Consider the following 71,870-nt stretch of genomic DNA (forward strand, 5'->3'; position numbering starts at 1 on the left):
AGACTTATTAACCTATTACTTGCTTCAGAAATAAAAAGATACTTTGATAATTCTAATTAATTTTTAATTTAAATAAATATAATTTTGGCTAATTACGTTCGCTGAATCGCTATGTCAAATGTATTCATATAAAAATAGTGTTTTGTGAGGGCGTGCATGTAAATATCAATTTGGAGGAAATTTATGCAAATTCTAATATTTAGAAGGATATTTATGCAAAAAAAATTTAAAAAAATTTATGTGTATATCCTTCTAAATATCTGAAATCGTATGAATATCTTTCAAAGTTATCATTTATATGTATACCCTTATAAACGTTTCTTTTTGTATGTTTACTAGTTAAGGATATTTTTGTCATTTTAATTTTAAACTGCTAACTTCTTAACAGCGTTAGATGGCCTGAGTATATATGCCAAAAAAAAGAGTAAAGAAGGATATACATATAAAACAAGTGTTTGATGAGGGTATACATGCAAATATCAATTTTGGAAGGGTATTCATATAAATTCTAATATTTAGGAGGGTATGTATGCAAACACCTAAAAAAAATTACACAATATCACGGTAGAATGAAATTAAAAAAAGGGCAATTCTTGTCCACCGAATTAGAGTCTTCCCCTCCCTCCTCAAAATTTTGGCACAGTCTCTGCATTTTAGCAACCATTCAAAAATCCAGATAAGACCAACATCTTCAAATTGTTTCATGATGGTAATATTGACATATTGAATCCGCCCAATCTCGATACGAGTCATTATTTACTTTGCTACATCACTAAATGGCAATGACGAGGGAACATATAATTTTTATTTCAAAGGAAAACAAAAAACATGGCCACTTCCCCTCTAGTTCACTTCTTGGGGTTTTAAGCTCTTGATATAACTGGTCTCACTAGTTGATTAACCCTCGCTGATTGCAGAACTGAGATCAAATAGATCAATGAACCCACCTCAAAGAAAATTTGTTCTGTTCGATCGTCAACTTTTTTTTTTTTTATTTTGGGTTACAAGGAGTGATATAATCACTACAATCGAAGAAAGGAAACACCAGCAGCATCTGCTTCAAGAAGAGAGCCACACGATGAGGAAAAACCAGTAGCACTCTGATACTTCTCCAGGCTGAGTGCATTGAAGAGTCATATCGTTTGATCGACGACACCATAGTGATTGAATCCCCCTCTAGAACAATTCTATCACTTTGAACCTAGATGGATGGGTTTAGCCATCACCTTTAGTTTATTATTCAAGCTTTGGTCCACGAAGGAAGACATATGCGCCTCACGGGATGGTCCAAGTTAGACTTTCGGAAAAGGTCATCTTACTCAAAACTCCAATTATCTCTTTTCTCTCACTTCACACCTTAGAACACGCTCTTCTTATAAAGAGAAACACGCTTTCACATTTTTTTTAACGTGAAATGGCTGAGGAGATGAAACGTTTCTTTTTTAGGGTATTCCTAGGAACCGATCTAGTGAAGACAAGGTGGGGCCTGTAGCTCAAAGGATTAGAGAATGTGGCTGCGAATCATGGTGTCGGAGGTTCGAATCTCTATGTAAAAGTAGGATACTCCAAATTAGGGGGTACAGTCAAGTCTCAATATACCCCACCTTGTTTCATGGGTCCGGCCTATGGACCATTTAGGCCAGCCCAGCCCATTTAGGGCTCTGTCAAAGGGTCTCGAAGTAGAAATCTTGGCAATTTTTCCTTTTTTTTTTGTAATGGAAGACCGTTGACCTTTTCCGGATGATGCGACTCGGGGTCTTATATAACCGCATAATTCCCTTACTCTGAGGTGTGGATATTCCCATCTTGGTCCACCTCCCATTGTTTTAAAAATGGATATCATGGCGTTTTTTTTTTTTATTTCCATATTTTTCAAACTTGGGTTGTTTGACTTCTTACTTAAATATTTTGAAATCCCACGAAACGAATGTGAAAACTTAAAAAGCCGATCAGTTCAATGCAATTGCTAGATTGGTATGAACACGAGATCTTTGTGCAAAAAAAAAAAGTTGGAATAATATATTCTAAATAGTGGGCAATTAAGAAAAAAATTTAAAAAAAGTTCCAAATTTTAAAACTAATATATATATACATATATATATATATATATACATATATATATATATATATATATATATATATATATATATATACATATATATATATATACATATATACATATATATATACATATATATATATATATATATATATATATATATATATATATATACTTTTGCTACGCTTTATGTAGCCTATATGGTGCCCTAAAATTGGGGCGTGCAGGAAGCAGGTTCAAGATTTGTCAATTTTTTCAATCATCAATTAATACTGATCTTCTCTCTATTTTTTTTTTTCTTTTTCTCCATTTCTTTGAAAAAATAATTAATAGTCTATAATACATGACTAGCTATGACAGTTCCATACATAACGGTTACATAAGCACTATAAATTTATGGTCAGATAATAAACATTATGTGACATCTTGCACCCATATAGCACCCCCAGCCAATGGCTTTGCATTAGCAAAAAACTAATGGTTTGACTTAATTGGATGATCCAAACCAAGCAATGGAAGAAAGTTTCGAACTCTCTATGAGCACATTACACTAGGTATTTTTTTTTTTAAACTCACCCAAGCTTTTTCAACGTAGCTGATTAACCATGGCCATCATGGCTCATGTAACCATATATCTCAATTAAGACATCCTTTCTATGCTCAAAATGCCATCCACCCAAAACACCCTTGTTCAAGAGTTTGCAGGGTCAACTATTTGTTTTATGGAATGCCTGCTATATATATATATATATATATATATATATATATATATATATATATATATATATATATATATATATATATATATATATATATATATATATATATATATATATATATATATATATATAGTGAAATAGGTGATTCATATCGTTCTAGCAAGAATATATTTAATAAAATCAGAAAACAACAAATTTCAGAATGCTCTAGGTAGTTCTCCTTCTCCAACCCATAGAGTGACTAACCACATACAAAATCACTCAGTCTATACGTTATTTATGTCTCTGTAAACATGCATGGAGGTGGAGCACCCACTTTTGAGCGACATTCGTCAGATGCTACAGAAGTGCCGAGTTCTTCAGAGGCATGTTTTGCAGGAGGCGAACGATAGGCGAACCAGACTTCTGACTGGGTCGCCTCCTTCGTTGCGCACTACTCTGGAGATCTTTTCTGGACGCAGCAGTCTTTTGTTTTTTTTACTTTGTGTTGTTTACTTGATGCTGATGTAGTTAGCTGTACTTATGTTAGAATAGTGTGAGCAGCTGTTTTCAAAAAAAAAAAAAAAACAAACAAACAAACAAACGTGCATGCGGCGCCAAAAACAATCTTCTAAAAGTCCATAAATATACAGGAGGTCATTGGAAAAGCTTATAGTATGCTTTATTCTACTTAGAAAAGTCAAATGAAAAAAAAAAACAAAGGGTCCCCAGGCTCCCTCTCCCCCTTCTTCCAACGCCCGTACTCCTCTCCCTCCTCCTTCCACCACCAAAGCTCCTGTCAAAGTACGAGCACTTCCTCTCCTGTCACCCCTACCCGCCCACCTGAGAAATTGTGACGGTTCTCCAAAGGGCTAGAAGGATCTCAGGGCAAGCATGAGCACGAGCGAGATCACAAGCGCTGGTGTGTGCGAGATACAGGAGGTGGAGGAGGAGCCGGGAGCCGCTGAGCCCCGGCAAGCGGTTCCGGCGAGCCCGGGGAAGGCCGTGGATGGCGACGACGTGTACGTGGCAGTGGGGAAGAGTAGTTCAGGCATGGATGCACTCTCATGGGCGTTGAAGTATGTCGCCAAGCCTTCGAGCTTCGTCTATCTTATACACGTCTTCCCTGAGATCCATCATATTCCTACTCCATGTAAGTCTCTCAATCTCTCTCTCGCTCTCTTCTTATCATTTTTTCCTTTTTTTCCTGGAAAATTTACTACAGTCTACTAGCCGTGCAACATGATCAGGTCTATCAATTTTTTCTTTTCTTTTTCTGAAAAATCTTTTTCGATCCAACCGAAGTAATCCGATGGTCTTGCGCTGGTTTAGAATGATCATGGCTCTTCTTTTCTTAAAAAAAATATATATATAGTAATGGAAATCAAAGGGCGTTGGTGGCTTCTATAGCTTGAAAATTTTGAAGGCAATAAATATTTTTCCTAATTCTAGACCTCTCATATGGAGCTAGTAAAGACTCTTGGGTAGCCGTTAATGCATTCAATCCGACCATTGACTGTAGTCTGACACCATTGAATTCGATGCATTCATGGCATCCAAAATTTAAACCACTCTAAGCTCAGAAGAAGATCGCCAAGGATATATGCACAAGATCCTTCTTGTCATAATGAAAAGCTTTATAATTAAGGGAAACCAATAAGAGTTAGAATTTTCCATCCTATTCCTATGCAAATCAATGATATGAACTGGTATACAAGAATATATATCTATTCCTCATAAAGAAAAAAGAAAACAGGGAAATTGGAGACTGGTTGGGATCTCAATAATTGTTCCTTTTTTTTCAGAGGTATTAACTTCCTATATGTGTTTTTATTTTTTGGAGTCGAACCTTAGCAAAAAAAAAAAAAAAAAGGCTTTGCCACCTATAAGTCTTTGTTTAGGAATTGGTGGGCCTGGGCGACGACTATCTAGGTATCCATGCATTGGTTTCCCCAAAGGGACAAGCAGGCATCTTTGATTCTTAAGAAAAGTTAAGAAGAAAGAAGTCTTCTACATAAAGGTGTTGATATTTGCAATGACTTGCGATCGTGATGGCGTGATTAAGATTTTATATTGTCGTGGTCCCATGATGTTCCAACTCTAATTTAGTGGTCCCGCCGCTGTTGGATCATGCAATAATTGCTTTAAAAATTGTGCAGATAGCTGAATGAAATAGCTCTGACTGCTTTGAGATATATGTAAGATGCTATTCAATGGTCGATGTTGTCCAAAAAAAAAAAAAAAGAAAAGAGAATCAATCATTCTTTGTTGAGGCATTTTAGGGATGAGATACTAAGGTCGGCCGTAGGGATGTTTTCCGCATGAAGAGGATGGGGAGGAATTTTGCTCATTTTATTTTCAAAGTTTAGAGAAAATGAGCTCTAGATTTATAAGAAACTGAAATTAAAGGAAAGAAGTAAATGATACATAGCTAAGGCTAAAATTGATTAATTTTTTTCTTTTTGCTAAGAAATGAATTTATAAATCATACAGGAGCCAACCCAAGAGAGAGACATCAAATGCAACATTTCATGTGTGATCTTGGGAGAATGCCCCACCTTGTAGGACAATGCCAAGTGTTTCCTTCGGAAAAGAGTGAAAGGATAATTTTTAGCTGAGCGGGACTGACATTATCTGAGGGCAGGACACTGACATTATTTGAGGATGCGTGCTAAGTTAGATACAATATATTTTATAAGTCCTCACCACCTTACCCGCACTCCTGTTTTCCAAATTCCAATTCTTTATGCCTTAGGTGTTAGAACGAATATTTTGATGCCCCCTAAAGTGAAATGGGGCATTGTGGACAGAAATGATTTTGATTTGCAACAAATTGAAGCCTACCACGTTAAGGAGTCCTTTGGTTTGCACAAAAAAATTCTCCAATATTTTTTTAAAAAAATTGATATCTCATTAAGTAATATTTAAAAAATAATATATATACATATATATAGTTGATCATAAAAAAATAACATATTTTATAATAACTTATATTTGATTGTGCATCTATTTTTTTTAAAAAAAAATACAAAATATCTATTATGCCCTTAATAAAATAAAAGACTTTACTCCATTCCATCTAAAAATTTAAGGACATTTTCGGGGGAAAAAATTATCCTAATCTAAGCCAATCGAAATTAGATTTTTTTATATCCTAGATTTTTCTTTTCTATAAAATATTAGAATCTTATTATTATGAAAAAAAATTCTATCTCTCTTTTTTAAAAACTCCAACAAACATTAGGTATTTCTCCATTTTTATGTTGACCACAAATTCGAAACCGGCTACATTTTTTACTTTCAGTGTTTGAATAATAAATTGGTCACACCTTTCATACTCATTGACTTGCTAAAATTTATTGCTTGCCTGGTGATTTCTTCAAATTGCATGAGGTATTATATCTTAGTTGTTGAAAGCTCCCATCTCCGCGAGGAGTGGGGGTTGTGCAAGAATTTAACTGCATCTCATTTCTAATAATTCCCGAAAGGCATCTACCTATACATGTTTGCCCATGAATTTGTCTCCTAGCCTTCTCCTCATAATTAAGTACTATTTTTTATTTGCGTTACATAGGAAAAAAAACAACATTATATACTGATATTCTCTGCATAGCTTGGAATACACTTGGACTTCAACGCTCAATTCTCATTAGCTAATATTTCTTTTAATTTTTTTAAAATTAGTATTAGCTAGCATTCATGGATGCTTATCTTTATAATATAGTAGGAACATTTCCAAAGCATCAACTCGGTGAAGAGCAGGTGGAGAGCTACATGAACCAAGAGAGGACCAAAAGACAAGAAATGTTACAAAAGTATCTAAACTTATGCCATAGTTCTAAGGTAATTCTATTGAAAGTATGGACCATAAGTAGCCGTGCCAATTTCTTTAAATCCTCGATTCTGATATTCTTGTTTTCACTTTTCAGTAAACCATTGTTCTCTTTCACTTTTAAGAAAGATGAAGACCACCCAAAATAATAATATTATAATTAATCCCTAGAGGTGTTTTACTATCCTAATAAACTAAGGATCAAAGAGCTTTTCTAAATTTCAATGCTTATATTACCGACGCTTTTGTGACACTTTAAAAAGTATCGGCAATATAAATATCGATGATTATAAGCGTCGGTGTATGTATTAAAAAAACGTTGGAAATTATCTTTTTTCTGTAGTGCTATCTTCTAGAAGAGCATAATTTTTTTTATAATTCCTCTTAGCAAATAATTAATAAGCAAGAGAATTAATAATTTATTTTTTAGAAATATGGTAGGAATGCCACAAGTAATTAGGTTTGAATCATGGACACATTCTAAACACGATTTCAATAACAGGATTTTAAACATTATAATGCTTTCAGCCACCAACAATTATACTATTAAATTAAATAATGTAAAAAAACCATTATTTTCCATTATTTCCTGTTATGATGCAAATAATGATCATTACTTTTACTTGTTCTTTCTTTTGAATAAAATATATATATTTCAATTTTCAAATATTTATTCTCAAATTACCACCACAAGTTGTTGTACAGCCAACAAATATACTATATTGTCTAGTAAAAATAAAGGAAAAGAAAATATCATTTTTTTTCTTCTATTTTCTGTTATTTTCCATCTTAACGCCATTTTAATAACCAGTATTTCAGTGATCATTTTAATACTAAAAATTTAAAAATTTCCTTTTGAGATAATTAATGGCTATTATAACTATTATAATGGTCAATAATGGATGTTATAACCGTTCCTTCAAACTAGGCTTCTAACTCAAGTGGGATGCCAAAAAGCTAATCCAAGGCTGGTTCACAAGATAGTTTAATTCTTGCACCTATAGATGAAAAAATGGACATTATCTATGCACCTTTGAGACATCTATCACCAACATGATACAGGACAAAAGTAGATATGATTCATCCTAATTTACATCCACTTGTAATTGTGACCAGATGAACAATATATAAATTAAAATTCTTGTCACATAGTTATTAAGTTATAGATCAGAAGGTGACAATGGAAATTATAAAATAATATGAATTTTCACTTTTTTTCTGGGCAACATAAGCTTTTTGAGGTATGAAAACAAGAGAAAATGCTTGTATATATAATTGTCTTAGTAAAACTTAGAAATTCCTTCTCTTTGTCCTTGAATTCATTTTCTTTTGAATGTGATTGATGTACTGCACTAATTTTGCATATCACATGTATATAAATGCTAGGTGGAGGTAGATACGCTTCTCATTGAGAGTGATCAGACTGCAAAGGCTATTGTTGATCTTATTCCAGTGCTCAACATTACAAGGTTGATCGTGGGTACCACGAAATCTAATTTAAGGTAAATCTTATTACAAACTATCCAAAAATAATTTCTGATGTTATAACCATAATAATTCCTCATTCCCTTTCTATTTGGAAAAGAAGAATGACATACCAGTGGTCCATCTTGTAAAAGAAGAGATATAACATAAGTTCATAATTTTAACATTTCTTTAATCAGTAATAATACAATGAAACATATTACTTGGCTTCTCACAAGCATTTTGTTTTCCCAAAAATAAAAGGGAAGACCTTAACCTAATGTCATTACGATTAAGATTTTTTAAAATGTTCCACAAGTATATTGTCGAACCACTTTGAAATCTTAATCTCAATGATATTAGATCGCAGCCTTTCCATCTATATAGTTGGTGTTCCATTCTCTAATTCTTTCTCCTCTTTCTAATAGAGCTAGCTAGGTGGAATTTAAGCCCCCATTTTATCCTTTTAAAAATATATATATATATTGGTATCGATCTTTATAAAGTATCCATTCCCTATCGGACCAAGTATTGCCTAATGAATTTAGGTTTCATTTTTGATCGGATCATGTCCGTAATATCATATTAATATATGAAACATTACTTTCCTATATATAGAGATATATACATTTGAGTGGTGGAGTAGGTGATGAAAAATCAAAAGCTCACTTAATCTACAGCAGTTATACAAGCATCCCTTGTATAACAAGGATGAACAGTGAGTGAGATTGCTCCATGATCACCAAACTGAAGTTTTAGAATACATATAAGCAGATTTAACCAACTTCTTACTATAGAGTAGGTATTTTATTCCAAAGTCAGATTGGATTCTAAATGGAAATAACCCTTTTTGTGAGCAAAACCTAACCCTACTGAGGCCTAATTCATCGTCGCTTGCAACCACTGTCTTTGTTTATGTGTTTATGTGGTTTGAGAGTGAGTCTGATTCTTGATCGAAGCCCGTCTTCTAGGGCAATATATGAGTGTCTTCCATAGCTTAGAAATGTGGGTTGAAGAAACTCTCAATAAAATGTGGTCTGCTTCCAAGCTAGCTTGACAGATATTTTCATCTCACTTAGCTTGGAAGGGAGTAACTATAAGTATTTCTTTGTCTTTTTTTTTTCTTTTTAATGGGATGTCTCTTATGAGACATCAATAAGTTGCTTTAACGCCTGTTTGGATGCTGGAAGATTTTATTGGCCTGATAAGATCTTCTTGCAGGGGGTTTTCATTCAAAATACGTTGGAAATTCTGATAAGAGGAGTCATCCAAGGAGCCGACCAAAACTAATCTCCTTGTCTCAAGGATAATGGAATCCAATGGAGGGAAGCAGTTTAGGTCGCAATGCATGGTGACCTTCATTTTCTTCTTCATGTCAAACACGTCGATGAAATCCAACATCCAAAAGAATTAAAACCCCAGTATGGCCTAAACTTAAGAAAGGGCTAGTGCCAAACATGGGTATTTGTATTAAAAGAAAGTTATAGAATTCTGCCATATATTGTGATCATAAATCTAAATTGTTCCCCAGTCGAGAGATGATTTACTTTATCGACAAATCTTATGATTTGGTCGACTTCCAGCATCTCCCTCACCTCTCCAGCTCCTTCTTCCTCCTATTTCCAAATAAGAAGCTGGTATAATCTGACAAGATATCCCCAACATCCAAATAGATCCTTAATTTTCTACAAGGTGATCTTTAGGCATTCAAACCACCTTGTAGCTGAAACACAAAGTAAGAAATTAGGTATAGCATAGAAAACAGAACTCAAGATCTGTTATGCGAACCAGGAATTACCCTCATGCATGATGGTTAGGTGGTCTAAAAGGCCTTAATTGCCAGCATGGATTCTGCAATGAGTGGTTTACACCGCAGAGTGCTGTAAAGTACTCAATAGCCGCTATTAGAAGATGCACGACTATCAAACAAGCCAACCCTATGTGCCTACCATATACAGGATATCGGTTAATGACAGTTGTCCATCTCTTGATAGTAGCCATCGAGTACTGCACAGCACTCTTTAGTGCAAACCAAGCATCACAGAGAATCCTGATGCCTTTAATGCCTGTTTCACCCGGCGACCATGAAAAACCTAGTTAGGGTATCCATTAGGTTGTGCAGCATGTACCTAAAGTATTATTCACAGTACTCATGGTGGGAGTTCCTTTCAATTTGTGGGTAGGAGGAGTGATGTTACTTGGTCCACGATGTATAATATAATAACCATATAATAACATCAGGAAAGCTAATCACGTATCGCTGCATGGCGGCTTCACACTCCCCTGGCCTATCGTTCTCCCACCAGCAACCTAATGTCAAATGCCAACCATATGGCTAGATTTTCAACAAAAAAAAATTGAGATACCCATATCTCCATTTGCAAGTCAATAGATTATCATGTTCAAGATGATACCATTATCGGTTCCGTAGCATATAATAAGTAAATAGGTTATCATACTAAATTCCAAATCTTATTCCATACCAATTTATCTTCCAATAATTGGATCAAGTTAGCACAGTTGAAACCATTAACATTTTTCATGTACTCAGAAGATGGAGGAGAAACAGCAAAGCAGAACAAATACATAAAAATGCACCCGACTACTGCGAAGTCAAGATCATCTGTGACGGGAGAGAAGTTAAACCTCCTTCTCCGGCAACAGTATCCTCACTAAATCCTGTTACCACAGACGGCAGGAACAAAGACAGCGAGCAGAGTCACAGAAACAAGGATTCAATACTTTGTACTTGCTTTCCAGGAAAATCCACATAGCCTGCTCTCATGTTTCATAAATTGCACCTCTGATGATGTTTACCAGCAAGAAAACTATTGAAATCATTCTTTTGGAACACTCTGATCGTTTGTTTTCATGATGGACTGTAACATAAACTTGATAAAGTGAAATTACCAAAGCATCATATGACACTGTTTGCAAAGCTAGTGAGCCTGCCTTCAATAGATTGATACATCAAAGGTTGTTTTTTTCTTTTTTTTTGTGGAGCAACGTTATTTTTTGTAGCAACTTAACTTAAATGCACATAAATTCCACACTATTCCGTGAAATAGCTCTGCATGAAGATTTGAATGCCCCATTTTTGTGCCTAATGATACTTTCTACCACAAGCACTGTATTGTTGGCTAGCTAGTTGGTTTAGTGAACTGGGAGAGCTATCACTAAATGTTTTGGTAGAAGAGTTAGTCAGCAAGCCTAAAGGCGAGTGCCCTAGAAATCTTTGTGACATTCTACCCTCCGCCCCCCCCCCCCCCCCCCCCCAACAAAAAAAAAAAAAAAAGAGGAAGAAAAAGAAGAAGAAATCTTTCTGACAGAACAAGAGTTCCGAGCTATGCGCGCTGTCATCATAGGTGGCAAAAACTTGGTCCATGGAAGATATAAGGTGGGTGACGCTAGGTGCAGCTCAGTTGTTTCTGTTCAGACAGCAAAGAGACTGTGTCAAACTCTTGGAATGCACTTAGAACACCATTGAGATGGTGTAGGCCTCCGGCGAAGCGAAGTCCAGATCGATGTGTTCAATCTGGGTCAGTGGGTCGGTTGGTGATCGCCACCACGGAGGCGCAAAGAAGATGTTGAGGAGGATCAGACTTGCTCTTTACCGTATGACCTTTTGTCTTTGGTTTACTAATTTCTTTCTTCCATCACTTAATGAAATCAATAAGACTTGCTTGATACTTTTTTAAAGGAAAGGTATACAGTAGAACAAAAAAAAATTGTGGGGAAAATCAAATTCCTGTTATGATGTATACCTTATAATTAATACATAACCAGAATTCCCAGGGGCCTCCTTTGTCTGTCTCCATTGCGCTCACAGTCACAGGCCACACATCGAGTACTCTGAATTAACAGGGTCTTATTTTACCTCTTGTGTCGCCCCACTGCTTTCATCTCTAAACAAGATAACAGCTCTCCAACAAATATTCCCTCTTACTTTGGCCGCATGCATTGCAAGCACCGAGTTGTATATTGATACAAACTCCTTGGCCTTAGGAACACATCAAGGGTTCTGTCAAGCAGAGTTGTTGCACCTCAGAAAATTGCGTTCACTCGCTCATTAAATGTGTGGAAAAAACGTAGTAAAAGAATTAGCAGTGATTGGATTGAGTATATGGGCGGCAGATCTTTAATTTCCAAAGAAAATACCACTAACCTTTTCAAATATGATGTTACTCCTATGAAAGCAATATATATAAATATCTATGAAAATATCCTCCAATCTTACCTCTACAAAATGGCCTAGATATTTTTGAAATTATAACTTTACCACTAGATTTCTTTTCTAGTAACTCATTAATGCATATACTCAATATTGTGAGTGAACGAATCAAGCCCTATATTTACTTCATCAGGCAAAAGAAACAGGATGCGAAAGGTGCAAATCTATAGGGATTCGCAAAGTTTTAGTTCTTGTCCATACCTGTTCTTGCATTACCTTTGTACCAGACAGCCTCGTGCAGCAAGCAATTAACAAACAGCAGAAGTCTTGCCACCAGCAATATTAGAAGAGTTAACACCACCAGGTAGCTATTTGGAGTTGAATCTGATCCTTTCAAATCCTGCATAATGGCCAGTGAAATATCATAACATCATGAAGAGGGGTAAATCAAGGCAATGCTTGCGCCTATGGAGAAATGAACTGAATGGTGTTACAGCTTAATCTATAACATCAGCTTGTTATCACCTAGAATTAGGACGGAATTTGCTGTCAATGATGAGCTGAATAGCTTCCCCTGCTAGAATTATTCGGCTTATACATGAATCAAGACATGATATGAACAAAAGCTACAGGAAGTTTTACCTGCTTCAGTTCCAATTGCAAGTCATTCCAAGATAATCCAAGCAGGTCTCCATACTCTAAATTACTCCTCGAATATACCAGATATTCCATGCCAAGCTTAAGAACCAACAGGATATAATGACTATATGACCCAAAACACCATTTGATTTCAAACAAATTAATGACAGGAGGGAATTAGCGATGTTTTAAGTTCCAAGGTTTCTGAAATCAATGACACAGAGCAAAGATATTTGAGTAATTAACATATGAAAGATAAAAATATTTCAGCATTCATTAAGGAATACAAATCTGGAAATTGGATTGTCCACTTGGAAACAACAGAAGCAGCGTGACCGAACTCTAACAATCTATATTTGAAATCACCTGCCATCCTGAAATATGAGAAAACTCTACACCTTCCCTTGATACAACAAATTTATCCAGCTTAGGGAAAAACCAGTTAAAAGAAATCAAATTCTAGATAGTTATCAGACCCTTTCTGATTAGCAGCAGAGGCAACCTTTTCACTTGTTGATGCTGGTGGCCGTGGGGACCAGTCAACTTCGACCGGTTTTGGGATCTCTGGAGGGCTTGCACACCGTATCAAGGCCCAGTTCACACCCTCAAAGAATGGGTGCTGTTTGATCTCTGTAGCCCCACGCTTGTATGCGAGCCTATGCTGTGGCTCTTTCACAAGCAGTCCCCTTATCAGGTCTCTTGCAGAGAAGCTCACAATTGGAGACTCTGGGAACCGCAATGGCTGCCCAACAACATTGAAGAGCGTGGCCCTGTTACCTGACCCTTTAAATGGAGTTTTGCCAAACAAAAGCTCATACAAGAAGATGCCAAATGTCCACCAGTCCACGGCGCTCCCATGGCCCTCACCTTTGATGATCTCGGGGGCCAAGTACTCGTGTGTACCAACAAACGACATCGACCGAGCATCCGTAGGCTCTGCTATGAGCTCAGGCAATGGGCTGACCTGGTTTCCAATCTCAGGTTTTGGTTTCCGCTCCTTCTTGGACTTGGAGAAAAGGCGGGGCCCAAAGCATGTGGTAGGGGCCACGCATGAAGGCTGGATGCAGGATGGCTCAATGCAAGCAGGCTGGACACAGTAGACTGGGTTGTTTCTTCGGAAGGACTCAGTGTCGGGGTTTGAGGACTTGATAAGGGTGGGACTAACTGCACATCGGAGAGAGAGGTCAAAGTCGGAGAGCATGATATGCCCATCTTCCCGCACAAGTACATTCTCCGGCTTAAGATCACGGTATATGATGCCAAGCATGTGTAAATACTCCAGTGCAAGGAGGACCTCCGCCACATAGAACCTGCAATTTAAAAAGTAGTAATGAATAATGTGCATGTGACTATTTAATTTTCTTTTTAAAGAAACCAATAATATAACAGGTGATGTTTAGGTAATTATCTCATCTCAAACTGATACTTGGCTTGAAGTTCTTAATCATCTTGAATTTTTGAAGTTCATGCCATCTGAGTTCAGTACATGGTTGCTAACAAAGATAGTTGCTTATTAGATGCTGAATGGGGGTTGAAATGTGTATGAAAACAATGGTCCCCGGATTGACTAAATAAACTTCCATTTAGCATTAGCTGGAAGAGTGACTGCACAGTGTAAAGCAAGTGGCTCGTTAGTGGATTACGCTAAAAGGCAATTATTTTACGCACCTAGAACTTTTAGTTGGCCTCTATGATTTTGTTTTAAAGTGTTTCAAACAAAGTCTAGTAATGAGAGTGAAACAATTAAAACGGCTTCAAAAGGTAACAACAGCTTTTGTCTCTTCTTATAATTTATTTAATATATATAACTGTCTCTTCTTGCCCTATACTGAAGGTCTCTGATCTCTTATTTCTTTAAGGTCTTTATCCGGCCTCATTTTAACAAGAGTTTCATTGATGATGATCTTGGTTTCTGCGCAAGAATTTTAAATTTAGGTAATAGTAAAATTATAAAAAGCATCATTCTCATGTACAATGTGTCTAATTTAACAAACTTCTAAAGTGTCCACTCAACCCAGAATCTTTCTCAAGTTCTTGCATCAGCTTTCTTCATCTTTGGGCTAACTGCAATTCAATCTCTAATTGTACCAATTATTGTTGCCATTATCTATTTTCTCGTACTGTCACTTCTTTAAATACAACAAGCAAATAAGCAGATAGTATTATTTTGAACACCTAATACTATTCCATACAGATGCTTCTAGGTGCCTTCACATCCTAAATTTTGAGAGGGGTGCGCCCCACACTTGCACCAAAATCCACTCCCGCCTTGATTCAGGCAGCTAATGAAGAATCATGGTCAAACACTCATGTTGCCAAGCCAGTTAGGCAAGCTCATTGGTTATGGCAGTGATTACACTGCACCACAGCAGAACACAGATGATTAAAAACACTTTCAAGGATATTTTTCAGCTAAAGACCATAGGAACATCTATGAAGGCCCAAGATAATGATAATATTAAGAAAAAAATGCCTCCACTTAGGTCAGCAGACTGAACTTTAAATTAAGGTGCTTGATATTCATTATCTAAACCATGAAAACAGGGCGCTATAGTCAAGCCTTGCCTAAGATACCATGGTATTAATATTACATGGGTAACTAAAGACCAACACAAAAAATTCCGGTCTTGCTTGTGAACATACTCTCCAAACATGGTAAACAGGTATACTTCAATTCAACTTTAGGAAGGCTGCAGATGAACATTTTCTGGATTCCACACCACCCAAACGCAGGTCGCTGCCACTTCTGACAGGATACAAACATCCTGAGTCAAGAATATGCCATGTCCTGACTTCAAAATCACTACTACTTTATTTAAAGCTAAGGCTAGCAATAATCACAGCAAACTTGCATCATCAGAAACACCTTCAGGCTCATCAATTTCCCATGCTGCACAACATAAAGTATCTGTGAAAAAGAATGATAGTCCGAACATATTAAGGAATTTATCACCAACACGGTTGATAATCACCAACACAACTCGGAGTCCTATCTAAAATAATATAGCAATCAAACATAATGATTGTGTCGGCTATCGCTGACAATGCACAATCTCCATTTATGGAGGCAAGCAAAATCCCTGAATAAGGTAGATCTTTAATTCAACATACATTGCAGAGCCAAATTGCTAAAGGCTTTAGATGTGGATCACCATACACTTCAGAGCCAAATTGTATCCCAACCATTTCCATGATGATTAAAAAAAACCCTAATTGATTCTCTATTTTTCATTCCTCAACATCTCTCCTTCCTTTCAGTTTCAAAACCACAATGTCTGCCACAACATCATAGTGCTCAAAGGGTAAGACCGTAAGACTGTCAACTCCCTTGCCATTAAGTTCTAATTATTAAGAACAACTTATCAATTATAACATGCATCCAATCTAGCTCTTCTAGTTTCCACATTTTACATAATTCCTCCCTCAAGGTCTTTCAGCACCTTATGCATGAATTTAATTGACCAATATCAAGGTTGGTACTAATCCTTTATACTGCCATCTCCCATGATCTTTCCATTATGCCATCATTCTCCAAGATGCTTCTTTAACTTCCCAATACAATATCCTCTTTCACCTTGGTTCACAGATCATTACCTACCCTTTCTTCAATGCTATATCATACCCGGAAGTCTATATTTAAGCATCAATATCCATTATAGCATTAAGAGAACTGGAGATGCCGGTGACCCTTCAAATAGTAGCACTATGTTTCTTCTATGAATTAATGAATGATTTCATGTCTGAAATGAGCATTCAAGAACAAGAGTCGAGTGGCAGCTATGTGGTAACCTTAATCTCATCTACGAAAGGAATTGTGTAAGATCCAAAAAGTTATATTTTCAATTTTGAGTTAAATTTTAAGCTTGCTGGATAGATCAGTAACTCCCAGCAATGTTAAATTTTACTAATCATGATGTTGCAATAACGCCCATAAGATTGCCCAATGTAACCTAAATAGAAGGTCTAAGATCGTTTTTTTTTTCAATCTGCTTTCATCTAAACAGGAGCATGGAAAAACATGTCCAAAAGCATGTCTAAATGCATGTGCTTGCGTTTGAATACCCAAATAATATCCATGGGCATATATAACGAGTAGCATACTGAATAAACAACCAAAACTCCACATAGCATCAAAATTGAGTTCAGATCAGGGTTTGTAAATTCAGTTTGGTCTTAGTTGGAAAAAAAATCACTTTCCATTCCAGCAGCTTTGTCAATTTCGGTGGTTTTGGCACTAGTTTTGAGAGTTCTAGCTGAAAAGTTATTAAAAAATAAAATTTAAAAATTATAATACGGGGAGAATAGAATCAAACATTTATGAAGTTCATTATATAGATTGGGGAGTTCTGCATGTAAAATTTGGTTGGTTTCTCAGTAAACAAACAAAAAAAGAGTAAAATGCTAAAAGATCATCCTTAGACTTCAGAATGTAATGGATCATGTTGCTTTTTTGTGGCTTTCTAACATAAGATCAAATAAATACCTACAAGAGTTGAATTCTATCGCAGCCAAATTTATGTCAAAATATTAATATTTGGCTTCTTCGAACTATTGAAATTTCTTATTCTGCTGATCTAACTCGACAAATTCTTGCCCCGCAAGAAGCCGAGAGGCAAACGACTAGGCCTATCGATACTTGATTTTTAGAATCCATAATTCTATAAAAAAAACTGTCAATTTTTTTAAGTTCCAATACTTTAGAATCTTCCCAATAATTATATAATCTGAGCTATGTAAAGAGCCTAAATATTTAACATTTAAACAAACAATGTTATGAATAGAAAATAAGTTATGCTCCTCTCAGAGGAGAGATATCTACTCCTCTTGCGTCCAAATTCAACAATGAGGCATTTAAATCGAAGATCCACACCACGATCATGATCTATACTACCATAACGCGTAAAATACAAAATATCACATGTTTTGGTGGTTTCTAATCTATGCATCATGTGGACATACTAGTGTGCTAAAACATATGATAAAGCATTTAAATTGAGAAGTAAGTTTATTGGTCATGACGTACACATATTAAAACATACATAGATTCGAAATCACTAGATTTTGATGCTTAGATCATAGCAAAACTTGATCTCATATCATTTTAATCTATGATGCACCAAAACATGCAATTTTTAGTTTCCAAGCAGTTTTAGTGGCGTAAATTATTATCAAGGTGTGGATTTTTAATTTGGATGCTGCACGATTGATTTTGAACTCGAGAGGTTTAAATACCCTTTCCTGTCTAAAGGAAAAAATTCCATCGCATATACACATATATACACACAAAGAGAGTGTGTGTGTATTCTCTCCTCCCGAGAGGAGCAAAATCCATCACACAACACACACTTAATATGGTCCAAATAGTTAGTTTGTGTGACACTCCAAGATTTCTGTATCAGTTGTAGCTAAAACCAAAAAAAATAATAATTTTGATTTTGGAGTTTCTGCCAAAACTCAAACATTTTCTAAAATTTCATCATAGCTGAAAGAATTATTTAAGATATACTGAATGAGAAACAAACAAGAAGGCAATCCTCTGCAATTTGCATATTTAAATGAGATCTACATTTAACAAGCACACTTCTATGTCAAATAAACAAACTTAATAATATCGAAGAAACATTTCTCCCTTAGATCAACTATCATAAGGTTAAAATTGGTAAACTTTGTAACAAGCAAAATTTGGAAAGATAATGTAATAATGAAGACACTCTGCTGACTTTATCTGATATAGGCATGTAGCACATTTCAGCACCTAGGTATGTTGTATGTCAGGTGATGGAAGTGGTCATCTAGGCAGGCACTCACAAGAAAATGGGGCAAGTTCAATATCCGCATTCATCAGTAAGATAGAAAAAATATTAACAGTTTTATAGAATAAAAGAGCTCGATCTAATTAAAATAATGATGTACCAGAAAAAAGCAGTTTTGCATACTATAAACATATTGTATTGTAGAGTTATAAGTGATTAAGAAAAGGTCAGTGGAAGGTCTAATAGTCATTTATAGATTGATATCAGAAAACAGCCAATTGTATGTATAAGGTCATTTTTTTCATCCCAAACAAAGGTTGAGTCCTCAATGCACATACGAGCAATTTGTCTATAAAACAAAGGATGTAACAGTAAGGCCACATCAGTAATTTAAGAGAACAAATTAATAGTATGAAGTCTTAAAGCTGCTCTAATAGAGGTTAAAGCAAAGAATAACCACTTAATACAGCATGGTCAAAGGAAGCATTGACGAGTAGTGAATCTCAGACTTGCATAAAATTGTTAGAAAATAGGAGGAAACTAGTAAGGCACGAACGAAAGGAGTAAAAAGTTCTAATGTTATTGGTTAAAGATTTAACCCTTAATAGGTTGTGAAGACAGATCTCTGAAAGATGGCATAAGGCTTTCCAGATGGAGGAAACAGAAAAGAAGGTCCTCCCAAGTAATAAGGTTTAACTTCTTCAATGGGATTGCATATATAATCATGAAGTCAATTGAATAATTCTAGAAACTTAAGTGCAAAGTTTACTGATCAAAATTTTGGTTTCATATAACTTTTCGTTAGTGTGATGACATGTTTGATAAAAGCTTTATTTTTGCACTCTACTACTTTTTTACATAATCAATGACTCTCTTTTCAAAAGTGCACAATCACATAATATTGCTGGGGACATTATGAGAAAGTTAAAATGCCAAGTAAACATGCTAACTGAGCTCATCCAAGAGTTCCTTCTAAAAGTAGTAAAGCATGGTCATCCAGGAACTTTACCACTGAAATGGGGTCAACTATTATGCACATAATTTGAGAATGATTGAGCAACATCTATGACTGGCCCCAATTCCTTCTAAAGGCAACTTTAAGAAAGAAATGGGGTTGTCATGTCAATTGGCTGGCAGGCCAAATCTACCTTATGGTTGCAGTTTAAACCTACCCAAGGGCAACCCTAGTTTTCCTTAGACATGGAAAGAAACTAGATAAAATAGAAGTTGACAATCTTTAATAAAGAGAACTCTGTTGATCTCTTAGACACGGATTTAAGCCATTGAGTCAAACTGGAAAGCAATCAATCTTCAATATGTTTTAAAGATAACTTTACAGCATAATTTTTAATTTGATGGAGGATTTGTAAAGCTCATGTTTGATAACTCGGTTTAGAATGAGTTCTCGTCCATGAATTCCTTCTAATGTTATCTATAAAACACAAAAAAGAATCAAGTCCTGGTCATAGTTGGTGATGATCACGTGCTTTACTGTGGCTTGGATTTTTGACACTTCAGACATGCAAGATCAGATGGAAGTTGCATGGATTAACATTAGTTTGTCACATAGAACCTGATGCCAAGTTTCTGATATCAAATCAGAGAGACTTATCAACAGCTCTTTGACACTCTGACGACCTGCGACCTCTCTACAGGTCGTGATAAAAGGCATCTCTATTATCAAACTGTACCTGTTGTGATTCAAAATTCCTGAGCAGGGAGCAGATGCTAAGTGAAATTGGAGGGTTAAATGATGGTTATAATGTTGTCAATTCTGTCAGAGCACATTCTTGAGTTTCAACAATTACCTATTCACACAAACTTCATGGTGCTCCCTCCAAACATCCAGCGGTTAAACTACAAACAAAACCATTGCAGCTGCATTTGCAGCCAAAAATGTGTGTGCTCTGGAAATGATTCTAACAGTTTACATGGATAAAAGTAAAAGAATAAAGAAGGTTCCATAGTTAACAAAGATGTTGAAAAATAATCAAATCAATTACTTTGTAGCATTACCCGCATTGACATAGTTTAAGTAAGAAAAAATACTAAATTTCAGTGCTATTTTCAGCACAAGAAAATATCAGGAACCATGTGTATAAACATGTGAGCATGTCTGCTCAAAATATATAATTAAGGACCTTATTGGACCACTTAAATTTTCAACATGGCAAAATTTTGATTTCAATAAAAAGTTGAAGTAGCAGAACTTACTTTGCAGCTTGTTCTGGAAAATATTTCCCAGGTTGCCTCTGTCGAAGGGTGTGTAAATCTCCTCCAGGGCAGAACTCCATCACCAGACATGAGAATTTATCAGTCTCAAAATGGGTGTACAATGTTGGAAGAAATGGATGATCAAGGGACTGCAGTATCTCCCTCTCAGTCTGAGCCCTAAGCAGCTTCTTGCGACTTGCCAGAGATGCCTTGTCCATGACCTTCATTGCAAAATAACTCTTCGTTCCACTTAATTCTGATAGATACACACTACCAATATCACCACAGCCTAGTCTCTTTAGAAGCCGAAAATGGCTCAAACCCAGAGCACCATCTCTAGCTCGCACCATTTGAATCGCTTCCCATCTTGAATCATTTGCCTTGTGAGGCTTTGTGGCACTACTACTCATGCTGCTACATGAGCTCTCATCACTGATATCAGTGCTTGTACTGGCCCTGCACATGCTGCTCTTTCCACTCTCAACAAAGTCAGCTCGGTCACTGATCTTAGCACTTCCGCTGGTCTTTGTGACACTGCTGGTTCCATCACTAACTTTAGCAGAAACAAAGCTATCATTTGCACTGCTCCGCTCTGAGATTTTCTTTTCTTGATCTACATTACCTTCCAAGCCTGTGGTCCCATTCAATTGTGGCAGTTCCTCTGGATCTGCTTGTTGTACTGGTTGTTTCAGACCACCAGAGGAGGGATGCATATCTTTAGATTCTGGAGAAAGGACAGTCTTCTGAGGAACCTTATCTGGTAAAGAGTCAATAGAATCTTTTCGATGGTGATTTGGTTTTTGGTCTGGTGCCTCTGCCGCACTATGTTTTGGTGTGCTCTGATTGACAGATTTTGGCATTCTTCTGGGCGTAGTGGGCTCTGATTTGCTTGGCTTAGAAATCTGCAAAGGTGACGGCTTATGAGAATGTGACTCTACTGTTTGGTTAGCAGGTGTTTTGAGCAGTTGTTCAGAGCAAGTTTGAGGAACAGTTTTTGAAGCCATTGATCTAAATGCTGAACTTGCGCATCTAGCAAGTTAAACCAATCCGTGACATGCTCCATGGTTTCAGAAAAAGCATGCAGCATTCTGCTGAAGAATCAAATGCATTCTTGTCCATCCTCGATAGATCTGCACATGCAGTGCTCCGCCATCAGATAAAGTTTGTAGCACTATGAATGGTGCCGGAAAGAAGACAGAACTTGCAACTAACATACGAGTAGCAAAGAAAGGAAAGCATACATAAGCAAAATATGGATTGAAAAATATCCCAAAAGATGAAGAAAACAGAAGCTGCAAGTTCAAAACATGCCCACCTCCCATTCCAATAAAAAACCTAACTCCTCAGGAAAACCATGTTGATCCATCCATCAAGATCCAAAATGAAAGGAAGAAGGATTCACTCACTTAATAACTTCACCATAATCCAAAAGGATGAATATCTATGTAGCAAAAGGTGTTATACAATTCAGAGCCACTTAGCAGTATAAGATCTCAAGAAGAAAAGAAACACATGTATTCCGACAATGCATCACCAAAGACAGATCCATACAGTTGAGAGGAATACCACAAGGCATCGACCTAAATCGGCTAAATAAAAAGCTCATAAAGCGCACGTCAAGATTCAGTCTTTCCACAGCAAAGAGGAAGGTGGACCCTAAACTAGCTTAAAATAAAAAACTTTCTCTCCCACAAAGAGCTAGATGCAGCCTGGATTAGAGCATCCACACCTTTATAAAATGCTTTTTCCAGGAACCCCCAAAAACCCCAATAATGAAAAAGATGAGAAAAATGCGAAAACTATGAATCAAGGACCAGGGATCATGCAACCCACATCAAAATCCAGTCTTTCTCCACCGAAAGCTAATAAAAACCAAAATAGCACCTAAGAAAGGACCTTTCAGCAAAAACAAACAGAAAGAGGGAATATCTAGAGATTCATGCAAGCCCTGATGGAATGTTACTCCCTTGAAATCCCCCCAATCCCCACCTCCACACCATCAATAGAGATCTAAAAGGCAGATCCAAACCCTAATACAGATCCAACTCTGACAAAGGAAAAACGAATAGAAAATAGCAGTAGTAAATGAAGATGTAAAAAAATACCAAATAGAAGTGAGATAAGGGGAGGCCAAAGGCATCTACCTTGTCCTCAAAGATCACAACTTTAGGGCTTTTTAGTTTGACAGACAGGAGGAAGTTCTGGCTGCAGGCCTTCCTCCTCCCAGTCTCCACAAAGAAGAGAATAAGGGAAAAGGAGAAGAGCTAAACAAAAATAAAGAGGGAGGAAAAAAATAATAATAAAGGGGGAAGTTTTAGAAAGGTGTTGGGCCTGCAAGTTGTGGGTGCTCAATCTGGTTATAGGTTATGTAAAGAAGAGAATAGAGTGGGGGGGTCAAAGGTAAAGCTAAAGCCAAAGCTAAAGCTTTTCTCCTTCAATTATTCCATTATTTTTCTTTTGTCCACAACCCAAAAAGCCCACTCTCACTTGTCTCAATGCCTTTCAAATTTACCCCCCTCAATCCCCAATATCTAGGTGCACTTCCCCACAGCCCCACATCCCCCCTCCCTTTGGAACTGAGGCTCTTTCTAAATGACACAAATGCCCTCCTTCTCACCTCCCCCCCCCCCTCCCTCATGTCGCTAGAAGCCAATTCCTTATCCTTGGAAATGACAATAACATCCTCACTCTCTTCCCTCCCTCCTTGTCCCCATTCCCCCTCAACCCAATGCATTTTGGACCCTGTATAAGAGATCTGTAAATAAAGATTAATACCTCTCATGGCCCCCTGCATTCCTTTTGCTTGGATAAGAAATCATAGGAGATTAGAGGTCTGCCGATACGATGCGTGAAGCCTGTCAGAATGGGCAGCCGCGCGCTGGACAACCATTTGAATTCGATTTGCTCATGGCGCAGCTCCGTAGAGCTTGTCGTAGCCTCGTTTAATCTGTGTAGAAAACTGCGAGGATATGTTTCAATTGTTTCCCAAGGCATGCATGCAGGCTGCTAATTTATTATCATGCTAACCAAAGACAGGTACTCAGCGTAATTGCTCGTGGGGCCGCGACAAACCAAATCAGCTCAGTTAGCAGGCTCTGGTGCACTTTGGCCACAGCTTCTTAATTACCATTAAAAAGAAAGAAAGAAAGAGGGGGAGAAGTTCAAATGAGGAACCTGTCGTCTGTGGGAGTCTCCCCATTGGGGAGCATGTGGAATCTTCTGTAGTTTAGCTTGCAGCAAGATTCATGGAGGGTCCCAAGCTGACAATCCTGATTAATGATGTTGCCCATTTATCAATGCCTCAATGGACTCAAATCCAATAAGTCTGCAGCATGGGGATCATGTTTGAGGCATGTTATGGAAAAATCAAGGTTCATTGTAACTGTACCGATGCCACATTAGCATAATGTTGGTAACTTGGTATGATATGGTATGGAGTTTTTTTTTTGGCGTACTGAGAGTTGGTATGCCATCTGTATCGATACCGATACCGAATCAATACATCTGGTACCGTCCAGTACATGCTATGGAAAAAAATATCTATTATATTTGCTCCACTCCATAAAATTATGAATAATTTCATGGCATATTAGCTGCAACAAAAGCTTCATTATACTTTATGTCTTATCTATTATGCCGGTCGAATTGTTTCCATCATGGCAGAGCAATCGCCTTCAATCCATAACTTCCCAATTGCTATATTCTCCTTTCCTCCTACTTTCTTTTTCCCTCCTCCCCTCAGCGGTCAATGCTCTAAGGTGGTCCAGAAGTCGCAGTTCAAGGTCATGGGGTTTCTGAAAGGTATCTTTTAGGGGTTAGGTAAAAGTTAGGCACTTAAGCATGCTTAAGTGTGACACCCTATCCATTGGAGTGGAATATTGCCCATGATGCCTCCAACGAGGTCTTGTAGAGAGCCAATGCAGCGTTGTCCAACGAGGGCAGAGCCAGCATTAATCTAATCCTTTGTTTAAGATTACAAAAACAAAACCCAATGAAGCCTATGCATAGGGCCATGAGCAAAAGCACATGGAGCTCTCTGTGATGGGCATCTCATACACTTGTTCAGCAGTGTAAAGCTCCAAGAATTGTGCCATTAATTAATCTCCTTTTCTTTGTTCCACCTGGAGAGTGCATGTGCACTGCACATGACGGATAAGGAAGCATTTCGAGAATGGATGAATGTTAATTTAGGATCCAAGTTTTATGATACATTAGGCTTTGGGATCCTAAGAAAGGGTTGCAGCTAGAAGATGGTGAGCTTGCAACTCATTAAGAAGCAATTATTAAAGCGGCGGATGGTCGAAATCTTAGACATCAGATTGAGATGGAATGGCTGGAATTTGGAATTTGTAAGCTCATATAATCATGCTGATGGCATGGACATGCAATTGACAACTAAGTTATGGTTAAGGCTATTGTATTAGCCTCATTCAAGAATTCTATTGCACTAGCAATCACTTCGGCGGTGCAGATCGAGCACATTGGGATGCAGGACATTGATCGAATGGCCATGATTAAATGTCAGGATGGGAACATACATGGGTCGAGGTTTCGATACTGCTAAAGAATTGTTTAAGTGGAAGATGCCTAAATTGTAATATAGCCTTTGACAGTAGATCTGTAGGAAACACACGTAGTTGGATTCAGGCACACATGCTCTAGAATAAATTACAGACAGGGAGCAGCAGAATGCAAATTAAGTAAGATTAGATAAGTATATTTGAAGATTAGCAGGGTACAGACTGCCTACATCGGCAGCCCGCGGGCAGCAGCAATGGCCAAAAGGTGATGATATGTAGTGGCAGTGTCAACAAGGGCGAGGCAGTTTTTATTTCACCAAAAAAAAAAAAAAAAAACTGAAAGTGTCTTTTCTTTTATTCTTTTTTTCACAAAATTTAGAAAGTGTTTTCAGAAAAAAAAATCTAGAAGTAAAACAAATAACCAAATGAGTTCAGTTTCTATGTTTTCAGGAAAAGAAAACCAAAAATTAAAAACTGGCAGCAATGCCAAACATACGGCTTAGAGTAACTCACCAATACTTGTCATAGAAATACTTGAAAAGTCGCCTAAACTAAAATAACATTTCATCTTCTTACCGCATGACTGTTGTATTTGATTTTCTAGAGGGACTTCATGTTATTATTTATTCATTCAAAATTACTTTAGAAATGCAATTTTTTGTCCATGAGGACTGAAGTGCCGTAAGACTGTTGCATTAGATTCTTATCCTCAATGAATAAAAGCAGGCGGCGGAAGGTTGGAGGCCGCACTCTTCCATTTCAATTTCAGAATTCACTACTTTGATGACCTGAACTTCCAGGGGTAAAACATCCAGCCCATTCAATTCATTCAATGATCACACAGGTTAACGTTGAGATGCATGCATCTGAATGAAAATGATATGCAGTGGCAACATCCAACAAGTAGAATGGAATTTGTATTCTGGATGCAAATGCAATTTGTACACACACAATTTGGAAGCAATCAGTCAGCAATTGTGGCCTGGCTTTCAGATTTATTTAGCAAGAAAACAACAGCCAACAATGTGCCAGATATGTCAATTTGCTGTGCTCTCAACTCCAGGGCAGCACCAATCCGCAGATAGTATGCAGGTTGCATCGAGTCCCACATGAACTAAGGTTATTGAAACAATTCAATGACCTGCGTCCCTACAAATTGATCGATCAGGGCACTAGAGCCACAAGGCATGTTACGTGGATTTGGATCCATAAAAGAAGATATAGTTTACAATCATAATTGGTTATGCGCACCCATGACATAATGGGGAAAGAACTCCAGGCGTAATTTAAAAGTAGCTTGGGTTCAGCCTGAAAAAATTAAACCTGACAGGGCACAAGCCCGAGACTTCTGAACTGATTCAAACTGAAACCCAGATCCAATCCATGCTTTCTCCAAGAAAAGATGAGGTCCCCATCCTGGAGAACACAACAGCAGACAGCCTGGCCTATGGCCAAAAGACTCCAAGCAGTACTGGATGTCAGGATCAAAGTTGTTCACTTCAGTGCGTGACAATGCAAGTCGAACAATGTGCTAGCCATGAGCCTCACTTGGTCTGACCAAGGTCAGGGCACTGGGTGCAATACAAACCCTTCTTGACCTGGCTGACTTTGGTCTCGCAGCCTCATGCCAAAAACCTGGTCATTCTCATAATTCCATACTGAGGAAGGCTTGGTGGGATCAGGCTCAACAAAGATTACAGAGCTAATCACCGGACTGTCTGCAATCAATTTACCCTTGATTCTGCAAGATGTTTCAGTTTAATAGCAGCAACAATCCTGCTGAAGCATCATGAGCCAACATTAAGTATTTACACCATTAAAGGTATAGGTGCATTATCTTTGAAGAACTTTATGACACCAACATAAAGGATGTCCTTAACAGTTAAAACCATAACCAGAAATTTCTCAAAAAAAAAAAGAGGCATAAAAAAGATGACACTTAAATACTGAAATTACATTCAAATATAAAGCAATAGCTCATTCAAGCTCTTCAGATCTCCAAAATAAGGCATCTGTCTTGACTAGATCATTCAATGTTTCATGTCTACCTTTGCTGATCTGACATCATGTTATAGTCCAGTTACTCATAAATTTCTCAAGTACCCAAAATTGTCTACAATAATCGAGACATTCAAGATTCAGAACTTTAAAATGCAAACTCTTGCATATTTTTCGAGTATAATTGAGCATTTAAGTTGATCTTTTAGCAAGCTCTTTGGAACAATGTAAAAGGCAGTTAAGTGTTAATGTGGCTGGCAGAATACAAGCACAGAATGTGACCAGTAATGTCGACAAGATGAGGGTATGAATACACATCTAAATTAAAGCAAAATTAATTACATCTTATGGTTTGAATTTCATTTTGCAAGTATGAATGTTGAATTTGACAGTGATTGCAAAGCCATACCTACATATTGAATTGACAACATGGAGGTATTTATGAGGGCTTCTAAATAAATACTTGGTGACTCCATAGACAGGTGTTTGTATGCCACTTTATGACCAAAGACTAGAGAAGGAAGACACCCTACCAAGCCATTTCATTAAACAAATGAAAAGACAGAAATATGAAGAACCATACCCCCCTCGTCCACCAAAAAAAAAAAAAGAAGATAAGAAAAAGAAACAGAAAAAATTGGTGAGCCAAAAGAATTTTTCCCTTAACTCACTGATTTCTGCAACTGTTCTACCAGAAGAAACTCTGGTCTAGTCAGAAATTCATGAATGGATCTACTTTCAGACTTTTTTTGTCTGAGAAATAATTATTATATCAGCAACGGATCAAACATAAGTTTACCATAAATCACCTGGGTTGATGAAGTTACTCTCAAACAAATTGTACGTAACCCAAAAGAAAGAAAGAAAAGAAAAATAAATTGTACCACCTACAACAATAAGAGTGGCAGCCCTGATTAGGTTGTAGAAGTTAGCCATAATAATTTTGGACAGAAATGAGACATCATGGCATATTAGGCACAACCACCTAGGAAAAGTCAAGAGATTTGCAGGCAAGTTGTTGGCATACCATATTTGTTGTTTTCTTTAGAATTTTGAGTTGTTGAGCTAAAAGACTTCTGTAAACTCTGAGAGTTCTGGAAGATGCCCAGATCAACACAACTATCAGCCACCACAATGTAACTTTTACTTTTCATATAGGGAAGCAAAATAGGTGTGGTTTAACTGCAACTCTTTCTGAACTTACATGTACAACTTATGTTGATGTATATTTCCACTAAAATGATCGTACTAATTAGTAGCCACAGTTCGTCAATAGACTACTAATATGCATTCCTCAAGTTACAAAGAAACCAAATGACTTGTGAGCTTTACATAGCGTAATTTAACAAGCGGAAGCATGAATATGCCAAGCTAAAAAAGGATGAGATGTATCAGGTTATATTGTGTCAAAAGATTTGTTTAAGGCATTCATAAATTATTTCATTTCATATTTACTTCGATTAATTTTCTGCAAACAATTTGAGTATTTGGTGCATGACATTATATTTTCAATAAAACTTTCAGATTTCGACACTGTCACAGCCAATATGTACACTATTTTCTGAATAGGATGATTTTAGTACTGTGTCTGAGATTCCAATAGCTCACAATCTTTTGTGCAACTACAGTATGCAAAATGCTCCAGACACCTGAACAATCCTCCAACTGAAAATTGGGAGAGGGAGAAGATCCCTAAGCACAAACTTCTAACAAATAACCATAACCAGCTTATTTATCCGATAATTTAGTGATCTGAGACAACTATCAGCTCAGTTTGTCATGCATGACTAGTCCAATGACAAATCACAATTACATTCAAGTTGATAAAGGCATCAAATATCCAATCAAATAATGAAAACAAAAAACTTCAGATTCTTCACCTTTAAATAGAGACCAAGTTGGCCATCTTTTGGCGAACCAAGTGAAGAGAACCCCAAGATCACTTGAAAGAACATTCCTAAAAAGACCAACAGATCAACAAAAGGCATATCCTCACTAATGCTGAGCTATGTCTGACACATATAAGGCAAGACACCTAGTTCTATTTTAAATTCACTCTCTACATTCTCAAAAAAAGAATGAGGTTGTTGTCCTTGTATTTCAAGAACAGACATAGTCATTAAGCTCCAATACCAATAAGGAGGATTAACTCGGAAGGCATATCCTTCTATCATAATCTCCAATGCTTTATGACACAGCATAACACTCCGTGGCCATGGCTTTCTGAAAATGAAGTGCCCTGCTTACATCAACCAGAAATATTGGCACTTGGCCCTAATTTTTGGAATATTCTGTAAAATTAAAAGAAAATAGAAAAGAAACTTATAACAAGTGGTGCCACATCAATCCTTAACTTTCTCAACTGCTAAAGAACAACAGTATAAAGTGCCCAAATTTTTTTGGTGAAGGGTCACAAAACTCATAACTATCTCTTTATTAATGTAGTATATTGAATGATGGGTTTCCTGGTAAAGTGATATTGACCAGTCAATCAATGAATAATCATCAGAATATTTTAAAATACTTTTTTGTTTTCTTATTTCATGTCTTGGATTTTGTGGAAGTCTATTTATGTTGAGATATTGACAGGCTAAAGTCTCAGGAGAGCTAATTCCAAGGTTCACCTCCACCAAGCTCTGAGGTACTGAGACAGCAATGGACCTACAAGCCCCAATTCCTAACCCGTCTCTGTCTCTTGGCTCCCCTCCCCACCATTCTCCTTTCCTCCTCTCAGTAGTTCATTGATAAACTAAAGGCTGGTGCATGTTATATTATTCAAGACTGTTACAGGGGGGGTCCTTAAGGCAGTAGCCAGACAAGTTTTGCAAGCGTCAGTGCCAGTGGCTGAACTGGGAGCAGCTTGGAAAGGATTATGACACAGCCTATGAGCAGTTTGGTTGCAGGAATATTTGACTGAAGGGTGACTCTGCTACCATTGTCAGTGGGGTGTGCAGAGTGCATAGGTCAGATGCCAACAATCCCTTGTTGCAGGACATGTAGTTTATTATCAACACCCTGGAACGGTTCTGAGCTAGCATATCTATAGAGATAACCAACCAGCACATTTCTTAGCTGGAATGGACCAAGGGGAAGACATGGACATATCCTCCCATGCCTGTCTAGCTCTTCCACTGGAAGAACTTGTTGGAGCTGATTTGATTGAATTCTCTTATTCAGATATTCTGAGTTGAGGTATAGCATCTCTTTTCATCAATAAAATAAAATAAAATCTAAAATCATCGACTTATGGTCCCATTTCATCCCTCTCTTTCTTTAGGATTAATATCACATGAGTGATGTTAAGACCACATCACCCAATCCAATCTTTAAGTTCATAAAGGCTCTTTTTAGTATTTTAACAACAGCAGACAACTCCTTGATAGTATGAAAAATTAAATCCGTTGAGTTTTAGAGCTGTCACTGGCGCAACTCGGGAACAGCTTCTTGAGCTCAAACTCTTTCTTTTTACCAATTTTGCATACTTTCAGCCAATGTAGAAATCTACAAATCAACAAGAAGGGATATATTCAAGACCTTTTCTGAATCTAACTTCTTGTAACAGGCAAAAACTTGAATAACATCCTTGTTCCATGCAATCCATACACTATCTACCTATAGTATGTTTATGGTTCAAAGTGAAACAGACATTTAGTGATCATAACATCTATCCTTGCAGCATTTGCCATATAAGGTTATTACATTTCTGATCCTGTTTACTCTAAGAATCAATATCTTTGACTCTAATGAATCCCTTTATATCTTTTGACTCTAATGAATCCCTTTAAAATTGTATTTTACAAGTTATGCTCATTTTTAACTGATTCATAGTCTCTGTTTTGTAATTTGCCTTATTTTCCCTACCACCAGATTTCTCTAAAAAAAAGAAAGAAAGAAAGAAAGAAAGAAAAGGAGAAACTTCATACAAACTTCTTATGTTTTGATTCTCTTTCTACCTTTTTGTTAGATAATGCACCAAACAGAAGAACTATTCCTAAAGGAAACATCCAAAGTTCATACAAAACCTCAATAGAAGTGGTCGATCACCTTAAGGTAGTAGCCATCATACCTCACCCCCCCCCCCCAAAAAAAAAAAAGAAAAAAGAAAAAAGAAGATCATATATCAAAAGCACTGGAGATAATTACATAACATTGATTTTCTACATCCTCCAGCTACTTTACAAGATCACATTTTATATGGGTACAACGAGACCATATACATTCATGACAACCTTCAATCTCAATAATACCACTAAATTTAATCAAGGTTGATGTTCTCTTCATTCCACTAGATTACAACGTGACTACATTTCTTCATATTTTTTTCTTTTTTTATTGCCAATAGCTGGTTGGCACCTCGCTCTCCAGATTGAATGGCACTGTTTCAAACCTAAGTGGCAGTAAATAACCACCTTAATTCTAATAAAAAAAAGACTATTTTTTTACAAATTTTTCAACAGATAATATATCCTTGATTGTCTACATCTCGTCAAAATTTTATTACTGAAACCATCTAGTCATCCTGATGGAATCATACATCATTGTTCCTAGATTTCCAGCTATCATTCACCATGCTCCTCCTATCCCTAGATTGAGGTTTATGAATATTCAAAGAGATAAATCATTATTATAGTTTCTTCCACCCTAGCCCTTGTCCCTTGCTCCTAGAAGATTTTACTCCAAAAATTATATTTTTATGTCCCTGCCGAAAACAAGTTCTAACCACATTCCCCTTATCTCTCTTCAGTCAATTTGAATATCCTCTCGCCTTCTCCTTCCCTCCTCAGCTTTCACACCCAAATGACAACATGCCACAATTTCACCCAGATGTTACCAAGAGAGCAAAACAATTCATCTTCATCTCCAACCATATCTTAATCAGTATTCAAGCTAGATACAATCTTCCATCAAGCATAAATAAAAAGTTATCAAATAATGAAACATTAAGAACCTGTTTGGCATCACTTTCGATTTCTAGTTTTCAGTTTTCTACAGAACACATAAACCAAAGAAGGAATGGTGTTTGGTAACCCGATTTCTATTTCTAGTTTTTTGAAAGCTCTTTCTCTGTTTCTACAAATTGTGTAAGCTAAAAAATATGGTTTCCATAATGTTTGAAAGCCAAACCGCCCATTACCGCCAGCATTGCCTCTATCGCCGCCGCCACCACTACCCCATCACCCTTTGCTTGCTGTTGGCTGCTGCCGGCAATCACACCACCACATCTCCACCATCATCACCGTAGCCACTACCAAATGCAACTAATGTAACTATCAAACAAGTTTCAGGTTTTTGATTTTCAAAAAAATAAAAATTCCTTTTAATTAAAAAAACCCTAAAAACTAAAAACAAGAAGTAATGCCAAATTAAAGTCTATGATAATGCCTTTACTATTGTCTCAATTAATTGTGCTGCTTTCAAACATTTGATGGTGTGTAATTAGGGTTTCAAGTGGACTGGACTGACCCGCTTCCAGTCCAGAACAGACCTAAAAGTAATCCAGTTAAATCCAAACTAAAGTCATTTGGATTATTCTTGGGTCAAAAACTATGACATATTGGGAAACAGATTGGATATGCATCACTAAGTAACCCAAGTTGAAACTGGACCAACCTGGGAGCACCTCCTTAAACTATTGTAGTTAAACATCAATTTTTCTTGTTGATTATGATTTATATATGATTGTCATTCACTCTTATGTAGAATAAGTTGTCAATAATGCCTATAAAATGGAGACATAAGGGGCTTGGACTCATTATTTTTACTTGATTCAGATATGGATTTGGGGGGGTCTCAATCGGTGATCCAACCCAACCTACTTACAACCCTACAAGTGATGTGATTCAAAATACCAAAAACTTGGAAGAAAGCTTTTTCAGGAAATCCAATTGGAGATCTTTTAGCAAGACCATCATCTTAAATTTAATTTTGAATGGATACATACTCAGCAGTTGGATTCTAACATGAGGATGATAGGTCCTAGCAGTGGCAAAGAGGAAAAGAACGATGGGAATGAAAAGTTTGATTAGAAGCCTCTCTTCAGGTGAGAAAAAACTCATGCACGAATACTCTCCTTTGGGTGAGAGTAAACCCAATACACCAACTACTATTCTCACACCCTTTTTCCTCCCTCATTCTCTCATTTATGGCCCCCTTGATAACTGACTGGCGAAGGAAAAGGCTGTCACGTCGGCTTTTGCTTCCCACGTCCTCATGTTGTACATGTACAACATGGCTTGGCTTTCGTTCCCACTACGACTGTATTCCGCTTCCTCTTGATAACTAACGTTCGCAAAGGTCGGTTGTCACTTCAGAAAACTGTCTTCCACTTCCTATGTCAAAGCTTCCCCATGCATGGCTACCGCTCCCCCGTCTTCGCAACAAAACCATCAACGGACGAGGGATTCTTCCTCCCACTTTCATCTTCCTCATGGTTTACTCCTCCACGTACTCCCCTCCCATGCAGCGCTGTATCTTCGTAAGGGACATGAGTGAAGGCCCCCAGATAACGGGGGTTCGGTCTTCGAATCCGTTTGGGTCGGGGTCGCCCCATGCACCCATCATCCCTCTCGCCTTCAACCTGAACCTTGTCCTCAAGGTTCGCTCGGGAGTACTGCACCTTCAAGAGATCGTATTCTTCCCAGGTGGCATCCTCTTCAGGCAACCATCGCCACTGTACAAAGACCTCTTCGATGATCTTTCCTCCCTTCTTAACCCATCAGTAGTCTTTAATTGTTGTTGGCTCCAACACGGGATGTCCATCTTCTTGAACTGGTGGGGGTCCATTACAGGATATCCGCCCTTCTCCCAACTTTTGTTTAAGAAGGGAGGCATGAAACACCAGATAAACCTTCACATCCTCAGGCAAATCTAGCCGATAAGCTATTGGCCCGATGCGCTCAAGGATGCGGTATGGCCCGAAATATTTCTGGACAAGTTTCTGATGGGCTCGCCGGAAGATCGGGTGTTGCCGATAGGGTGGAAGTTTCAAAAACACCCATTCCCCCTCAGTGAAGGAAACTTCCCTAGTCTTTTTGTCGGCCTGCTGCTTCATCCTGACTTGTGCCCGTTCCAAGTTGCATTTTAGCTCTCTCATCAGCTGGTCGCGTTCTGCCAAAGTTCGGTCGACCTCATCCACTGCTGAAAGTCCCTCCATGTACCTGATAATCATGGGTGGTGCTCTCTCGTATAGTGCTTGGAAGGGTGTCATTCCGGTAGTGGAGTGAAAGGTGGTGTTGTACCAGTACTCCGCCCAAGCTAGATTTTGTTCCCATGTCTTCGGATACTGGCTGCACAAACACTTGAGATATTGCTAGACGCATCTGTTGACGACCTCGGTCTGGCCATCGGATTGAGGATGGTATATTGAGTTCATGCGGAGCGAGGATCCTTGAAGCTTGAAGAATTCATGCCAAAAATTGCTTACGAATACTGGATCCCGATCACTCACGATTGTTCTTGGCATCCCATGCAAACAGGCTACTTGATTGACAAAGAGCTCAGCCACCCCCCGTGCAGTGTAGGGATGGGAGAGGGACAAGAAGTGTGCGTATTTGATGAGCCGATCAACGATGACCAGAATGACATTTTTTTCCATAGACCACGGTAATCCTTCGACAAAATACAACGAGATGTCCTCCCAGACCTGGGTTGGCACCCGCAAGGGTTGGAGTAGCCCGGCAGAAACTTGGGCTTCGTATTTATGCTGTTGGCAAACTACACACTCGGCCACGAACTTTTGGATGTCCGGCTTCATTGATTCCCAGTAGAAAGCTTGTGCGATTCGTTTATAGGTATGTAGGGCTCCGAAGTGCCCCCCAACCTTTCTGTTGTGAAATTCCGCCATGAACTTAGCTCCCAACGGTGATCTAGGGGAAATCACAACCCGTCCCTTATAATACAGAATCCCTCCATTTGTTTGGAAATTCTTCATTTGGTTGGGTGCTGCCTCTAGCTGTTGAGTCTTTTGTTGCAGATAAGGGTCTTCGTGGTTTACAGTTAGTATCTCCTCCCAGATGTCAAAGAGTGGCCGACTGAGAGCATGAAGTGCACCCTCTTCGGGAAGGCGTGATAGGGCATCGGCGGCCGAATTTTCCTTCCCCGACTTACAAATAATTTCATATTCATAGCCCAATAGCTTCACCACCCACTTTTGCTGCTCCAGGATGCTCACGCGCTGCTTCAGAAAGTACCGTAGGCTCCTCTGGTCAGTGTGGATTTGAAACCTCCTCCCCAGTAGGTATGGTCGTCACATCCGAACGGCATCCATAATTGCCACATTTCGTTGGTGTAGGTAGACCACCCTTTCTTGGTGATGCTCAGTGCTTTGCTCATGTAAGCAACAGGCCTCCCACCTTGAGTTAACACGGCTCCAATTCCCTTCTCAGATGCATCGGTTTCAATCACGAATGTCTCGGAGAAGTTGGGAACGGCAAGCACTGGGGTAGTCGTCATCGCTTGCTTGAGGTGGTGGAACGCCTGCTCGGCTTGGGGATTCCATTGAAACTGTCCCTTCCTCAGTAATATGGTTAGGGAGCAGCAATAATGTCGTAGTTCTTAACGAATTTTCGATAGCATCCTATCAGTCCAAGGAAGCCTCTCAGTTCCGTCACGGTTGTGGGTCGTGGCCAATCCTATATTGCTTGTACCTTGGTGGCATCCACCTGCACTCCCCCGGCCGAAACAATATGCCGAAGATAATCAACCTGTTGCTGTCCAAACAAGCACTTGGAGGGTTGCAGGTAGAAACAGTGGTCGGCAAGGATGCTTAAGGTAGTGTCGAGGTGAGTCAGGTGAAGCTCCCAGGTGGCGCTATACACCAGAATATCGTCGAAAAATACCAGGATGAACTTACGCAAATGCTCCCAAAAATACCAAGTACTCGAAGTGGCCGTGGTGCGTGCGGAAAGCCGTCTTGTGGACATCCTCGGGTTGTATTCAGATCTGGTGGTACCCTGCCCGAAGGTCCAGCTTGGTGAAGAAATGAGCTCTGTGCAGCTCGTCCAGCATGTCATCGACGGAGGGGATAGGAAACCTATCCTTGATGGTGATAGCATTGAGAGCCCTATAGTCTATGCAGAATCGCCAGGTATCGTCCTTTTTTACTAACAGGACGGGAAAGAGAAGGGGCTTTGGCTCTCCCTAATAATCCCGACGTCCAACATCTCAGCTACTTGACGTTCGATCTCATTTTTCTGGAAGTAGGCATATCTGTATGGCCGGACGTTAACAGCCGAAGCTCCCTCCTGTAGGGGTATGCAATGGACAAAGGCTCGTTCCGGCGGTAGCCCTCGGGGTTCGTTGAAGAGGGAAGGGTACCTCCTCAGCAGGCTCTAGAGATCCATAGGTAGCTCTTTCCTTTCAGCCTCCAGTTGGTGTTCCCCGGAGTTTCTAACCACGACGGCAAATAACTGTGCCCTCCCCTTGATTTCTCGCTGCATGCCTTGGGGATCCAAGGCTCTTGTAGGCCTTGTAGGCTGCCCGATGAGCCCACACTCCCGACTGTTCCATCAAAACTTCATGGTCATCTGCTTCCAGTCGCAGAGTACAGGGCCGAGCATCTCGAGCCACTGTACACCTAGGACAGCGTCCAACCCAACGAGTGGCAATGTATAGAAGTTCACCAAGAACTTCTTCCCTTGCAGCTCCAGCTCCACCGACCGGAACATCTTCCGGCATTGGAGGATCTCTCCATTCGCAACCCGGACTCCGAATCTGACTGTTGCATCAATGAGGAGTTGGAGTTGCTTAGCGATGCGATTGCTAATGAAGTTGTGGGTTGATCCGCTGTCGATAAGGACGGTCAACGGATGACCATGGATGTGTGCCACCACCCGCATTGTCCTCGGCCCATTCCATCCAGTTAGGGCGTGCAAGGAGATTACCGGTGGTGCTCCTTCTTCGTCCTGGTCATCACTTGGTGGTCAACTTCTCCACCACTTGCTCCTTCCTCATACTCCGTTTGATCGGCCTCTATGAGGTGAACCTGGGGAGTCTTGCAACGATGCCCGAGAGTGAACTTTTCATTGCACTTGAAGCAGAGTCCTCGCTTCCGCCGTTACTGCATCTCCCCCCAGGTGATGCGTCGGACTGGTGTTGGAGCAGGAAGGCGCGGTGTGTTGGTCGGCACGGTTAGGGCCCTGGGGCCGCCGATGACACGAAGCCCGACGTGACGTTGAGCATTTCGCTTCTGTTCCAACCTCTCCTCTCTCATGCGAGCAACGGTGATGGCTTCTCGCAACGAATGGGGTTGTCTCATGCGCACCTCCTTGGCTATCTTTTCCTTGAGTCCTCCGACGAAGGTACCGATCGGCGTGTCCTACGGCCAACCACGGACTCGGTTGGCCAGTTTTTCAAACTCCTGTTGATACTCCCTCACCGACCCCTTTGCTGAATACGTGACAACTTTTCGTTGAAGTTCACATATTCGTTAGGCCCGAACCTAGCCAACAGCTCCTTCTCGAACAACTGCCATGTGATCACCAGCCCCTCGTCCCGGTATGCCCGGCGTAACCATTGACACCAGTGGTTTGCCTCCTCGTCCAGGTAAAATGAGGCCGTGGAAACCCTGCGGTTGGCCGGAGTACCTTGGCTGGTGTTGACCCCCTAATAGATTTTGATGAATACAAAACACTAGAGTAAAATTCCATTATATCTTAACAATTTAATTGAGGAATTCATGTGTCTTATTAAGAATATTGTTAAGAAATGTCTAGGCAAGTTCCCATAATTTTTATGAATTTATTGAAGAATATTTTGAGTTAAAGAAAACAGATCAGGGACAGCCGAGACGTCTCCGGATAGTTTCAGAGACGTCTCTGGCACAAACAGGAAGAACCGGCACACTTGGAGACGTCCCCGACACCTGCCGAGTCGTCCCCGCGTTAGCGGAGTCGACTCTCTCAGTAGCGGAGTCGACTCTCTCAGTGGCGGCAGAAAGGCAGTTTTCAAGAGATATGCGCGAGACGTCCCCACAGTAAGCCGAGTCGTCCCCGCAAGTAAAAAGGAGACTTCCCGAGTCGTCCCCAAGATAGCGGAGACGGCTCTCTCAGGGTTTTCCAGAGAATGGTTTTTTTGGGTGATAAGGAAGCGGAGTCGACCCTGAGACAGCGGAGTCGTCCCCATGCATAAAGTGCAGACAACCCGAGACGTCCCCTGAAGGAGCGGAGTCGACTCTCTCAGGAAATACCAGAGGACATGTTCTTCGGAGATAAAGAAGCGGAGTCGTCCCCAGATCAGCGGAGTCGTCCCCATTCAAAAAGTGCAAACAAGCCGAGACGTCCCCTGAAAGTGCCGAGTCGACCCCAGACAACGGAAAAAGTAAAATCTTGTAGCCGAGACGTCTCCCGTTGAAGCGGAGACGTCCCCGGAGTGACTGGGATGCGACTGACAGCTTTTCAGGTTTGGTTTGAATTTCAAATCCTTCTTTCTTTGTCTCTAACGGCTATATTTGCTTTTTGGGCTATAAAAGGGACCTCTTAAGTGCTTCTCAACAACTCTTCACCAACCCAAAGCTAGATCATTCAAGAGAGAAGTAAGAAAGAAAAGTTCAAGGGAGTGAGTGCATTCAAGTGAAGAAATCAAGTGTTTTCAAGCTTCCCAAGTGATTTCAAGCTCAATCACTCTCGTGCGCTTGGGATTCAAAGCTCACACTCAATCCTACGCGCTCCACATCGGAAGAATCAATATCTCCCACGCTTCCAACGGCAAAAGGATTCTTCCGGGTTCTATTGTTCATAATTGCAATATTTGCTTTTTAGAGCTTTTCCTTTCTTTTGTAAACTCTTTCGTTGTGGTGCTTGTTCCAGTCAAGGGACTTGGAACAAGGGAAAGGCGTCCCAAGCCTAAGTGAAATTGGGGGTTTTAGGGTTTGTTGTGAGCCCGGTGTAAAACAACGAGTTGGGTAGTGAACTCGCAAAACTACCGTACTGTAATCGTGGATTATAGTGGAAATTCCCAAAGGTGATTTGGGGAGTGGATGTAGGAGCAGTGGAAGCTCCGAACCACTATAAAACCTTGTGTTTGCGATTGACCTTTCTCATTCCTCCTTCTTTACTTTAGTGCATATATTCGTGTGTTTTATTTTTAATTAGTCAAAAGTTTTTAAAACACCCAATTCACCCCCCTCTTGGGTGACCATCTCTGGGCAACAAGTGGTATCAGAGCTGGTTCTCTGTGTATTTCTTGAAAGACCTAACCGTCTTAGCCAAAGATCTAGATGGCAACACCCTTTAACAATGTCCCTGCCGAGGGGCAAGCAACCAATAGACCTCCACTCTTCAATGGGACAAATTATACCTATTGGAAGACTAGAATGAGAATCTTCATTCAAGCACAAGACTATGCCTTGTGGAGGGTTATAGTCAAGGGACCACAAGAACCATCACATGTGGTTAATGGCATTCGAGTTCCCAAACCTGAGGAGGATTGGGATGAGAATGATGATAGGATGGCTCAACTCAATTCTAGAGCCATGAACTCACTATTTTGTTCTTTAGATGTAAATGAGTTCAATAGAGTCTCTACATGTAGTTCCGCTAAGGAAGTATGGGATAGGCTTGAAGTTACCCACGAGGGTACAAATCAAGTCAAAGAGTCCAAAGTGAACATTCTAGTTCACAAATATGAATTGTTTAAGATGGAACCTAATGAAACCATCACATGCATGTTTACACGTTTTACCGAAATTATTAATGGCCTAAAAAGCTTGGGCAAATCTTACACTAACCCCGAATTTGTGAGTAAAATTCTCAGGTCACTGCCAAAAGCATGGGAAGCAAAGGTCACGGCGATTGTAGAAGCCAAAGACCTCAACACTTTGGGGCTAGAACAACTCTTGGGCTCATTGATGACGCATGAGCTCACGATGAAGCAGCATGAAGAAGAGTTGCCAAAGAAAAAGACAATCGCACTCAAGGCTACCTCAAGTGTATGTGAAGAAGAGAGCAGTGAGAGTGAAGAAGAAAGTCAAGATGAGGACTTGGGTTTGATAGTAAGGAAGTTTAAAAAATTCATGAGAAGAAAGAAACCCTTCCCAAGAAAGAAATTTGGAGGGAGAAATGATTGGGAAAAAGAAAAGGAAAAAGAAAGAGACCCAATCGTATGCTATGATTGCAAGAGACCGGGACACATTCGTTCCGAATGCCCTCAACAAAAGAAGTATTTTGGAAAGAAGAAGAAGAAGGCATTGAAGGCAACGTGGGATGATAGTGACACATCATCCTCCGAGGAAGAGAAGGAAGAGACCGCCAATCTATGCTTCATGGCGTTCGAAGACGACGAGGTATGTCAAAACCCAACCATAAATTTTACTTTAGAAGAATTATATGAGGCTTTTCAAGAACTTATGGGTGATTGTAGTATGTTAGGAGCAAAGAATAAAGAATTAAAAGCCTCCAATCAAAAACTAAAGGAAAATATTGAAAACTTATTAATTGAAAAGGAGAGCATTAAAAATATTAACACTACTAACCTAGAAATCAAAAATTCAAAACTGAGCATTGAAAATGAAAAGGCAAAAACACTAATTAAGGAATTAAATCTAAAAGTAAAATCCCTACTCGATAATAATACCTCACTTGCACAAAATGTTGAATCTCTTAAAAAGGATAAGGAAGAACTAGTCAAAGAAAATTTGAATCTTAAGAATGAGGTACATAAATACAAACCAATTGTTGAAAAATTTACACAAAGCTCTGAAAAATTAAATCTTATTCTTTCAAATCAAAGAGCTGTTTTTAATAAAGCCGGATTAGGATATAAAACTAATGAGCAACAAAAGTATCTAAAGAATTTCTTTGTAAAAGCAAAAGACGTAAAAACTGAAAAACCAACATGCTTTCTTTGTGGAAAGAATGGACATAAAGCCTACTCTTGTATTCAAAGAAAAATCCAAACTAACAAGAATACATTTGTAAAAGCTAAAAGCATAACTAAAGTATGGGTGCCTAAGGGAACCAACTACACTAACCACGAAGGACCCAAGAAAACTTGGGTACCTAAGAGCTTCACATGATCATTTTGCAGGTATGCCTTGCAGCCGGGAATAAAAAGAGAATGTGGTATCTTGATAGTGGTTGCTCAAGGCATATGACCGGTGACAAGAGTCTCTTCGTCACCTTGGAATCAAAAGAAGGAGGAGTAGTCACATTTGGAGATAATGCTAAAGGCCGAATTATTGGTATGGGTAAAATCTCCATATCACCCTCCTCATTTATTGATAATGTATTGTTAGTTAATGGACTAAAACATAATTTATTAAGTATAAGTCAATTTTGTGACAAGGGCTTTAAAGTGTCATTTGAATCATCACTATGCATAATTAGTAGTCCAAATGATAATGAGATCATACTCACAGGACATAGGCATGGAAATGTTTACATGGTAGATCTTGATGATCTCACCATGAAGGATGGCCAATGTCTTGTAGCCATGAATCCCAAAGTCAATGAGACTAGTTGGTTATGGCATCGTAGGTTAGGGCATGCTAGCATGGACTTAATCTCCAAATTAATTACAAAAGATCTAGTCAAAGGACTACCAAAAATAGACCTTGAGAAGAATAAAATTTGCGCTGCATGTCAATTAGGGAAACAAACAAGAAGTTCCTTCAAGTCTAAGAATATAGTCTCAACAACAAAACCCTTAGAACTAATTCACATGGATTTGTTTGGACCCACTAGAACTGCTAGTCTAGGGGGTAAGAAATTTGGTCTTGTAATTGTTGATGATTTTTCACGTTTTACATGGGTTTCATTTCTTGCACATAAAGATGAGTCCTTTCCTGCTTTTATCAAGTTTCATAATAGGGTTTCGAATGAACTCAATCTTAAACTAAAAGCAATTAGGAGTGATCATGGTACCGAGTTTGAAAATCAGCACTTTGAAAAGTTTTGTGACGAAAATGGTATCAATCACAATTTCTCGGCACCTAGGACACCCCAACAAAATGGGGTGGTAGAAAGGAAGAATCGCACACTAGCAGATATGGCTCGTACCATGTTGTGCGAATCGGATCTACCAAAGTATTTTTGGGCTGAAGCAATAAATACTTCATGTTATATCTTAAATCGTGCTTTAGTTAGATCCATCTTAAAGAAAACACCGTATGAGTTGATAAAAGGTAAGAAACCAAATATAAGTTATTTTCATGTTTTCGGTTGTCGATGCTTTATTTTGAACAATGGAAAGGACAATCTCAGTAAATTTAGTGCTAAATCAGATGAGGGGATCTTCTTAGGTTACTCCTCATCTAGTAGAGCATACAGGGTCTTCAACAAGAGAACTCTCGTTGTTGAAGAATCCATTCATGTTGTTTTTGATGAAACTAATGGAGATTCTTCTAGAAAAGAAGAAGATGGTGATGTAGGTATACTTGAAGACCAAATGAAGGAACTCTCCACTCAAGACAAACAACATGAGGATGAGATCAAAGAAGATACAAATCAGCGAGATGAAGAAGATCAACCTCCATCAAGAAATCAAGATCTTCCTAAAGAATGGAGGTATGCACATGGTCATCCAAAGGATCTAATCCTTGGTGATCCTTCACAAGGTATAAGAACTAGATCCTCTTTAAGAAACACTAGTAATTATCTTGCCTTCGTTTCGCAAATAGAGCCTAAATCACTAGAAGAAGCTGAAAAAGATGATAATTGGATGAATGCTATGCAAGAGGAATTAAACCAATTCGAAAGAAATGAAGTTTGGACTCTAATGAAAAGACCCCCTAATGTTTCAATTATAGGCACCAAGTGGGTGTATAGAAATAAACTAGATGAAGATGGAATAGTAATAAGAAACAAAGCTAGGCTAGTGGCCAAAGGATATAATCAGGAGGAAGGAATAGATTTTGATGAAACTTTTGCTCCTGTTGCTAGGTTAGAGGCTATTAGACTGCTTTTAGCATATGCATGCTTCATGGATTTTAAACTCTATCAAATGGATGTAAAAAGTGCATTCTTAAATGGCTATATAATGGAGGAAGTTTATGTAGGACAACCTCCAGGTTTTGAAAATCACTTACATCCAGATTATGTGTATAAATTGCATAAAGCATTGTATGGACTTAAGCAAGCTCCTAGGGCATGGTATGAAAGATTAAGCAATTTCCTAATTGAGAACAAATTTAAGAGAGGAAATGTAGACAAAACCCTCTTTATTAAAAGAAAAGGAAATGACTTATTGCTTGTACAAATTTATGTGGATGATATAATTTTTGGTGCTACTAATGATAGTCTTTGTCAAGAGTTTGCCAAGCTTATGCAGGGAGAATTTGAAATGAGCATGATGGGTGAGCTCAACTTCTTCCTTGGGCTACAAATAAAACAATCAGAGGAAGGCATCTTCATCAGTCAGTCCAAATACATCAAGGAAATGCTGGAAAAATTCAAGATGAAGGATGCAAAGGAAATCAGCACACCCATGAGCTCAAGTTGCAAGCTTGACAAAGATGAAAAAGGTAAAAGTATAGACTGCAAATTGTACAGAGGTATGATAGGCTCTCTACTTACCTTACTGCTAGTAGACCAGATATATTATTCAGTGTTTGTATGTGTGCTAGATACCAAGCATGTCCTAAGGAATCACACTTGCAAGCTGTTAAAAGAATATTTAGATATCTAGTAGGGACATCTAATGTAGGTTTATGGTATTCTAAACAATCTGACATAAACTTAATTGCTTATTCCGATGCTGATTTTGCCGGGTGCAAACTCGACAGAAAAAGCACAAGTGGCACATGTCAACTCTTGGGTGCCAATTTGGTTTCTTGGTTTAGCAAGAAACAAAATTCAGTTGCCTTGTCCACAGCTGAGGCTGAGTACATTGCAGCTGGAAGCTGTTGTGCCCAAGTTCTTTGGATTAAGCAACAACTTGAAGACTTCGGTATCAAAATGGATAATATACCAATTAAATGTGATAATACAAGTGCAATTAACTTAACAAAAAATCCTGTCCAACACTCTAAGTCAAAGCATATAGAGATTAGGCATCATTTTATTAGGGATCATGTGCTGAAAAATGATGTGATGATTGAATATGTATGTACTGAAAATCAATTAGCTGATATCTTTACAAAGCCCCTTTGTAAAGAAAGATTCAATTTCTTAAGGAATGCCTTGAGCTTGTATGATCCTAGCAAATGAGTTGAATTTGTATTGCATTGCTTTGCTACTCAAACTAATAATCAACCTCAAGGTAAACATAAGTGAAAACATGAATTCATCTAAGCTAAATGACGAACTGTTTGACTTTCCGGAGGATGGTTACCCTCCCTTGGACTCTTCATGGAGATATTTTCAGAGCCTATTTCATAGGTATTCGAAATTTGGTCAAACACTCCTCATTTCAATATTAATAATTCAAAAATCATTATCAAATTATTATAGGATGTATCATTAAGGGGGAGGATCACAAACAAATTCACTCTAAGTTTATCAAAAAAAATCATGTTGATTAGGGTGATTAAACAAAAATTGGGAGAAGATAGAATTCAGTCTGAAATTTTTCAGTGCCGGAGACGTCTCTGGCAAATCGCAGAGACGTCCCCCCAGGGGAGACGTCTCGCCTTAGTCGCGGAGACGTCTCGGGGACCGAAGGAGGGCTTTTTAAATAGGTCGAAATCGCTCGAGCCGACTCGAGCTTTCTCCTTCATTCCCGACCAAAACGAAAAACCCTAGCCTCCATTTGCTCTCCACCTCAAATCCTAGCCTCCGTTTGCTCTACATCACAAACCCTAGCATCCATGGCACCAAAGAAGGCTAGGACGACCCGTGGAAGGCGACCTAGGGTAGCGGCCGACGGTGAGGAACGACGGGAAGAACCCTCCGCGCCGTCTCCTCCGGTTGCTCCGCCAACCACGACTATTTCCTGTGCAAATCGCACAGTCACGACAGGAAGGTACATAGATTTCTCCTTTTTAGATCATGAGGGGTTCTCTATTGGAGAGAGACTCCGAGCCCAAGGGTGGGAACACTTTTGTACCCTCAATACCTCGACCTACCCCGGCCTAGTTAGAGAACTTTTTAGCAATATGGCCTTAGGGGACCTAGGGTACACTGGATATGTCCAAGGGACATTAGTAGAAGTCAATGAAGATGTCCTATCCACTGTCTTACAAATTCCTAGGGACGGTGAGGCTCCAACCTCACATCCCCAAAGGGAGTCAGCCCTAAATTTACTTTTAGGAAGAGAGGACTGCGGCCCTCTTGATGTTGTCAATTCCCAGGACCTAAATGCAGAGATGAGACTTCTCTTAAGTATTGTCAACCGGGTCCTATTTCCTAAAACCGGTCGCTTCGATTTTGTTTCGGAGCGAGACTTAGTTATAATGCACCACATCCTACTAGGGATCCCTCTAAACCTCCCTAGACTCATGCTAAATTACATTGCCCTATGTCATAGGTATTCTAGGTTTAGTATACCCTATGGCATGATCTTTACCTTAATCTTTAAACACTTCAAGGTTCCCATTCCAACAAATGAACCTGCAAAGCCCTTGAGAAACACCGACTATTACAATGAGGGCACAATGAGAAGAATGGAATTTCATAAGATAGATGGATCGTGGGTCAAGGTACCAAAGAGAAAAACCCAAATCCTAGAGCCTGAGATCCCACATCATGAGTCTGACCATCACTCTCCTCCACCTAGCCACATGGATATCCCTGATATTCCCTCCAGCTCAGCTGGACCTTCCACATCCATGCCACCACCTCCTCCAGTTAGTGGGCCCTCCTTTCTGTCAGAGGATCAGATGCGCACCTTAGCATCTGCCATTTGCCAGCAGATGAGGGAGGAGATGAGATCCATGATCTCCACAGAGTTGGCCCCCATCAGAGCTTCACATGAAGGGCTTCTACAAGAGATGAAGGATATTAGAAGTCAAATTGAAGCTACAACACAAGAAATAATTGGTGTGGGTGCCACCCAAACCATCAGATCATTAGAGCTCAAGGACAGCTTGAAGAGCATTTCCAAGAGTCTTAAAGAGCTAACAAAACCAGATGGCAATGTGAGCACCTTAGTTGCCCAACTCAGAGGAAGAATTGAAATGGCAACTATAGAGTTTGAGGCACTTGTGGCAGGTTTCCACAAGTCACAGGGAGATCAATTTAAGACCCTCATGGATTCCATCAACACATTCATAGATGCAGCTTGTAAGGTTTATGAACAAAATACAGCTGGTAGGGCCCATGAGCAACGTCGCCGATGATGGATATCTTGTAGGATCTTCTCTTTGTAAATCCTAGGCTATTTTTGAAACACTTTTGTATTAGAAATCAATACTTGTAATGATTTCTTCTTTTTGACTATGTACTGACTTCAAAGATTCACAATGATACATAAATACAATCCCTTTTGAAAACTATGTACATTGCCAACTCTATGTATGTGTTTCTATGAATGTGAATGTGCCTCTTGATATGTCATAAGAATCTCATAACATACATTAAGTATTCAGATTTGGCACAACGTATCAAAGCATATGAAACAGGGGGAGCACAACCTGAATATCAAAGGGGGAGTAAAATGAACACTGAATATATTGAATATAGAGATAATTTGTCCCCTTCATTGTTGATGACAAAAAGGGGGAGTAGATATTGAATGTAGAGATAGTGAAAGGGGGGAGCAGTTATATATATGGATATTGAATATGGAATGCAAAATTTATAATCATACTCCAAAGTTGATTTAGAAAAGATAAAATTGAAGAATATTGACCTTAAGATAATTGCCCTTCTGGAAAAGAAAGGGGGAGTCAAAAAGAATCTAGCTTTCAATTATCCTCAGCATCAATACTTCATTTTAACTTGATTCAAATTCAGTTGATATGCTAAAATCATTTAAGAACTATAAAGATCAATCTTATGCACAAGGAAAGAACTGAAAATTGAATACTTTGAGTGATGCACATTGTATCTAGTTCTAATCAAAACATTATACTTGTACATCTGATCAAATACTGTGTATATGTTTAAATCTCAAATTTTGCATATACTCAGTGTTTTGTCATCATCAAAAAGGGGGAGATTGTTGACCCCCTAATAGATTTTGATGAATACAAAACACTAGAGTAAAATTCCATTATATCTTAACAATTTAATTGAGGAATTCATGTGTCTTATTAAGAATATTGTTAAGAAATGTCTAGACAAGTTCCCATAATTTTTATGAATTTATTGAAGAATATTTTGAGTTAAAGAAAACAGATCAGGGACAGCCGAGACGTCTCCGGATAGTTTCAGAGACGTCTCTGGCACAAACAGGAAGAACCGGCACACTTGGAGACGTTCCCGACACCTGCCGAGTCGTCCCCGCGTTAGCGGAGTCGACTCTCTCAGTAGCGGAGTCGACTCTCTCAGTAGCGGCAGAAAGGCAGTTTTCAAGAGATATGCGCGAGACGTCCCCACAGTAAGCCGAGTCGTCCCCGCAAGTAAAAAGGAGACTTCCCGAGTCGTCCCCAAGATAGCGGAGACGGCTCTCTCAGGGTTTTCCAGAGAATGGTTTTTTTGGGTGATAAGGAAGCGGAGTCGACCCTGAGACAGCGGAGTCGTCCCCATGCATAAAGTGCAGACAACCCGAGACGTCCCCTGAAGGAGCGGAGTCGACTCTCTCAGGAAATACCAGAGGACATGTTCTTCGGAGATAAAGAAGCGGAGTCGTCCCCAGATCAGCGGAGTCGTCCCCATTCAAAAAGTGCAAACAAGCCGAGACGTCCCCTGAAAGTGCCGAGTCGACCCCAGACAACGGAAAAAGTAAAATCTTGTAGCCGAGACGTCTCCCGTTGAAGCGGAGACGTCCCCGGAGTGACTGGGACGCGACTGACAGCTTTTCAGGTTTGGTTTGAATTTCAAATCCTTCTTTCTTTGTCTCTAACGGCTATATTTGCTTTTTGGGCTATAAAAGGGACCTCTTAAGTGCTTCTCAACAACTCTTCACCAACCCAAAGCTAGATCATTCAAGAGAGAAGTAAGAAAGAAAAGTTCAAGGGAGTGAGTGCATTCAAGTGAAGAAATCAAGTGTTTTCAAGCTTCCCAAGTGATTTCAAGCTCAATCACTCTCGTGCGCTTGGGATTCAAAGCTCACACTCAATCCTACGCGCTCCACATCGGAAGAATCAATATCTCCCACGCTTCCAACGGCAAAAGGATTCTTCCGGGTTCTATTGTTCATAATTGCAATATTTGCTTTTTAGAGCTTTTCCTTTCTTTTGTAAACTCTTTCGTTGTGGTGCTTGTTCCAGTCAAGGGACTTGGAACAAGGGAAAGGCGTCCCAAGCCTAAGTGAAATTGGGGGTTTTAGGGTTTGTTGTGAGCCCGGTGTAAAACAACGAGTTGGGTAGTGAACTCGCAAAACTACCGTACTGTAATCGTGGATTATAGTGGAAATTCCCCAAGGTGATTTGGGGAGTGGATGTAGGAGCAGTGGAAGCTCCGAACCACTATAAAACCTTGTGTTTGCGATTGACCTTTCTCATTCCTCCTTCTTTACTTTAGTGCATATATTCGTGTGTTTTATTTTTAATTAGTCAAAAGTTTTTAAAACACCCAATTCACCCCCCTCTTGGGTGACCATCTCTGGGCAACAGCTGGCAAAGTATTGCTCCGCTCAGTCAAGCCAGACGATCGGATCATCCCCAAGGAACCTCAGAAAATCCATTCTTAGAGGGTGTGGGTACCCGACAGTATCCTCCAACTGCAGAGTCGGCGACTCCAGCGGTGGTTGCTGCGGGATGAAGAGTTGAAGGCTACGAATGGCCTCCAAAACTTCGGTGAAGCGTCCCCCCAATCTCATCTCCACGCCGCGCAGCTCCTCCTGAACAGCCCCCATCTCGACTTCTAGGCGCTCGATCCTCTCCTTGTTCGACATCTTCCGGCTCTGATACCAAATAATAGATCCCAGCAGTGGCAAAGAGGAAAAAACCGATGGGAATGAAAGGTTTGATTAGAAGCCTCTCTTCGGATGAGAGAAAACCCATGCACGAATACTCTCTTTCGGGTGAGAGTGAACCCAATACACCAACTACTATTCTCACACTCTTTTTCCTCCCTCGTTCTCTCATTTATGGCCCCCTTGATAACTGACTGGCGAAGGAAAAGGCTATCACGTCGGCGTTTGCTTTCCACGTCCTCATGTTGTGCATGTACAACATGGCTTTCGTTCCCACTACAACTGTATTCCGCTTCCTCTTGATAACTGACGTTCGGAAAGGTCAGCTGTCACTTCAGAAAACTGCCTCCCGCTTCCTACATCGAAGCTCCCCCATGCATGGCTATCGCTCGCCCGTCTTCGCAACAGAACCATCAACGGGCGAGCGATTCTTCCTCCCACTTCCATCTTTCTCGCGGTTTACTCCTCCATGTACTCCCCTCCCATGCGGCGCTGTATCTTCATGAGGGACATGAGTGAAGGCCCCCAGATAACGAGGGTTCAGTCTTCGAATCCGTTTGGGTCGTGGTCGCCCCGTGCACCCATTAGAGCAGAATCTAACTCAAAAAGATCAAAAATCAATAAATCATAAAAAATGTTATAGCTTCAAATTATAAAGAAGGATTTTTTTTATTTTCTTCATGGTTACCATTCTATGCTTCTTCTTATGATTTGGATGTTCAATGTCTTTTAAGTTTTATTATTAAATAAATACACTTCTGTGTTAGGGGCATGTGTCAAATTGTCTTTCTTCCCCCTCTTTTTCTGTTTAACATGAAATTCCAGGTAACACTGCTCCAACCACATGTAATTAGTGCCACCTATGAAAGTAAAGTTCTTGCATTTCCAATTTCATCCATATGGTTACAGAAACAAGTATCTAAAAGGTTGGGAAGGAAACATTGCACAAAGGTAGCAGTGGAGAGATTACCAAGGCAAAATCCTCCTGCCTGAAGGAAAGATGCATTCCAGAATATCATCATAAACAACACGCTGAGTCATAAGCATACAGCAATTTGTGATCTTTTTACTTGCTCACTTCTTGCAGCCAAAAGGGCTAGGATTCTGAACCAACTCCACAATTCCAATATCAAAGGGAGATAAAAAGGATGTCCAATATAACTAATGCCTCTAACATCAACCATAAGACAGGATAACATAATATGGGGGCATATTATTTGATTACCATGAAGACCTATTGCCATCCTCCTAAATCACCTCAGAAGCAATCAAGTGTCTTATCAATCAGATAGTGGCACCAAAACCTAACTGGCCACAGGCTGTCAACTTCTGATTTCAAGTAGCAATTTAGAAACCCTCAGATCTCCACAGCAATTGCAGCCGGAGTGCACATCAGTCCCCTTTGTTGATCACCAAGCAAGGGGCATAATAGAGCATGACAAGTGCACTTGGTGATATACTCCATGTCCATTTATCCACCTCGTTTGAGGTATTGAAGTACGCCAAAACATGATTCTTAGCAATATACAAGAATTTCAGTAAACAAGAATTAGGGTCATTCAGGTCTGGAAAAGACTGAGTCCCTTAGTCGTACCCATTTGCCAAACTGCAAGGAACATTATGTTCTGGCATCCCTCTGAAGCTGCACTGTAGTGTAAGAAATCGGAATCAGCATTTGTCTCATTAAAAATAATACTCAGTTGAAAGCTATAGCGCTGGTTGCACAATTTGCTAAAACAACCTTTTGCAAACCTTCCAGATCTAATGGATCACCTTCCACAGAGCCAATGAAGCATGGTCTCAGCTACAGGCAGTAAAATCTCATGCGAACTCTGTGACTGATGCTGATTTCCCAGACAGAACCAGTATATCTAATATATCATCTTCTTGCAAACCATGGCCTCTATCTGAGTGTTCATCCAGTCAACATTCTCAAAAGAATGTGGTACATGTCTGATTGTATCACAAGGAAGGCAGAGTATCAATGCAGAATCCACTACCTAATGTTCAACTACTGGCAGCCAAAAAACTGAGGTCAATATATATGAAAGAAATTAACCACCCAACATTCCTCCATGAAATAGATAGCAGCACTTCTTGAGTCCCATTTTCACTGCAAGAATAACTAAAATCCATCAGTTTAAGATGACATAACACCTGCCTTATTAAGATGGTGTTTGTTACTCAAAGATTATGTAATATTTTAATGCTTTGAAACATGAAACGAAATTGTTAAGGGATGAAAACAAATGTCTAAAACTTTAAAGATATATATATAATAGAGAATCACTGTATCAGAGGCAGGAAATTCTTGATCGGTAGCAAGAGGGAATGCTAGGTTTTTATATTGGAGACACAATGCTTCAAGTTAAAAAGGAAAAAATAAGCCAGTAACATTGTTTTCTAGGAAGCTGATTCCCTTGGAGTGTTTTAACCAACAGACCAATCTTTAGCAACTAGGAACAATAGCATACATCTGATTTCACCGAGTTTAATTTACAATGAAGTGGAAACAGTAGGTTTCGTAGTCCCAATATTCTCAGTAGCTCACTATGAATCCAAAGAACAGTATTGACAATTATAGAAGAAAAGGATATACAGAATCTGGAATACTAACCCGAACAAGATTATTTATAATAAATGTGTACATCCATCATGCTTATACATTCAACTCGACCCCATTTTCTGAATGCGTAGGTACTACCAATTGAAGATATAAATGGAAAAAAAAGAAGAAGACTTACAGTCTCCATTTGAAAATACTGATGTGTTTTTATGTTTTTAACAAATATATCAAATTTCATTATATTGAACTCTTCAAATAAGTTTGTGTCTATGTAAGTTTATGTTTATCATGCACTGTCTCGAGCCAGGTAGCATTAAATTACATTAGGCTATAGGTTCCCTTTTTCAAGTTCTATCTAATTCGACGTGCCCTCAGAACTACTAGGATCATGATCATATAGCTCTTCGTATAGGGACTAGTTTTGGATTCTCCCTATCAAGGTTCGCCGTACCGGTACCGAACCCCGCACCGGTGCCGCACTAATATAGGCGTACCGAGTGTCGGTACGGTACCGTACGCTCGGTACCGACTGTACCGACATTGTTGTACCGATACCGGAACCCATCGGTACGGGTACGGTACGCTCGGTACCGACCGGTACGGCGAACCTTGCTCCCTATATATGATGCACCTGCTTGCATGCTCATATGCATGTGTGTGTACAAATAGATTCCACTGAAATCTCTTAAATAAAACGCTCCATATGTCTTAAAATATAAAAATGTCTATGTACAGCTGCCCAAAAATAAAAATAATTTAAATGTAAGTGATTAGTACCACTTGAAAAGATAGCAGAATTTTTTGTGCCTTTTGTCACCAATATTTGTAATGTCTTCCTACCATGGACTTTCTGGATAGAAAGGAAAGAAAGAACTAAGAAAGAGATTTCCAATATTACAAAGAGGAAAAGAATCCAAGTGATAGCATTTTAAATAAAAGAAATGAATGAGATCACTGAAGATATAGTAACTTGCCTGTTTTGAATTATGGTGCAATAAACCAGGGCTGTCTAACTTCATCCCAGAGAATGCTTCATCAATAATCTCGTGAAGTTCTTATACCACCAATATACTATCATATGTGACATGGTAAAGAACATTCCAGAAGAATGTATTCTCTTATTCCCTTGGCTTTCTCGGTTTTCACTTGTTCAGCCAAGGAAAAATATGCATGTTATGTACCATATGGATAAGTACGGCACAAGAAAACCAGAAACAAAGATCACCCCTCAATTTCGCTCACTGCCTCATTAATTACTTCTCGAATATCCCTGGCAATCATAGCATATGTTTGAGAGCTAGGAGAGCAGTGTCTTTCCTCCATGATAGATAACATCTCAGAGCATATGTTGATATAGCCCTTTTTAAGTAGACCATCAATAAGAATTTTCCATGCAACTTCATCACAATTATAACCCCTCTCAAGAGAGTCATCAAACAGCATTTTAGCCTTCTCAAAGTCTCCTTCATCACAAAGCCCTGAAAGAAGAAGCTGGTAGGATTCCAAGTGAGGTAGATAACCACATTCTACCATGGATCCTATGAATGTTGATGCCTCGGAGTACTTTTTCACTTTGCAGCAGCAATTAATTAAAGAGGTGTAGATGTCTTCATTGGGCGGTATCCCTCTTTCCTTCATTTGAGAAAGTAGCATATATGCTTCTTCCAACCGGCACTCTTTGCAGAACCCCGAAATGAGAACATTGTATATGACCACACTAGGAGTGCAACCGTGCTTCATCATCTCCTGCAAAAGCTCCAATATAGTATCTATCTCTAATATTCTCCATAGGTCAGATGCATTGGCAAAGACACTGCTAGCCTGCTTCCTCTTGATGAGATGCTTGAGTAAAACTGAATAGGTCCAGTAATTGGGCACACATGCAGCATCCATCATGTCCTTGAGAACAGAAAATGCTCGATCCATATATCCCATATTCCCACACCCATCAATCAATGTGTTATAAGTCATCAAATCTGGATGAACACCTTCTTTTTTCATTTCTAGCATCACACTTTCTGCCTCTTCTACTCTTCCTTCGCTGCAGTAGGCACGGATGAATACTGTGTAGGTGATAGCATTTGGCTTACACCCTGAAGAAACCATTTGCTGAAGCATCCTTTTAGCACATTCACATTCCCCTTTCTTGAGCATTTCATCAATAAGAATCGTATAGGTGACAGTCGTGGGCTCTATTCCCTTTTCAAACATATCATCTAGTAATGACAAGGCTTCTTGCAATTTTTTTTCTTTGCACAACCCGTCTATCAAAACGCTATAGGTGTATGAATCTGGCAAGCAGTCCTTAGAAACCATTTCCTCTAGCAGTGAATGAGCAAAATCGAGCTTTCCAGCTTTACATAAACCATCTATTAAAGCAGTATACATCACCTTGTTTGCCCTTACCTCCTCCTTAGCAACAGACTTAAAGAGTGAGTAAGCTTCTTCAATTCTCCCACTTTTGCAAAGGGCATCTATTATGATAGAGTATGTCTGTTGATCAGGCACCAAACCATTCACTTCCATAGAATCAAGTAGTCTAAAAGCACTATCTATATGACCCTCCTTGCATTGCCCATGAATCAAAGCAGTGTATGTAATAAGGCCTGGAGATAACCCACTCTCAAGCATCTTACTCAACAAAGCCATTGCCTTGTGCACCTTCCTCTCCTGACAAAACCCATATATCAACTCATTATATGTCCAAGCATTTGGCCGACAGCCATTTGACTCCATCAATTCCACAATCTCCAATGCATCATCAACCTTTCCTCTCTTACAATACCCATCCATCAAAGCAGTGTAGGTGACAACATTAGGCTCCAAGCCTTTCTCAAACATCTCGTCTAGCATGCTTTTCGCATCATGTAGCCTATTATCCTTACAAAGGCTGTCAATCATCTTTGTATAAGTCCAAGCATCTGGTTTGCACCCATTCAACTCCATCAGTTTCATAACCCTACAAGCATCAACAAATTTTCCCTGCTTGCAATACCCATCAATCAATGCAGTGTAAGTAAATACATTGGGAGACGAGTCTTTCTCAATAGCCTCATTCAACATGGCTTCAGCATCCTCTAGGCGATTCTCCTTAGAAAGCTTATGAATCATCACTGAATATGTCCAAGCATCTGGCTTACAGCCCTTCGATTCCATCAGTTTCATAATCCTCAAAGAAGCCTCTATGTTTCCGTCTTTACAGTACCCATCGACTAAAGCATTGTAAGTCACGGTGCTAGGGACCAAACCCCTGCCAGAAATCTCACTCAGCAATGATTTAGCATCCTCAACCTTGCCCTCCTTGCAGAGGCCGTCGATCATCACTGTGTAAGTGTGCACATTCGGGCAGCAGCCATCATCACCCATCTTTGAGAACAGCACAAAAGCTTTGTCAATCCAGCGGGCCTCACAGAGCCCGTGGACAAGAATGGTGTATGAGAATTCATTCCTCTGGCAGCCCATCTGCGGCATCATCACAAAGACCCAACAAGCCCTATCCAAATCCTTATTTTTACAGTAGCATAAGATCAAAGAATTGTAAGTAAAGGTATCGGGTTTCAATCCTGCTTCCAGTAAGTACCTTAAATACTGCTTTGCCTCAGCAATATTCCCTTCCTTGCAGTGTGCCTTGATAATCGTATTGCATGTAATGATATCCGGCAAGATCCAATCTTTAACAATCTGTTGGTATAAATCTTTCATCTCATCAGTAATTGAGAATCTCTCGAGGGACCTTAACAGCATGTGATAGCATCGGAGCGACGGCCTGAAGCCGGCGCAGCCACCTGCTCGACGAAAGGCTCTAATGGAATTTATGGTGGAGCGCATATCTTTGGCAGAATTGCACGACTTAACCATAGAGACGATGATCTTCTCGGCATTGACGGGGGATTTGGAGCGAAGGAGGTTACCAAGGAGGGCAGCATAGGAGTCTACGTTGTTGCGGTAGCCAGGCCGCTGGCCAACCCAGTGGAAGAAGGCGAGGGCGGTCTCTGGGTCGAGAGGGCGGGTCCGCAGGAGCTCGGCGACGTGCAGTGGGGTGAGGGAGGGGGCCAATCGTTTCAGGGTGCGGCTCCGGCGCCAGTGCCGGCGGGAGAGGATGGAGGAGAGCTGAGCGAGGAGATGGGAGTCCAGTATTGGGCTTTCTGGGCTTGGGGTTTCCGGGGCGGCGGCGACGGACGAGGAGGAAGGAAAAGAGAAGGGTCGCCGGGGGAGGTAGACGGGGAATGCAGAAGAGGAAGAGGGGTGGAGGAGAGGGACGGTAGACTCACCGGGGGTGATGGCAGCGGTCCATCTACTTCTCATGGCAGTGGGTCTTAGGGTTTAAGGGTTTCGGGTCGCCGCCGCTCGCGGTGCTGCGGCCTTAAAGGACCGCCGAAGAGGAGCGGCCTCGGAAAAAGAAAGCTTTTTGTTGAGCCTGAATGTCCTCAAGTTTGGTTAAACCGGAAGCAAAATAGAAATAGCTATTTGGTTCGCAGCTAAAGTTGAAATTAATATCAGAATGGGATTTAAGTATGTAAGAAAATTTGAGATTGAATTTTGAAGGAAAAAAAAAAAAGCATTCCCACTTTTTCTTAAAATCAGAACAAAAATAGAACTCCTTCAAGAATCATAATAAAAATAAAACTTTTTCCAACCATACGGGTTAGAAGAAGAACCATCCAATCCCATTTCTATTCCAAATTTTAACCCGCTCTGACCAAATATTAATTTGAAAAAAGGTAAGGAGAAAATAAATAGCTCTAAATTGCAGCTATGGTAAGGAACATAATGTTCACTATAGTAGCTCTAGGGCACCTTGATTTATGCAATAGTGGCCATATGTTGCAATTGAACTAATGATGATGGTTTATGTACATTATGCTGTTTATACAAGATTAAGTAACAATGATAATGATTGAATTTTAATCATGCTATTAATTAAATTAGGCTTTTAGATCCAAATAGTAGCAGATTGGAAAAGAAAAAGGATTTATTTGGCCAACAAAATAATGTTTGATCAAAAATGTTGGTATTTGATAATGGTCCAATATTTTTTGTCAATTAGCGATTAATAATTTTATTACACTACAATAACAACATATTGTTGATAATAGTTTTATTTTTCAAGTAAATAGTAATTCATCATAATATTATAATAATTAACTTTCCAGTATTATTTTATTGGTCCAAATCATTTCAGAGTTAGAAAGCTCATTGGTCCATAAGAAACTGAATTAGGGATCCTATTTTCATATGCTAGCACACAACTTGATTATTTTCATATTCTAACCTACATTTTGTTGGAACTATTTTCAAAGATTACATTCAAATCGCTAATAATTTCATTCAACAAAAAAAAAAAAAATCAAAGCATGTCGAATAATTTCAAAATTTAAGTAATATAAGAATGAGAGAGGCATGCATGGAATAAGGCATATGAAACACTATCCTAAGAATAAACTTAGTCCTCTCATGCAACTATATGGCAAGATCATCCTTAATATATAAGAAACCTGGCTCAGCCCACATCCTTCTATCAAGAATATGATCGCATCAAAATCTGACCCAACGTACTCCTTCAATTGCTTAAAAAAAGGAAGTAGGAAAAAAATATTAAAGAAAAATTTTGAAAAAGGAGTAAGAAAAATTTTAAGCGAGCGAGCATGTGCTCAAACACCCATAAGGCTAAATTGAGCCTAGAACTCATAGATGTCAACAGATGCAAGTGTATTTATATTTAAACATCCAAAGCGGGATGATTAAAATAATGGATTTAAAGATTTGAACCTTTTCCACGAGAAAATAATAAAATTTTCTAACAATCCCAGCAACCCTATACCCATTTTCTACACTAGTCTCTACCCATTGCTATCGCAGTGCCATTATTCATTCTCACCTTATTCCATATATGCATTTTGTCCCTTCTTCTATTTGCTCCTGCTTATTCTTTTGATCAGTTGTTCCCATATAATTCATACATCCTTTTACTCCTTGGTCCCTTCATCCTTCTAGAAGCTATATAGTCTTACCTCTAGGGTCAACCTAGCCAAGATATCAACCCCTCGTATCCATGTTTCAATTCACGAGTCAACAGTAGCCATACAACCTCCTCCTTGTGAGCATGGCTACTATGATCATTCTTTCATCCATCTATACATTCTACCATCTTATTAGCTTTTTACTTATGCACTTTTATCTTATAAAACTTTTTTTATTATTAGACCTTCTAATTTTTCTAGAAAACCAAATCATGTCCATACTTATGAATTTTTTCCCTTAGCTTACTACTTATAAAAGTATTCGGCTTAACCCATGAATCTCTCTATATAGAACTCTTTATTCATGAAAAGAAACCAAACCTTACAATCCATGTAATCCACTCAAGTGCTAGGAACTCGATTCTCTCTCTTCTCTCCTAATCTTCACTCTTTTAAATGTCTTTAAATGCAAACATTTAGGTTTTCCACCTTTTTTGTAAGAACCTTCTTCCTTCCTTTTAGCTTAACACCTTTTCATCTAGTAAAGGAAGAAGCCATGGTTAAAGAATATAGATAAGCTCTATCATGTTAGAATTTAAGAAAAATTAAGGCTCATTTAGCATTAGGTCTTGGGATCTCTTAATTCTAAAGCTACCCTATATAGGGCTCTAAATTCCTCCTTCAACCGCATGTCTAGATAGATTTTATAATAATTTAGAGACAAATGAAGTCAATAAGGTGATCAGTCTATCCTTTAATAACCAAATAAATGATTTGTGGTAAAAATAATATTTTTTTATCTAATAAGATGTTCCTTGTTGCCATTAATAAATTGATTGTCTTCAAAAGTTATTCATAAAAGAGCATGCATCAACTTAGCCAATATTAATATATGAAACCAAAATTAGTACTTCCTACCCTTCCAACTCAAAGTCTCCACCCCTCTTATACCTCCACCAAAACCAACTGCCATACCATCCTTGATCTCAATAAGCATCTAGAACATTCAAATTAGAAAATCCACAACACTAGTTGCAAGTGATGGCTTGGAAATTGTATGACAAAGACAATAAGAGTTCAATGTGGTGCCAACTATAGAAGTTCTATTGGTTGGGATTGTTGGAGCTCAATTGCTAATTCTCTATTAGAATGATATAATGCGAGACTCATGGCACTGAATTGGTGGAAATTAGAGCTCCTCTTAACGTATTTATAATCCATAATAATTTTTTTTATCATACATTGGAACTTGGGATTTATACATTTAACAAAAAGTAATATTTTCTAACATCAATTACCAGCTTCAATAAATGCATAGAATAAGGGATGCAAAGGAAATTGATGATAAGAATTGTTGCTGGAAATTGGACCCGGGGGCCGCCGTGAAGCCGGGGAAGGAGGAGCTCCGCTGCTGCAGGAGGCGGACGGCGGTGCGCCGGCTGGCTGCGTCCTCCGCCGCGGGGGGTGTGCAAGTCCTGCAAGAAAAACCGGTGGCCGGGCTCCCCGGCGCCGGCCCTCCGATGCCTAAGTCAGAGGGGGCAAGTATGTGGAGAGAGCGGGGAAGAGGAAGTGTATGGAGAAGACACAGTATTTTATCAGATCAAGAAGACGAAGGGAATGATGTCATCAATTGTGTCTGTGCTTCCCGGAGGGTTCAGTCCCGGGGGTCTGTTTCCGTTTTTGTTGTCCTCCCCCCTTGGTTCTCCCCAGGTTTCCTTTTATAGGAGGGAATTACGTTACCTGGGAGGTGACCGGGGGATTTGTCCCTGTCCGTAATAATTGGGCACGATTTGGCCCATTTATGGCGTAGTGGAGAACGGGGCCGAATCAGACCGGAACCAGGGAGTTGTCACGGTCGATCGAACCTGTTGCAGTGGTTGAACCGCCGGCCGTGGCGGGCCTGGGGTCTGTGGATGGTAAGTGCATTTATTACCGAATGAACCGGCGGTCAGGTAGAGCCATGCGCTCTGATGGTTCAGTGATCCGGAGATCGTCTTGGGCCGTGTTCATTAAATGCCTGAGTGCATCGGAGACTTGAGGGAGTCTCATGCATTAATGGCAGGTCGTGCCGAATGCCTGCGGAGATCTTATGCCTTGATGGCTTGGAGATAGTGGCAGGTCGCAAGCCGTAGGAGTTGTCAAGTCCCTTGGACTTTAGGCGGAGGTTGAACATTTGGTTAAGGCATCGGCTCGGCAAGGGTGCCGAGCCGAGCTGGTCGCCCAATGGGGCGCCCTGTGGCGGGGCTGCTTTGAGTACTCCTGGTCGGCGCCCTTTAGGCGAGCACCTTCTAGCAGAGCGCCTCGGCGCTGTCTTTGGTCGGCACTTTCTAACCGAGCAGCTTATTTTGGTTGGGCACCTCTTGGCGCGCATTCTGGTCAGCGCCCTCTAGTTGAGCGCCTTCCTGGTCGGCATCCTTTGGCCGAGCAGCTTATTTTGGTTGGGCACCTCTTGGCGCGCACTCTGGTCGGCGCCCTCTAGTCGAGCGCCTTCCTGGTCGGCATCCTTTGGCCGAGCAGCTCTCTGGTCGGCGCTCTTTGGCCAGGCGCCTTTCCGGTCGGCACTCTTTGGCCGAGCGCCTCCGTTATGGCATGACTTGGAGTTTTTCCCCCAACACTACCCCCCGACTTCCGAGTTCCAGTTGGCTTCCAGCTGGAGCGCGGGAAGTAGTTTTAGTTGGGGTATTACGGGTTCCGAAAATTTTAATTCGTTGCGCGTTTTGAGTTATCGAACGCTTCGAGGTGCCTTTAATAGGCGGCGTCTCTTCTTTTCCGAAAAGCCTCATTATTGGGACACCTTTTGCGAAGCGTCCTCGCGTCGTGGGCTCATGATGGGGCCGCACGATCTTCGATTGCGGACGCCTTTCCGCACGATCCGATGGGGCGCTTCGACGTTCGAAGCGCTAGCCCTAATTAAATGCGTCGTTCTGTCTTTTAGACCGACACGTGTTATCATCTAACCAGGACGCAGCGCTTTCTTCGTTGATCCGGGCCGTTGGGGAGGTCTATATAAACTCTCCCCCGGCCCCCTGTTCTCTCTCTATTGCTTTCTGCTTCCAACTTCCTATTCTCCCAGTCTTCCTCAGACCGAAGTCCCTTCTCTCCGGCATCTTTCCCAGGTCCCCCTTCTTTTTGATTTCCCTCTCTTGCAATGGGTTCTCTGCCTAGTGAAGTAGTGTCCACCATGAGTGTCCTGGAGGTCGAGATGGCCGAAGAGTGGTTTTTCCCTCTTCACGGGTTCCGTTTGGAACCCGCCAGGCGAAGGGATCGGGTAACCGATCCTCCGGTAGGCCGGATCGGAGTGCACTCGAAGTCACTCTGGGCCGGCCTCCGATTTTCTCTCCACAGCTTTGTGAATGAGTTGCTGGCGGTATGCTAGTTGGTTCCGGCGCAACTCACTCCAAACGCTTGGAGGACAGTGATGGGTTTCCTGTCACTGTGTTTACTGCAGGGGATTCCTACCTCTGTCAACGTCTTCCGGCGACTTTTTATTTTTAAGTCGAACCCGGGAGACGGGGAGTGGCTCTACATCGCCCTCCGGGCGGGTCGGCCACTTTTTCATGGTGCCCCCTCATCCATTCATGGTTGGAGGAGAAATTCTTCTTCCTGGGCTCTGAACGGTCCTGGGGGTTTGACCCCAGGTGGAGGCCGGCCCAGCTTAAATCCATCAACAGGCTCCCCCAGCTTTCTCCGCGTGAGCAGGAGATCTTCGACACCATCCGCAGCCTTGGGGACGGGATTTTGCTGAACGGCCTCATTAGCGAGGACGCCCTGGTGAACGTGGGCCTGAGCTCGGCACGTCCTCAGGGTAAGGATAGTTGCAGCAACTTTTTATTTCCTTATTGTTCTAATGTTCTAATTTTGTTTATCTTTACAGACATCGCAAAAATGGTGACCAAGAGCGAAGTCCTTTACGCCCGCTTCCAGAAGAGGGCAGCCGAGCTCTCGGGGGAGCCTGCGGAGCCGAGAAAGAAGCAGAAGGTCTCGGCAACCTCGACTCCCTCGGCGGCAGTGGTGGCCGAGGCGGGTCCTTCCCTCCCTGCGCATTCCGAGGCGGGGCCTTCTCGCCCCGCTGACTCCGAGGCGGGGCCTTCTCAGCCCGCGCGCCCTGAGGCTGATCGGAGAGAGGGCGGGGGCTCCGGGGGCTCGGGCTCCAGAGCCCCGATGGCGCCACCATGCCCGGCGCCCTTGACGCAGGTCCCTGGTCGGCAGGACGCTCCAGTTGCCGACCAGGGGAGGAGTTCAGCGGGTCCCGTGCTTGCACGCCCCGCTATAGTTGTGCGACGGTTAGATCGGCCGCTCGCCCGACCCCAGCCCCTTAGCTCCCAGCCGGGGAGCAGTCAAGGAGCCTCGGGGTCGGCTCCACCTAGGCCAGATGACGCTGGCCTCCCGGGCCCTTTGAGCTCGGAAGAACGGGTGCCCTTCGCACCCACCTGGTCGGTGTTCGAGGGCGATTCGGCCCTCGAAAACCCGCAAGTGGCGCGCGAAGTTTTTCGGCTCGCGCTGCTCCCGGCCGACCGGGCCATGATGCAGTCCATGAGCTACAACGCTTTCATGGACGCTACGCGCTGCAACTCCGTCCGGGTAAGTAAAATTTTTCACCTATGTAATCTGTATAGTTTTTCTACTAACGGCGCCTTATGTTTTCCTTTTCGTCTCTTTTACAGTATTTGCATGAGACGGAGATGCTGATGCACCTAGTCCACGAATACCGGGGGAAGGCCCGGAGGTGCGAGCGCAGTTACAAGGAGGCCCAGAAGAGGTACATGGCCGCCGAGGCGAAGTACCAAGCCTCCGAGGAGAAGTACCAGGCCTCTGAGGCCGAAAAACGGGTGCTCCAAGAGAAGGTCGGAGCATCCAATGAAAGGATTCGAGCTCTGACCGCCGAGCTCGATGAAGAGAAGGGCGCGCACGCATTGGTAAGGTCCGAGCTGCGCGCCGCGGAGGCTCGATTGGCCAAGGCCGAGCAGGCGTTGGCCTCCCGCGAGCAGGAGGTGGGGAATGCCCGCCTCCGACATTCGGAGCTCGAGCAGGAGCTGAGGGGCCTCGAGCGGAGAGCCGCTTACCACAAGGCCCGGGAGATAGAGGCCCGGGAGAACGCCCAAAACGCAGTGAAGCTCTTCCACGAGTCGGAGGAGTTTCGCGAACTCATGGCTGAGGAGGGCGTGAACGGGCTAATCCAAGGCTTCCAGGATTTCCGCAACCAGTTGCGGCGGCTTCTCCCGGATTTTGATGTTAACCTGCTCCAGCCGGGAGCAGGGAGGGCGGAGGCAGAGGCAGAAACTCCGGAGGCGGAGGCGGCCGTAGCTATCCCCGAAGTGACCGAGGTCGCTCCCGAGGCTACTCCTATTGCTGCCGAGGCCATCGAAGAGGTCCCGGCAGCCGAGCCAACCACTCCTGGTACTGCCGAGGCCGAGGTGGTCGAGCTCAAGCCTTTAATGTAATTTTTGTTATTTCTTGTAAAGTCGGGATGGCCTCCCATACTTGTAAGGGCCAAACCCGGATTTTGTACTTAGCCTACGGGCCTTTTTGAAATGAATATACATTTCTTTTTTGGAAACTCGTCTGTCGTAGCCTAAGTTTTTCTGCTCGGATCCGTTTTAGGTTCCGAGGATATGGGCTCTAGGGCCTCAGCTTTTCCCGCCACAGGGTTTGAGTTTAAGTTTGGCTTGCCGAGCTCCATTGCTCGGTTCTTCGACTAGTGGTATAGCAACGCTTGTGCTTATACCAAGGATTTGGGCTTGGAGAGTTTTTCCGAGCCTAGTCCAGAATTCGACCAAGCCTTAGGGCGGTCGTTAGGACTTAGACTTCTTAATGCGGCGAATTTCGAATCCGAGCCTCGGATTGCCGGGGCGAACCGGATTCTTCTCTTACAAATGGATTGAATACTCGTCAGCTCGTGACGGGGATTCACCGGACTTAGTACAATAATGTGTCGGTGTCATGAGCACTCCTTCGCCGAGGCGATCGAAGACGCTCCTCTGCTCGGTGTCCGTTCTTTGAGGACATCGGCAGAGAAATAGATAAAATGATGTAGAAACATTAAATACATGGGTACCTTGTACCGTGTGCGTCCTGGCGCCGAGGCGACTGAAGACGCTTCTCTGCTCGGACTCCGTTCTTGGAGGGCGTCGACAGAGAAATCCAATAATAGGTAATGTAAAGACATTAAATAAATAGGTACCTTGTACCGTGTGCGTCCTGGCGCCGAGGCGACTGAAGACGCTTCTCTGCTCGGACTCCGTTCTTGGAGGGCGTCGACAGAGAAATCCAAGAATAGGTAATGTAATGTAGACATTAAATAAATAGGTACCTTGTACCGTGTGCGTCCTGGCGCCGAGGCGACTGAAGACGCTTCTCTGCTCGGACTCCGTTCTTGGAGGGCGTCGACAGAGAAATCCAAGAATAGGTAATGTAAAGACATTAAATAAATAGGTACCTTGTACCGTGTGCGTCCTGGCGCCGAGGCGACTGAAGACGCTTCTCTGCTCGGACTCCGTTCTTGGAGGGCGTCGACAGAGAAATCCAAGAATAGGTAATGTAAAGACATTAAATAAATAGGTACCTTGTACCGTGTGCGTCCTGGCGCCGAGGCGACTGAAGACGCTTCTCTGCTCGAACTCCGTTCTTGGAGGGCGTCGACAGAGAAATCCAATGACGAAGAGCGGGCCGAACTCGTTGGCTGAAGCCGATGGAGCACGAGCCGAGCTCGTCCGGTCAGAGAGGACCGCTAACTCATCTCGATGTCTCGAGCATCCCTATAGTTGGAGCATCCCGACGTCTCGGGGCATCCTGACCGTGGTCAGGGTAGGAGCACGAGCCGAGCTCGTCCGGTCAGAGAGGACCGCTAACTCATAGCCGATGGAGCACGAGCCGAGCTCGTCCGGTCAGAGAGGACCGCTAACTCATCTCGATGTCTCGAGCATCCCTATAGCCGGGGCATCCCGACGTCTCGGGGCATCCCGACGGATCGAGGCATCCCGACGTCTCGGGGCATCCTGACCGTGGTCAGGGTAGGAGCATGAGCCGAGCTCGTCCGGTCAGAGAGGACCGCTAACTCATATCCGATGGAGCACGAGCCGAGCTCGTCCGGTCAGAGAGGACCGCTAACTCATAGCCGATGGAGCACGAGCCGAGCTCGTCCGGTCAGAGAGGACCGCTAACTCATATCCGATGGAGCACGAGCCGAGCTCGTCCGGTCAGAGAGGACCGCTAACTCATATCCCGACGTCTCGGGCATCCCTATAGCCGGGGCATCCCGACGTCTCGGGGCATCCCGACGGATCGAGGCATCCCGACGTCTCGGGGCATCCTGACCGTGGTCAGGGTAGGAGCACGAGCCGAGCTCGTCCGGTCAGAGAGGACCGCTAACTCATAGCCGATGGAGCACGAGCCGAGCTCGTCCGGTCAGAGAGGACCGCTAACTCATTGCCCGACGTCTCGGGCCATCCCGACAAATCGGGGCATCCCGTTGCGGCAGGGCATCCCAATATATTGGGGCATCCTGACGTCTCAGGGTAGGAGCACGAGCCGAGCTCGTCCGGTCAGAGAGGACCGCTAACTCATAGCCGGTGGAGCACGAGCCGAGCTCGTCCGGTCAGAGAGGACCGCTAACTTATTGCTGATGTCTCGGGCCATCCCGACGAATCGGGGCATCCCGTTGTGGCAGGGCATCCTGACCGTGGTCAGGGTAGGAGAGATAAACCTGACATCATGAGATAATCAGGAAAAATCGGTGAGCTCAAAATGAGTATACGGACCGTAAGTTTTATTATAAAATGGAATTCATAAAACGAGGTTCAATAATTGAATAATGGGGAACCCCTTAGGGTTCTACTGATGGTACACGCGGAGGTTTTCAGAGCTCCAGCTCCGCAGAATGGGCGTCCCGTCTGGAGACTCCAACTGGTAAGTTCCGGGCCGGCGAACGCGCGTGACTCGGTACGGTCCTTCCCAATTGGGGGCCAGCTTTCCTTGCTCAGCAGGTCGGGAGGCTTCAGCTCTTCTGAGGACAAGGTTCCCTGGTCTGAAAGATTTGATTTTGACCTTGGCGTTGTAGTATTGAGCTGTCTTTTGCTGGTACCTCGCCATACGAACTCGGGCGGCCTCCCTTGTTTCCTCGATCAAGTCAAGGTTACTTCTGAGCTGCGAAGAGTTGGAACTGGCATCATGACGCTCGACTCTTGGAGAGGGAAGCCCAATCTCCAGTGGGATGACGGCCTCCGTTCCATATGTTAGGTTGAAGGGAGTCTCGCCGGTGGGGACACGGAACGTGGTCCGGTAAGCCCACAGGACATTATATAGGTCTTCGACCCATTGTCCTTTGGATTTGTCGAGCCTGGCTTTAAGACCCTGCAAAATAGTACGATTTGTTACCTCGGTTTCTCCATTCGTCTGAGGGTGCGCGACCGAGGTGAAGCGGTGGTCAATGCCAAGCTCGGAGCAGAACTCTCTGAAGTGGATGTTGTCGAACTGGCGACCGTTGTCAGAAATAAGGATGCGGGAAAGTCCGAATCTGCACATAATGGACTTCCAGACAAAATCCCGCATCTTCTGCTCGGTGATCCGGACAAGGGGATCGGCTTCTACCCACTTGGTGAAGTAGTCGATGGAGACGACCAGAAATTTTCTTTGCCCGGTGGCCAGTGGGAATGGCCCTAGGATATCAATTCCCCACTGGGCAAAAGGCCAAGGGGAACTGATAGAAGTCAAAGGAGCCGAGGGCCGGCGCTGAACATTGGCATTCCTTTGGCACCGGTCACACCTTTGGACAAAGTCCATGGCATTCTTCTGGAGCGTCGGCCAATAATATCCTTGGCGCAAAATTTTGCGGGCCAGCGCTCGTCCTCCTAGATGGTTTCCACAGATCCCTTCGTGGACTTCACGCAGGGCATAATCCGCCTCTGTTGGGCGGAGGCATCTGAGGAGTGGAGAGGTGAAGGATCTTCGATAGAGCTTTCCCTCGTATAGTATGTACCGGGTGGCGAGGCGCTTGATTCGGCGAGCCTCTCGTTCATCAGTGGGGAGGACTTCGTTTTGTAGATAGCTGATGAGTTCGTCCATCCAGCTTGGCTCGAACTCAGTGCAAAAGGTCTGCTCGGGCTCGTCTGTACTGGGCTTTTGAAGATACTCCAGTACTGCCCCCTTGGGAAGCTCGCTCATACGAGAGGACGCCAGCTTTGACAGCTGGTCGACCCTGAGATTCTCCGACCTGGCAACATGTTGGATGTGAAAAGAGTCCAAGGTCGAGGCGAGATCCCGTACCTTCTGAAGATACTTCTGCATGGTCGGGTCTCTGGCTTCGAAGTCGCCCATAATTTGGTTGACGACGAGCTGAGAATCACTGAAGGCCCTCAAGTCCTTCACTCCTAGCTCCTTGGCTAGCTTGAGCCCGGCGACGAGCGCTTCGTACTCCGCCATATTATTAGAGGCAGAAAATTCCAGGCGCAAGGCTTGCTCGGCGACCACCCCTTCTGGGCTGGTGAGAATGAGCCCTGCTCCGCTACCCCCCGAGTTTGAAGAGCCATCGACATGCAGAGTCCATGTCAAACTCGGGGTCTGCTCCGTGGGTGGCTCTGGCTCGGGTTCGACCTCGTCCGGTATGGTGCACTCGGCTATAAAGTCTGCGAGTGCTTGTGCTTTGATTGCCGGTCTGGGTCGGTACTCGATGTCAAATTTCCCGAGCTCAATGGCCCATTTTGTGATCCGGCCCGCACGGTCTGATCTCTGCAGGATCTGCTTGACCGGCTGGTCGGTCAACACAGCCACTGTATGGGCTTGGAAGTAGGGTCGGAGCCTCCGAGCCAAAATGACCAGAGCATAGGCGGTCTTCTCGAGCTTGGCGTATCGGGTCTCGGCGTCCCTCAAGACCCGGCTGGTGTAATACACTGGCTTTTGAAGTTTGCCCTCCTCTCGGACCAAGACCGAGCTTACCGCAACAGGGGAGACAGCTAGATATAAGTAGAGGATCTCACCCTGTTGCGGCTTTGTGAGCAGGGGAGGGGAAGCCAGAAAATGTTTGAGCTCTTCAAAAGATTGCTGGCACTCGTCCGACCACAAAAAGTTCTTCGGCTTCTTGAGGGCTGCGAAAAATGGAAGGCAGCGCTCAGCCGAGCGGAAGATGAACCTCCCGAGAGCTGCAACTCGGCCTGTGAGCCGTTGTACCTCCTTGACCGTCCTAGGAGGCGTCATCTTTTGAAGGGCTCGGATCTTCTCTGGATTGGCCTCGATTCCTCGCTGTGTAATGATGAAGCCGAGGAATTTGCCGGAGGTGACTCCGAATGCACATTTAGCTGGATTGAGCTTCATCTGGTACTTTCGGAGCGTGGAGAATGCTTCATTGATATCGGCTATATGGTTTTGTGCCACCTTGCTTTTCACTAGCATGTCATCCACGTAGACCTCCATGTTCCGGCCTATTTGATCTTTGAAGATCCGGCTGACCAGCCTCTGATAAGTTGCCCCGGCATTTTTTAAGCCGAATGGCATCACCTTGTAACAGTAGGTTCCCCCATCGGTGATGAAGGCTGTCTTCTCCTCATCTTCTGGCGCCATGCGGATCTGGTTGTATCCGGAGAAGGCGTCCATGAATGCCAGTAGCTCGTGACCCGAAGTGGAGTCCACGAGCTGGTCGATGCTGGGAAGTGGGAAACTGTCCTTTGGACAGGCTTTATTCAGATCGGTGTAGTCCACGCACATACGCCACTTCCCGTTGGCCTTTTTGACGAGGACCACGTTGGCGAGCCACTCCGGGTAAGCTATCTCCCGGATGAATCCAGCTTCACGGAGTTTGCTGACCTCCTCGGCTGCTGCTTGCTGTCGTTCAGGGGCGGCGCCTCGCTTCTTCTGCCGCACGGGCTTGCTGGTTGGCTTTACTTGGAGCCGGTGGACCATGATCTCTGGATCTATCCCCGGCATGTCTGCAGGCGACCATGCAAAAACATCCATGTTGTCTCGCAGGAAGTTGACGAGGCGACCCCTCTCGTGCTCGTCAAGGCCGGAGCCGACCTGCACGGTTAGCTCGGGAGAGTTCTCACGTAGAGGAACCTGAATTAAAAACTCACCGGGCTCTACCCGCTCTTTCTGAGGGTCGACCCGTGCCTCCATAACCTCGGTTGAGGGCTGGTCAGTCGCTGGGGCAGGCACCTCGGCGGGTCGCTTTGCCTCGTGGGTCGCCAGGTAGCATCGCCTTGCCACCATTTGGTCTCCTCGGACTTCGCCGACCCCCCGGCTGGTGGGGAATCGCATGAGCAGATGGTGAGTGGAGACTACCGCTCGGAGGGCGTTGAGGCCTGGCCTCCCGAGGATGGCATTGTAGACCGAGGGAAGGCATATCATGAGGAAGCTCATCCCCACGGTACTTTCACGAGGGGCGAGCCCGGCCGTGACCAGAAGGTCGATCTCGCCCTCTACCGGGACTGAATCCCCAGTAAATCCAACCAACGGAGCATTCATCCTCCGTAGCTGTTCTTTGGTCATCCCCATTTTATAATGTGCACCAAAGTACAAAATATTCGCCGAGCTTCCATTATCAACTAAGATGCGTTTTACATCAAATCTATTTATGATCATGGAGATGACCACGGCATCATCATGGGGAGTTTCAACTCCCTCTAAATCATCGTCTGAAAAGGAGATGACTTCAGAAGCGCGCGGGCGCTTCGATGAGGTTTCTCCCTCCGAAGCTTCTCCAGCCGAGGCCCCTCCTCGGATAGTGTTGATGACGCCGGCAATGGGCCTGTTGGCATTCGAACCTTCAGGCTGTGCTGCTCCTTCGGCGGGCTGCTTTTCTTCACGCCGGCCTTGCACAAACCGATCGAGCACCCCTCGGCGGATGAGTGCTTCGATCTCATTTCGGAGCTGGTAACACTCCTCGGTATCGTGACCTTTGTCCCGGTAGAAACGGCAATACTTCCGGTTATCGCGCCGGGTTCGGGTATCAGGCTTCGGAGGTGGGAGCCGGATGCGATCTCGATTCTCGATCTCCATGAGGATTTCGGCCCGAGGGGTGTTGAGGGGGGTGTATTTTTCATACCTCCCTTCGGGTGCACGGGCCTGCAGTGGGAACCTCGGGCGGAGTGGTGACCTCTGCTGTGGCGGTCCCCTCAGTCGGGGTGGACTCCTCGGGCGGGGCGGATTCTTGGCTCGTCGCGGAGACGGGCTTCTGGGCTGGCCGCGCTCCTCGCGGCGCCTCTTCTTGGGGTTCTGCTTGGTCCCGCCCCGCCTGACGGCCACGGCTTCCTCAGCCTTGGCATACTTTCGGGCCCGAGCGAACATTTCGGTAAGGTCCGCTGGGAAATTCTTCTCAATCGAGAAGAGGAATCTGTAGGACCGGGCTCCAGTCTTCAGCGCCGACATGGCGATTGACTGGTCAAGCTCCCGGACTTCCCATGTTGCGGTGGTGAACCGGTCCAGATACTCCTTGAAGGACTCTCCCTCCTTTTGTTTGATGTCGAGGAGGGAGTCGGATGTCCGCCGCTGGGGCTGGCTAGCGGCGAAATTGCTAGCAAACTGTCTGCCGAGCTGCTCAAAGGAGGAGACAGTACTCGGCTTCAGCCCGGTGAACCAAAGCCGGGCTGGTCCTCGAAGTGTCGCCGGGAAAGCCTTGCACATCATGGCTTCCGAGGCTCCTTGTAGGGCCATTAAGACCCGGTAACTCTCCAGGTGGTCAAGGGGATCAGCCTTGCCGTTGTAAGGCTCCACCTGGGGCATCTTGAACCGGAGGGGAACCGGTTCATCTTCAATCTCTTGGGAGAAGGGCGACTTCGTATTGAACTCGAAGTCGCCGTCACGTCCCGATTTTCTCCCGTGGAGTGCCTGGATTTGGCGCTCCAGCTTCTCGACCTTCTTGTCGAGTTCATCATTCTGGAGGATCGCTACAGCGGTTCCTCCGGGTGCAGGTTGCCCTGGAACCGACTCAGCTTCTGAAGGTTGTGGCCAGCCTCCGTGGCCTCTGACTGGGTGCTCTCTCCAGAGGGAGGCCTGGACTTGAGAGTCCTGACCTCGAAGAGGAAGCCCGCTTGTAGGGGGCTCCGGTTGAACTGGAGCCGGGGGAGGCGGTGCCGTTGGGATGCCTCTAGGTTGCAGGCTTTGGACAGCGGTGGCCAAGGCCTGCACCTGTTGCACCAGGGCATCAAGCTGCTCCGGCCGAACTTGATGAACTGACTCAGCCGGAGGTGGTGAGTTTCGGACGGAGTGCTCAGGACTGGGTGGAGGACGTCGAGAGGCGTTGGAGGCCCCTTTGCTTCTTAGCTTCATGGCAGCGAACTCGGGCCCTTCCTCTAGCACCAACTGTTGCTGGAAATTGGACCCGGGGGCCGCCGTGAAGCCGGGGAAGGAGGAGCTCCGCTGCTGCAGGAGGCGGACGGCGGTGCGCCGGCTGGCTGCGTCCTCCGCCGCGGGGGGTGTGCAAGTCCTGCAAGAAAAACCGGTGGCCGGGCTCCCCGGCGCCGGCCCTCCGATGCCTAAGTCAGAGGAGGCAAGTATGTGGAGAGAGCGGGGAAGAGGAAGTGTATGGAGAAGACACAGTATTTTATCAGATCAAGAAGACGAAGGGAATGATGTCATCAATTGTGTCTGTGCTTCCCGGAGGGTTCAGTCCCGGGGGTCTGTTTCCGTTTTTGTTGTCCTCCCCCCTTGGTTCTCCCTAGGTTCCCTTTTATAGGAGGGGATTACGTTACCTGGGAGGTGACCGGGGGATTTGTCCCTGTCCGTAATAATTAGGCACGATTTGGCCCATTTATGGCGTAGTGGAGAACGGGGCCGAATCAGACCGAAACCAGGGAGTTGTCACGGTCGATCGGACCTGTTGGAGTGGTTGAACCGCCGGCCGTGGCGGGCCTGGGGTCTGTGGATGGTAAGTGCATTTATTACCGAATGAACCGGCGGTCAGGTAGAGCCATGCGCTCTGATGGTTCAGTGATCCGGAGATCGTCTTGGGCCGTGTTCATTAAATGCCTGAGTGCATCGGAGACTTGAGGGAGTCTCATGCATTAATGGCAGGTCGTGCCGAATGCCTGCGGAGATCTTATGCCTTGATGCTTGGAGATAGTGGCAGGTCGCAAGCCGTAGGAGTTGTCAAGTCCCTTGGACTTTAGGCGGAGGTTGAA

General features: G+C 42.3%; 3 protein-coding genes and 1 long non-coding RNA gene across 6 annotated transcripts; 1 reads left to right on the forward strand and 3 right to left on the reverse strand.

The window, feature by feature from the left end:
* Positions 1–3,477: 3,477 nt before the first annotated feature.
* Positions 3,478–10,973, forward strand: LOC103716467 (U-box domain-containing protein 35). Of its 2 annotated transcripts, none has more exons than XM_008804475.4 (4): positions 3,478–3,910; positions 6,482–6,600; positions 7,976–8,091; positions 10,605–10,973. In XM_008804475.4, exons 1-4 carry the CDS (start codon positions 3,652–3,654, stop codon positions 10,825–10,827), a joined length of 717 nt encoding a protein of 238 aa, XP_008802697.2. In that variant the 5' UTR covers positions 3,478–3,651; the 3' UTR covers positions 10,828–10,973. The 2 variants fall into 2 exon arrangements, with proteins under 2 accessions (XP_008802697.2, XP_026664028.2); XM_026808227.2 differs by lacking the exon at positions 10,605–10,973 and adding an exon at positions 9,275–9,716.
* A 2,118-nt stretch (positions 10,974–13,091) lies between these two features.
* LOC120111932 (serine/threonine-protein kinase D6PK-like) lies at positions 13,092–23,242 on the reverse strand. The gene is made up of 3 exons (XM_039130326.1): positions 22,975–23,242; positions 20,831–21,960; positions 13,092–14,173 (listed from the first exon to the last, which is right to left on the reverse strand). The coding sequence occupies exons 2-3, from the start codon at positions 21,832–21,834 to the stop codon at positions 13,306–13,308; spliced, it is 1,872 nt and encodes a 623-aa protein (XP_038986254.1). The 5' UTR covers positions 21,835–21,960; positions 22,975–23,242; the 3' UTR covers positions 13,092–13,305.
* Positions 23,243–26,237: 2,995 nt separating this feature from the next.
* Positions 26,238–52,658, reverse strand: LOC120111935. 2 transcript variants are annotated; one of them, XR_005513432.1, is made up of 3 exons: positions 52,583–52,658; positions 50,210–51,352; positions 26,238–27,126 (listed from the first exon to the last, which is right to left on the reverse strand). It is a non-coding gene; the product is annotated as an uncharacterized LOC120111935 (long non-coding RNA). The 2 variants fall into 2 exon arrangements; XR_005513433.1 differs by having other exon boundaries at positions 26,238–27,129.
* A 121-nt stretch (positions 52,659–52,779) lies between these two features.
* On the reverse strand, positions 52,780–56,226 carry LOC120111933 (pentatricopeptide repeat-containing protein At5g65560-like). The gene has a single exon (XM_039130331.1). It carries the CDS (start codon positions 56,108–56,110, stop codon positions 53,027–53,029), a length of 3,084 nt encoding a protein of 1,027 aa, XP_038986259.1. The 5' UTR covers positions 56,111–56,226; the 3' UTR covers positions 52,780–53,026.
* Between the last annotated feature and the right edge of the window lie 15,644 nt (positions 56,227–71,870).

The sequence above is a fragment of the Phoenix dactylifera genome, chromosome 1, assembly GCF_009389715.1.
Source record: "Phoenix dactylifera cultivar Barhee BC4 chromosome 1, palm_55x_up_171113_PBpolish2nd_filt_p, whole genome shotgun sequence".
Taxonomy (NCBI): Eukaryota; Viridiplantae; Streptophyta; class Magnoliopsida; order Arecales; family Arecaceae; genus Phoenix; species Phoenix dactylifera.

What these genes read in the sequence shown, in the direction of transcription:
- LOC120111932 (XM_039130326.1), bottom strand. Translation starts at nt 21,834, where the DNA reads ATGGCTTCAAAAACTGTTCCTCAAACTTGCTCTGAACAACTGCTCAAA. An exon ending in TTTCCAGAACAAGCTGCAAA is followed by an intron (nt 14,174 to 20,830) that starts GTAAGTTCTGCT and finishes TTTAAATTGCAG; the next exon opens with GTTCTATGTGGCGGAGGTCC.
- LOC120111933 (XM_039130331.1), bottom strand. Translation starts at nt 56,110, where the DNA reads ATGAGAAGTAGATGGACCGCTGCCATCACCCCCGGTGAGTCTACCGTC.
- LOC103716467 (XM_008804475.4), top strand. Translation starts at nt 3,652, where the DNA reads ATGAGCACGAGCGAGATCACAAGCGCTGGTGTGTGCGAGATACAGGAG. An exon ending in CCATCATATTCCTACTCCAT is followed by an intron (nt 3,911 to 6,481) that starts GTAAGTCTCTCA and finishes TTTATAATATAG; the next exon opens with TAGGAACATTTCCAAAGCAT. An exon ending in ACCACGAAATCTAATTTAAG is followed by an intron (nt 8,092 to 10,604) that starts GTAAATCTTATT and finishes TCATGTACTCAG; the next exon opens with AAGATGGAGGAGAAACAGCA.